Source organism: Bidens hawaiensis, unplaced genomic scaffold (assembly GCF_021521415.1).
Source record: "Bidens hawaiensis isolate Kalapana, Puna unplaced genomic scaffold, B.hawaiensis_p1.1 tig00015291_1, whole genome shotgun sequence".
NCBI classification, from domain to species: Eukaryota; Viridiplantae; Streptophyta; class Magnoliopsida; order Asterales; family Asteraceae; genus Bidens; species Bidens hawaiensis.
This window is the reverse complement of record NW_027492362.1, coordinates 165,499-237,587: the sequence shown is the minus strand read 5'-3', so window position 1 is coordinate 237,587 and position 72,089 is coordinate 165,499. Positions and strand designations below refer to the sequence as shown.

Here is a 72,089-nt window from a genome sequence, read left to right as displayed (position 1 = left end):
GCAAATGGATAGTGAAGGTGGAATATTTACATACCAAATTGATCGAGTTCAAGATCGTATGGCGAAGTTTGTGATTCAAGAAGCTTTGCCGTTTAGCCACTTCGACAACCCTCGCTTAACCGCCATGATTCGAGATACGCTTCAACCACAATACACTCACGTAAGTCGTCATACTCTTAAACGTTATTGTTTAAAATTGTGGAAGAAGGCCAAAGAGGTACTAATTGCATATTTTGAAAATATAAATACGGGAATAAACTTAACTAGTGATGTTTGGTCGGCTCCACATGGTCTACCCGAATCTTATCTTTGTGTCACCACTCATTGGGTAGACCCGTCATCGTGGGAAATGATGAAACGCACCATTGCTTTCGAACTCTTTGAGTATCCACATACGGGAGATAATTTGTTTGAAATTTTAGATTATGTTATAAAAACTTATAAACTAGAAAATAAAATATTTTCAATTGCATTTGATAACGCGTCGAATAATACATCGGCGGTTGATAAATTAAAATTAAAATATACGCCGATTTGCAATGGTGTATTTTTTCACTCAAGGTGTGTTGCACATATCATTAATTTAATCGTGCAAGACGGACTTGCTTCGGATGAGGTTACATCGGTTATAAACGATTTTAGAGTAATGCTACATGAAGTTTTTAAGAAAAGTAAAAAAAGACAAATGGATTATAGAAAATTTTGTAAAGATACGGGAAGAAAAGCTTTGGGAGCTAATTGGGATGTACCTCATCGATGGAATTCCACTTGCATAATGTTTCAAAGTGCTTTGAAACAAAGAGACACTTTACAAATGTTTCATTCTAGTCTTGCCGAGAATGATTTGGCAATCCCATTTTCAAATGAGAAATGGGAAATTATCAATGACTTATCGACTTTTCTTGAAGTTTTTAAAACATCAACTACGAAACTATCGGGAACGTATTATCCGACAAGTCCCTTGGTTCTTTCGGAGTTATTTTTAATCGTTAACAATCTTAAAGAATTTGAAAATAAAAGTCCAATGTTTTCAAACATCATATTACCAATGAAGTTTAAATTAAAAAAATACTTTCTTGAATTGCCACCGATTTTTACTTGCGCCGCCGCTTTAAACCCAATGTTAAATGTTACGGGGGTTGAATGTGTGATAGACGAAAATTTTTCAGCCTTAGATATGCATGAAGTTGACCCAAACTTTTCAACAGAGGCACAAAATGATTTTAACTTGAATTTTAAATTTATGTATGACTTTTATATAAATAAATATGGGTCAAACATACACATGCCTACGCCGGGGGGGTCTTCATCAAGTTCAAGTGCTCCTAGAGTACGAGACCCCATGATTAGCCTTATGAACACCGTTCGCAACGTAACGGCTAAAAAACAAAGGGGTAACACCCCTTCAAGCGAACTAGGAAGGTATAGTGCATATGATTTCTCTACCGGTTTATCCGAAGAGGAATATGGCACTTTTGATGTTTTGGCTTGGTGGGAGGTAAAGGAAACCGAGTTTCCGATTCTTGCCACCATGGCCCGTGATTTACTAACCGCCCAAGCTTCTACGGTAGCTTCGGAGTCTGCTTTTTCTCTTAGTGGCAGGGTAATATCGGTGAGAATAACAAGACTGAATTCGGAGTCGGTGGAGATGTGCATTTGATTGAAGGATCACTTGGACTCAATCGATCGTGTTCAACACGTAACCACTCTGGAAGACGAAACACCACTTGATGTTCGAGTGCACGACGAACAAGAAGGCGTTTCTACAAGTAATTCTGATGAATAAGTCGCCACTCAATAATTACGACGAACAAGAAGGCTTTTCTAGAAATAATATGTCACAACTTTATATTTATAAGTTTAATGTTTTGTTAGTTTGTTTTTGAATATTTTAAAACATGTAACCTTTTTTTTTTGAACTTCTTAAAGTAAATAAAATGAATTTTATGTTAATTGTTTTTTTTATTTAACATGTTATACAAATACGAATCGTATAACACCGCTCTTGATTATAATTCAGCATTTGACTTGCGTAAGCCAAAAGACTATAATACATAGTAAACTCAACAAATGTAACACGATACAGATTTAAGTTCACCATTACACGATACACGATACAGACTAATCAATTCAAACACGCTGACACTCATAGCATTAAGTTCAATATGTTGTTTACCATTGCTCTGTGGGTGAACAACAAAAGTAGCATGAGCCTCTTCAGAAATCAGAAGAACACAAATCATCACCTACACAAGCAGCGGAAACGAAAAACGAAAAAAAAAAATATTTTACACTGTAACCGGTTGGAACCGGTTACAGTGTAAGAACCGGTTTAGGAACCGGTCAGAACCGGTTCCACCGGTTCCGGGTCCGAGGGTTGGGGAACCGGTTCGGTTCCCTAACCGGTTCGACCATGGAACCGGTTTAAACAGTGATGTTGACTAATAGAACCGGTTCTGAACCGGTTCCGGTTCCTTTGACCAACCCGATTTGATCACCTATACTTGTAACTAATAAAATGGGCTTAATGTATAGTGAGGCCCACTATAGCTAAAGTATTAACGGGCTAGGCTCTAGTCGTAGTTTACTATTCAGATGAAAATTGTCAAAAGGGCCCAAGAAAACTGAGGTACAACAAGTCCCTACAACTGCAACTAACTTGACGTAGCAGTTATACCTGAATAGTCAATACCAAGGCCCATAGGCTTACGTGGATACAATATACACCAAAAACATTTCTGGAAACTTCGACAGGATGATGCAAAAATTTATGTTGTACTGTCAAAATATGAATGTACATGTTTATTTAGCATAAGTAGAAATATTTATATAGCTATGTTATAGTACAAGTTTAAGATTCATGTATTAAAAGAGTAATTTATTTAAATACAATGTTTAATAAATAACTGATATACTATAAGAGTGCCCGAACGATGCAGCAGGAAACTGGAAACACATACTTTGATAATCATGTAACAAATTTTTAGGTGTTCATTATTTCGTTTGAAACTATGAGACCGTTCACCAGTTTGGTGTCACGGTTGAAACCGGAGCTGGCCGTACATATTGAAATATTAATTATTTACTTATTTAGTATTAGATATAATATATATTAGACATAGTTAAAATATAGTTAACCAAAGCTTTATTTAATACGAGCAAACTCGTCTATTACAACTTTAATTTAGCTAAATTTACAGTGTTTTTTTTATAATCTTTGTTTTGTTATGATTTCGCCTTCAATTTATTTAATAAGGTTTATTATTTATGTGACCAAAGTTATCTTTGTTCATAGTATGATTCTCTTAATAACGTATTAGTTGATACTTAGTTTGAAGTGAAGGTATATGCAGATTAATAATTCTTATTTTAAATTTAAAACTCAATTTTTTATCGAAGTACAAACTATATCGGAACCTAATCGTTAGTAATGGTTCGATTTAGTTTGGTTTTAATTAGAAACAGTTTAGTTTCGTTTTTCGACGACAAAAAAACGTGTAAATTTGGCTCATGGTTTAATTTAAAACCATCAAAAGCAAACTACAAACACTTTTGCATAAATTTTTTTACTTCGAAAATTATAGCAATATGATACTCAAATTAAGGATAATAAAATGCTCGTTTTTATGATGCCATTTATGTTAAAAAAACATTAACGTACGAAAAAGTTATGACTTGTTTAAAAATCGTGGGGGTAGTTGGGTTAGAAGTGAAAATAAAATAATATATAAGTAAGAGACTAAGGACCTGTTGTAATTTCATTGGATGAAACTTGTAATTATTTTAAAGAAATTGCAAATGCTCGTGATATTTAATGTCACAATGACATTTTTGTCCCTAGTTGATATTGTACATTATGCATTAAGTGTTGTAAATTACTTTAAAAAAACGTCTTAATTTGCCCATCATCGCTATATTATATATAGTACAGATAATAAAAAAAATAAACCTATCAAACACGATTAATATATAAACATTGAATAATAATTTTTACAACAATTTTAAAATAAATAGTAAACTTTTATTATATGAAAAGTTACAGTTTTAACACAAATTAATTAAAGAAAAATAAGAAAATACCCTTAAAATTTTTATCAATACATTTTCTTAGAAAACTTATAAGTAACAAATATTTTAGTTCTTAGTAGTATACTATATATTTCGAATCCATTATTAACCGTAAATCATGTTTGTTTTCCATTGATTTAACTGGACCTTCAAAATCTGAGTGTGCGGAATGCTAGCAATGAAAGCTAAAAAAGTTGTAAATAACAAATGATATATATATTGTTTATAGAGTAAAGAGTTGTTCAATGTAATTAAAATGTAATTTAGTCATATATTGTATTTTTACACGATATATATACTGCTTAGTTAACATTTTTGTCTCATATCACTAGTACAAAAACTAGCTTTAGATGCGGTGAAAAAGAGCTTTAGACGCTGTTTTTAACCGCGTCAAAAAATAGGGCCTCAAAAGCAATTCTTATTTTTAGACGCGGTTTTCAAAACCGCGTCAAATGCTTCACTCTAATTTCTAGAAAATCATTTATAGCCACGTTTTTAAACCGCGTCAAATACCCCCTAACCGCGTCAAATAAGCAACTCTTTGACAAATGCAAAATAAACTTTTACAATTTGCAAAATATGGTCAAGTTTATAAGCAACTATTTGACAAATGCAAAATAAACTTGTACGATTTTAAACCGCATCAAAGTGGAAAATCTTTGACAAATGCAAAATAAACTTGTACAATTTGCAAAATATGGTCAAGTTTGACTTTTTATTGGTCAAACCTAACTTCTGGAAGATTCAAATGATATGGGTTTTATTTGGCCTGTTTATAAAGTTTATGACGTGTGCTTAGAGGAAGGGGAAGATAACAGTTGTGTGAATGGTTGGTATATTTAGGGTGATTACTAGATAGTGTAATTGTAATTATTGTTATTTATAAATGAGAGTTTTAAACGCGGTTTATTTAAAAACCGTGGCTAAAAAAGTCTTCATATTATTTGACGCGGTTTTATAGCTTTAGACGTTTTTTACACAATAGATTTTTGTGGATATTAAGAAACCATTTTAGACGCGGTCAGTGGCGAATCTTGGGCTTAGTCACGGGGTGACCGATGTCACGGACTCAAAACCTTCGGGTCGACGATTCGGTTCGTGTCGGTGATTCGGGTCGGGTCGGATCAAACAATATGACATCTATATATCTACTTTTCTTCATTTATTTAAACAATTGTTTTTATAATTAAAAAAACAAAAGAATTTTTTAACCAACAAATACCTAAAATATTCATGATAATGCGAGATGAATGGTGAGTAAGGATAAACAAAATTTGATATTGGTACCGGTACCGAAATCAGTACAGATTTGGTACCGTCGTTACCGAAAAGATACTAAAGTTTTGAGTTTCGGTACTAGTATATCTCAAATTTTACCTTAAATATCGGTACCGAACCAAATATTTTGGTATCGGTACCGGTACCGTTACGGTACCGACCTCATTCATAAGGGTGAATACCTAGAAGAAGAATTGCAAAGACCTAAAATATTTATAAAAACAAATCTTTTACTATTCGAATACTATTTTGTAAGTTTTGTTTATAAATACTGCGAGGTTTTAGAACAAAAAAGCAAACGATTGGGTATTATATTTAAAAAAACAATTAGTGGTGACCGGTAGCATTTTGGAAAATTACATCGGGGTGACCGCGCTTAATACCTATAAAAATTTTCGAGAAAAAATCGCGAATTTTACCCTACTAACGGAGAAAACGGCAGTGGCCGGGGCCACCCCCGATCCCCAAAGAGATTCGCCTCTGGACGCGGTTTTAAGGGTGAACCGCATCAAAAATGAAATATCAACCGCGTCAAAAGCTCTTTTTTCTACTAGTGTATATAAAATGCAATTAAGTTGGTCATATATTCAAGGTTTTTAATATTTTATTTGATTTGGAAAAGAGTTAATGGTCATTTTCGTCCCTGTGGTTTGCTACTTTCGCCACTTCAGTCCAAAATTTGTATTTTTGTCAATTTAGTCCTCATAGATTTAAATATTAGCCAATTACGTCCTATCCGTCTAACGGCATCCAGCTATGCCGTTAGTTTAAGGGTATTTTTGTCTTTCTCCTTTTTATTTTGAGTTATTGGTCATTTTCGTCCCTGTGGTTTGATACTTTTGCCAATTCAGTCCAAAGTTTGAATTTTTTTCAATTTAAGTCAGTTTTTTTCTATAACCCTAGAGAGCATTATCCAAGCCCAAAACAAATCTGCATTTACTCTATCTACAACAATAATCACACCCCCTCCTCTTGTATTTAGTTTCTAGACGGTTCCTAAACTCTCCCCCATGGTAGAATTCAATGGTAAAGTGGTCAAAGCAATTCCGTGAAACCGAATTGTACGCAAAAACTAAAAATCGTTTCTTTGATGAATGCATAATATTTAGGGTTTAGAGATTAACATATCATAACGAAAATCTGGGTCGTAATCAACTATTATACATTAATCTACAAAATAATTTTTAGTTTTTTCTGTATAATTCGGTTTCAGAGAATTACCTTGGCCACTTTACCATTGAATTCCACCATGGAGAAGATTTTAGGAAATGTTTAGAAACTAAATATAGGGGGGGTTATGATTACTGTTGTCAACAGAGTAAATGCATACCAGTATTTGAGGTTGCTCGATGGGTTTGGGCTTGAATTATGCTCTTCAGGGTTATAAACAAAAAACATAAAAAATAAAAAAAACTGAATTAAACTGAACATTAAATTGACAAATTTTCAAACTTTGGACTGAATTGGCAAAGATATCAAACCACAGGGACTAAAATGACCATTAACTCAAAATTAAAAGGAGAAAGACAAAAATACCCTTAAACTAACGGCATAGCTGGATGCCGTTAGACGGATGGAACGTAATTGGTTAATATTTAAAACTATGAGGACTAAATTGACAAAATTAAAAATTTTGGACTGAAGTGGCGAAAGTAGCAAACCATAGGGATGAAAATGGCCATTAACTCTTTGGAAAAAGACTAAAACTAAGGGGGCTAACTTGTTACTTAAAAATAGTAAGGGCAAAAAGTGAAAATTTCAAATTCTCACGTGATGTACATTCGTTTAGGGATTTCGTTCATAAATGATAAATACAAGCTTTACTCATGTCACGTCCCCTTCGAACAGGAGAAGTTATAGGCTGCGGGAAAGTGCATTGTAACCCGTATGGTTTAAGAAACCTTAAAAGAAATAAATGACGTACCCCTTGATTAGTTTTTGGTTTCAATAGATAAATTATAACAGGGGCGAGTATAAAACCGAATTAAACTAACCGGAACCGAATAACCGAAAAATCGAACCGAAAAAACCGAACCGAAGCATTAACCGACGGTTATTTTTTTAGTTTTTTGAAAACCGATTTTTGGGTTTAGGTTAGGTTATCCATTTTTAAAAAAACCGAAAAAACCGAACCGAACCGATTACTCGAACATATGTTTTCTACGTGTTTTTTTAAGATGTTATGACCAAAACAAAACACCAAAAGAATCTACCATTGATCGTGATGATGATTATGAAGATGATAAAGATTTGATCTAAACTTTGAAGATGAATAAGACAATGAATGAAGATTCGGCCAAACCTTTAGTTTTTTTATTAAGAACGTCGTTGAATTTAAAAACTTTACTACTCAAACAACTTTGTATTTGTTTGGTTTCACGTAACACGTGTCTGTTTTTGTATTTTAAATTTAATATGTATGAGGTAATCTATTTATTTATTTATTTATTTTTTGTAATGTCTACTCACAATAAAAAACCGAAAATAACCGAAAACCGAATAACCGAATAATCGAATAACCGAAAATCGATTGGTTGGTATTCTAAAATAACCGATAACTTAGGTTTAGGTTTGAGTTTCACCCAATAACCGAACCGAACCGTACTCACCCCTGATTATTATAACCATCATTTATGTTGTTATTCTATTTTCAGGTTATGAGAAAAGTACGAAAGTTAAATTTCTTTAAAAGCTTGAGTTTTGAGACATTTTTTATTATATTTTCGTTAGAGTTAGTTTCTTAGAAAAATAAATATGATAAAAATTGACTTATTTAATATGTAAGCTCTTTTAACGACAAATATTCCTTTTATACTTGTTTTCTTCTAAATTACACCAAATTTCTTACTATTTGTGATTGGCCTAAGACCTCCCATCTAAAAGACTTATACCTTTATTATATGGGTTAGTCCTACAGTGATTTTCTTTCTTAATTTATTTTCTTTCCTAGTCCATGAAGAATGAGATTTAGTTAATGTGAATTTCGAGAATGTCCTTTTTGAAGAGAGAGATTCGAGAATTGTCCTTGAAACAAAGGAATTCTAGGAACGTCCCCACCAAATTTGATGTGTCTTTTAGACGGCATGACGAATTATTTTTGTCCAACAAGAAGACGACATACGTCATCAAAGAAGTCGGCTCGACGTGTTTGCAAGATATTTGGCCAGGCCGTATAAATTTTTGTTCCCATATTTGTTCGAAGCACATAGATTGTTAAATTATTTTGGTCATGACGTGTATATTTTTCAAATTTTTGATAGGGAAGCAGAGATTATTCAAAATTTTGGCCCAGAGTTTTTCAATTTTTAGGCCGAGAAACATAGATTTTCAAATTTAGGTCGGGAGGCCGTGTGTTTTTTATGACATGTGTCATCTTTTTGTTGGACAAAAATACTTGTCGTGACGACTAAACAACATGTCGTCGGTGAAATGTTAGGAGCGGACAAAACCGGAATTCGGTTTTTTAAAGGACAAAACAAGAATCTCTCTTTCAAAAAGAAACATTTCTAGGATTCTCTCACTTATTTTTATTTCTTTATTTATTTGTTATTATTATTCTGACTGAATGGCGAGCCATGAAATAAGTAAGAAATATTGGACCTTAGAGATTGAATTTGTGACCTCCGCATTATGCCGTCACCGAAGTTAAATCATCATAAATTATACAATTAGATTCAATGAAAAAAAAACGAACAAAGTCTTTGAATTCTTTCTTTTGTTCACACGATCTAACCCATACTCTTTAGTTAAAAGCAAACACTATATAGATGTGTTCTTAATATAATTAAGTTAATAGAAATTGTTTTTCTTATAAAGAAGCGAGTTCTATTTATTTATTTCTAATATATATTTAATAAGCTAAAGGTTCCTCAAATTACAAGTTTTTATTTTTCTTCTTCAATTTGCTAATACAAACTCCAAGCTTACTTCGATTAAAAAGAAAAAAAAAACTTAAAAGTAACATGTTTTACATACAACAAAGCAAAATGTCTTCTTTTGAAAACATATCTTAATGCATGCTTGATTTAATGCAACTACATGTAGACTAATTGTATATTTAATCACATTTTAGCACATGATGACATGTTAAAAAACATACTTTGTAATAGTTTCAGTTCGTATTGTTTTAACTAATTAGTTTTTTCATTAGTCTTTGACAATTGGCATTTCAATATCAAAAGTGTAATAACTAATGATAAAAATATATAATTATCTTTCATTTTAACTATAAAAACTTTCATTTCTCATATTTAATTGCTAACATCAAAAGGGGGAGATAGTAACTACAAGGATATAAAAAGAAAAGACTAGAGATGCATGCCATGAATTCAGTAAATGTCAAACAATATGTTGTGGTTGTTTCTCAAAGATGTTCGTAGTGATCGTTAAGGATTCAACTATATATGTTTATGGGGGCACATTATAGAAGGGACCCCCCCCCCCCCCTCCTCTTTGAACCAGGTTTCATTACATTTCTACGAAGTTATCCCTTTTAGAAGCACTAAGTCATAAGAATACACACTCATGTTATGAGATATCTTAACATGCGAAAAGAAGATGATATGAAAGTTTTGACATTGGCATATTCATACATTGTGTGATACGTCGCTCCCTTCTTTCATTTGGGGCATACGACATGAGATATGAGAAAGTTCATTGTAGGTCCGGTGTAAGGAGATGCCCGTATACGCCACTTACAAATTTCGCATACAACTTTCCTTTTAAATACTTTTTGATTCAGTTCATGAATATCAGCTAATTACACATATTTTATGTTTTCAATCACACTGAAAGTTAAACTAATTGACAGGACATTTTTATTTCACATAATCATTTTGATAAGATTCATCTTTGGGATTCAAGTTCATTTGGTCACACACACACCTTGTAATATAATAAATTCAAGTTTGAGGTTTACACCTCTAATTCAATTGTGGAATTATATTTATCTCACACAAATGTAACAACTTAATTTATGCTAAATTAAGTTGTTACACTTACGTAATCATAAATTCATAATCACATAAAACAACCACTCTTTTACACTAACACATAATTTAACACGCGAAATTTAAGGTCAAAGTTGTATAAACTCACCTTTGCATTTTGGATTTGTTAACTTCCTCAAGTCTACTACTTTAAAAAATTAAGTGATAGAAAGAAGAAAGATCAAGAGAAAAAAAATGAATGTAGAGTTATAAATTTTGGTTTTAGACTAGGTTATACAACCTGATTGGGAACCTAGTCGAGCTCACTCGAGCAGACACCCTCTGGAAGAACGTGTAAGTAAATAAAATTCCAAATATGCTTAGTCAAAAGGTCTTTTTCTAAGTTGATATGCCACAGCCATCTATCAGAATAGTTATTTAGTGTAACCTGTTGAATAAACCCACACAAATCATTAAACTGAGCTAGATCATCCACCCATCCGCCCCTAATTAGACATATCAATGATTAAACTAAAACCGGTTTTTTACCCATATCGGATCAGGCTGAAAAATGATACAACCGGGTGAATGTTTACCCTATATATAATTACATATAAATGCAATTTCAGCTCAAACAATAATCGAAAATTACATCCAAAAGCTAATCCATAATAAAAGAAATAATACAAAAGCACTTGATTTTAAAACCAAATTTATTTTAAAATAAAAGTGTGCAATAGGTTTATGACATAGTTGATTGTTTTCCTCGTTTCAACTTTATCTACTAGGATAAAAATCAATTTTAAAAAATACGGGCCGCAAAAAATATTAAAAATCTATTGGACTTAAAACCGGTTTGCCAGTTTAAACCGGTATTCTTTTTAAAAACCGACGGTTCGATGCTCTAGAATATAGCCCAAAAATACCGGGATCTAAATTCCGGCTTCTTGTTTGGAATCCGGTATAACCAGTTCAGCCATCCGGTGTGAACTGGTTTTTAAACACTGACTCACAAGTCATTATCGGCTACCAAGCAATCAAATTTTCTCTATCTCAAAACTGAATAAACGAGATATCTCACAAGGAAGAAAATCACTTGATCAATATTCCTAACAAAAGGACGTGAAACCTCCATATCCAACCTTTCTCCAAACCACGGAAAAAAGAGGAATACTTTTAGAATGATCAATAACAAAAAGAAGATTTGACAACATGATTCCACACATCACTTCCACTATACAAGTTGTGCCCGTCAAGCATGCATACTCACCACGAATCGATTTTATAACATTAACCTAAAATCAGGATTGTTAGCGAACCTCCACCGCCATTTTGAAACAATGCGATGTTAAAGATTACCAAACTTCCTACACCCAACCATTCTTTTTTATTTTGATGTCGTCACTAAATCCTATTTCACCAACAAGATCTTACAATCATTTCCATCATTCCCAAACAAGTTTTAAACCACTAGAAAGGTTATCCACCAAGTATCAAAGGTGCTAGGTAGTACATTTTATCTGTGACTCTGAGTACAAGATTTATGGATCAAGAAAAGCTAGAAACTTAAGACTAGTTTGAATTTTAATACTTAATATACCAATATATTATACTATTGGTAAATGAATAAAAGTTTCATATGCGTACACCTATTTATGATATTCTTATGATGTTGACCATTGTATTATTGTCCATTGCGTTCCTGTTGGTTTTCAAAGGGAATCCAAAGTTTTAATAATGTCTTCATGTCATGCAAAAATTGTAGAAAAGGGCCCATTTGCAACTTATACACCACAATTTCCTAATAAGACAAGTTTCTTCTTGTTTTCTTTTACGCATCATACATATATATACACAATAACCTTTCTTTTACTTTTTATGACAGCATGTAACACAGTGGCTAACATTTGTACGCGATAAAACGCCATAGGAGACCTACGGCAAGGCAAACCCGAGCTTGACCCTGGTGTCTGGCCCCAAAAGAGTTGTTTTTTTAGCACTGACTGCCATCATAGGAGATAAATACACTTGAAGATTTGTCACAAGTGTGAATTAAACCAGGGTCCCCCCCCCAAGAACTAACTCAGTGGAGGATTTGCCAAATGAGCTAGCCAGCATTGGCATTTGGCAAATTGAGCTAAATTTAATCCTTTTTGTTTTTTATTAAATAGATAATTGTAGTTTATAGTTTTTTTTATACGAACTAATAATTACTATAATTCGAATGTTTTTTTATTTGTATGTGTCAAGTCATGTGTGTACATATGGTGTTGGTGCATCATTGATTATGTGCTCAAGCAAAGTATAAGTATGTACCTTACTTGTGATAGTGAAATTGGAATATCTTATTATTCACTGTCAAATCCTTTTATGTTGTTTCATGATTTCTTTAAAACTATTATTTATTATATTTTAAACAGAAAACTTATGTATTTAAAAAATTCCTTATAAGTTAAATTTAAACGCATTATCATGCACGTTCCAAGTTCAAACATTGTCAATACATTATTTTGTGAATTTGTGTAATAATATATTGACATAAAGATCTAAAACCAAATATAATAAACTAAAGCAGAATCCACTCTAGTATCACTTTATTCAACAGTGGCACCACAGATAAGTTTTTTTTTTTTTAAAAGGTGAGTTGAGATTGATTTTGACTTGACTTGATTTAATGGTCATATTAACGTATGTTAATCATATAAATTAAACACATTATATAATTGCAAGATCTAAAGTTTATATAAATGGTTTAGTTTAGTCTATAACTACAATTGGCCTTTGGTGTAATGACATTTGTAATGATGATTAACATTTGGGATCCGACTCAAAGGGTTTTCATACATCGGTGTGTTTATTCTTTGATGGTATTTCTGGATGAGTCAGACCACGTAAAATCAGTATAAACAGTTGATAACCTGTTTTAAAAAGATATAGATGTTAATTTTAAAAGAAGACAAGACGTTATATAAAGGGCAAAATTATGAGCAGGTGTTTTTGATTGTGTATCCCGAGGGGAAGGAATTGAGGGTTGGCAAAGGAAAAAAGCAAAGGTAAGATGCTTAAAGTGACGTGGCCATGTACCACAAAAGAGACAGTCGGTGCCTATTGCATTCCACGTGACACTTCATAAACGATCTCACCATCATTCAATAATTACTTTTTGTTAACATAAATACACCCACTAATTTATTTAAGGTAAAAACAGATTACCGAGTCTCTTAATCTAGTTAATTAAAAAGTTGGATATCAAAACGCTTTAGTAAATATCCTTAATTCATAATTCATAAATGCCATTAATATATATATATATTCGATACAATGTACCATATTGTTCACCCTACCCAACGTAAATCTGATCAAATAAGTGCTTACAAATAAATTATTGAAACCAACAAAACAATCTAATCTGAAACAATCACTTTCCTTAAACGGTAAGATCTTAACGGTTTACTAGTTTTCACAGTTCATCCATAATGAAAATTACTATGTAAATCAAAACGGTTGTTTAATTTTTTATTATTTATATTTACTTTTATTTAAGTTTTATCTGAATTTAAGCATTTATTTTTTCAAATACAAGCTAGGTATTGAAAACTACTACGAACCACATTTCTTATTTCAATACAAGCTAATTATTTTTTCAAAAATATAACAAGGGTTTAGACCGTCAAACAAGCAAAACTGGTCTGGTCTGGTCTGTGATCTATTTTGTTTGTCACTCTTTAAAACCATAGTTGGTGGTTAAATTAAAAGCTTCTATGATTATAATTATAATTCCAATTAAAAAATAATAACAATTATAAAAGGTGAGTTTTTCCATTACCATCAACACCTTATATTCATCCAATAAAGTCCAACCATTAATTTCCCCTTATTCCAGAACAAATATTCCCAAATGCAGTTAACTCCAGCTGCAATCACTTGTACCCACCTACCAACCATAAACTAAAAAAATAAAGAAAAAAACATAGCTAGCATCCAGATCTTGCATTGCAGATGAAAGAAGCTTCACAAATTCTTCCTTGTAATATTATTTGGTATTATTTACTCTCTCTCTCTCTCTCTCTCTCTCTCTCTCTCTCACACACACTTGCTAATGTTAATGACACAAGACGAGAAAACAAACCCACCCGGATAACATGAATTGCGTGACCATTAGCAACAACAAACACCACACCATGAAACTCCTTTTTATCCTATCTTTTCTAACCTTACTCTCCTCCTCAGCCCACCCAACACAACGAAGAATCCTCCACCAGCCACTTTTCCCGGTCACCTCCGACCCACCACCACACCATTCTTCAACGAAAACCCAAACCCCATCACAACCACCACCACCGACACCAGGTGCCGTCGGCGCCGACACCACCCCATTGCCCCTCAACCACCCACCAAACCCGCCAAAAAAATAGCTGTTGCCATTTCAGTTGGAATTGTTACTCTGGGTATGTTATCAGCATTAGCCTTTTACGTCTACAAACATAAAGTAAAACACGCCGGTGACACGCAGAAGCTGGTGCATTCACGCCGGAGAAATAATATTAATAATAATATGAATGGGAATGAGGATAATGAAGATAATATGCCACCGTCTAGTTTTCTGTACATTGGGACCGTTGAGCCACCGAGATCTGTCACTGAACCCACCAATGGACCACCTAATCATTCGCCTTATCATAAACTGGCTTCTGTCAAGGCCTTGGACCGGTACCGGCCCAGCCCTGATCTTCAACCCCTCCCACCGTTACATAAACCCCAACCACCGCCACCGCCTCCACCCGCAATGTCTTCGTCTTCTTCGGATGACGAAACCCATGATTTTTACACCCCTCATGGATCAAATGCCAGTACGGAAGACGGGCATTCGGGTCGAAAATCTAAGATTAATTCGAGTAATAATAATAGTAATAGTAATGGTAGTGTTAATGGTAATGGTAATGGTAATGGTAATGGTAAGAGCTTGGTGATCCAACCACGACGGTCGACTAGCCCGGTTCCTCATTCGAAAAGAACTTCACCAAGGTCCAGGCTTTCGGTTTCGTCTTCCCCGGATGTTTCAACCAAGCAGCCTTCACGGCCGCCTCTATCTCCACCATCGAATCAGCCATTAGCGATCACGTATAGTCCCCGAAGGACCGAATTCACAGCGCAGACTCCAAACAAATCTAAACCAGCTCCACCACCGCCACCTCCGCCTCCACCACCACCACTGCCGCCAGCAATGCCACCGCAGCAGAAGATGAGAGTATCTCCTATGAAACCGGCTTTTACTCAACAACCGGCAATGCAGGAATCAAGAAGTCTTGGTCCTAAAGTAATCCCGGGGATAATGAAGGAAACACCGTTAGAGAATGTTACAAACAATGGTGTTGAAGCTGATGATGTGGACGGGTTGAAACCGAAGCTGAAGCCTCTACACTGGGACAAAGTGCGGGCGACTTCCGATAGAGCAACCGTGTGGGATCAGTTAAAATCAAGCTCCTTCCAGTAAGTATACATACACTGAAACACACATCATTTAGACATTTAGTCAAAACATTAATGCTCAATATGTATGATTTCCCTAGATTAAATGAGGACATGATGGAATCCCTATTCGGATGCAACTCGAATGGTCCCGCAAAAAAAGAAGAGCCCCGTCGATCAGTTCTACCTCCAGTCGTAAAAGAAAACCGAGTCTTAGATCCAAAAAAGTCGCAAAACATAGCCATTCTACTAAGAGCATTAAATGTAACCAGAGATGAAGTCGCCGACGCACTTCTAGATGGTAAATTAGTTACAAATTATGAAACTTTTATAAATTTGTTACTTTTAGACTTTAGTTTAACAAGTGTAGTGTATTGGGGTTATAACAGGAAATCCAGAAGGGTTAGGTGCAGAGCTTTTAGAAACACTAGTAAAGATGGCTCCGACCAAAGAAGAAGAGATCAAACTTAGAGATTATAAAGGTGACGCGTCAAAACTCGGGTCTGCAGAGCGGTTTCTAAAGGCGATACTTGATATACCATTTGCATTCAAAAGAGTTGAAGCTATGCTTTACAGAGCAAACTTTGATACAGAAGTTAAATACCTCAGGACATCCTTTTTAACACTAGAGGTATTTCTTTTCATAAATCAAGTATTTTTATATATTTTGTTCGCTCACTCATTGTGTATAATAATATCTATCAGGACGCAAGTGAGGAGCTAAAGAACAGTCGTTTGTTTCTTAAGCTTCTTGAAGCTGTGTTAAGAACGGGTAACCGAATGAATGTCGGTACTAATCGTGGTGAAGCCACAGCTTTTAAACTCGACACGCTTTAAAAAACTAGTGGATATAAAAGGAACCGATGGCAAAACCACATTACTCCACTTTGTCGTTCAAGAAATCATCAGATCAGAATACTCAGATCACGAAGCTAAAAACAACAGTTTCAAGAATCAAGGGCTGCAAGTTGTCGGCGGGTTGAGTAGAGAATTAAGCAATGTTAAAAAAGCAGCGGGAATGGATTCAGATGTGTTAAGCGGGTACGTAACAAAGCTAGAAATCGGGCTTCAAAAGATTAGAATAACGGGCCATGAAAAGGCCGACACGCAAGGAATGTTTTTTGAGTCGCTGAAAAAGTTTTTAAAAGAAGCGAAATCGAAATTGCAAAAATCAAGATTGACGAAAGGAAGGTGTTGGCGTCTGTGAGAGACGTGACTGAGTATTTTCATGGTGATACTGCACGCGAAGGAGCACAACCGTTCAGAATATTTATGATCGTAAGGGATTTTCTTGGGATTTTGGATCGGGTTTGCAAGGAGGTCGGTCAAATGCAGGATAGAACTGTGATGGGTTCAGCAAGATCGTTCAGGATCGCTCCCACTGCATCGTTACCGGTTTTGGATAGATATAACGTGCATCATAATATAAGTTCTGATGATGAGAGCGCGTATTCTTCTCCGTGAAATGCAGCTTGTACAAAATAGGTTTATCTTGCTATATTTTGAAATCATGAGAGTGAGTCCAAATGATGAAGAAGATGGTTGTTTTTTAACTGGTATAGAATACAAATACTTGATAGTAGAAGTAATCTTGTTTCCTTGTATACATTCTTGACAGAAAATAAATGTTTATTAAGGGCATTATGCTATAATTTGAAGTTTAGTAGAGCATTATTTTTCTTAACATGTAGTGCTTAATTGAATACTAATTTTAATTTTTTTTCAGGGGTCGCTACTGTACTTAAATAAATTATCTTATAAATATTGTTGTCCCTTGAACACTTTAAAGATCAGATAAAACTTCTACCTAAACCAAAATTAAGGCTATTATATTTTGACCCAAGTCTAAAGATTAAAGATGGTGTTAAGTTTTGTTTAATTAAGTGTAGATCCCAAAGTTACCGGTATAGTTGAGTAGAAAAGTAAAAGAGCATGTTTAAGCTGTTATGATTATTGGGACTATTCTATGAAGAACAAAATGTGCAAGATTGAGATGACTTACCCCACACACCAGGTGACCGATAAAATGCCACTGTCATTAGAACAGAGTGAAGGTTGATTGAAGCTAATAATAAAAATATATGTACATTGCAAGCTTCAGACAGTAATGCTACGATTTTCAGACGTGTATTGGGGCAAGAAAATAGAAGTAGGGTTTTGCGACGGAGCTATTGTTGTTGACTTGTTGTTCTGTCAGGGGTTTAAACAGTACATAGTCTTTGGATCTAGAGATAGACCAAACGGGCCAGACCTGTTTGAGCCCAAAGTTGTATACATTTTACTAGAGGTACACAGAAAACCCGAACCCGAACCCGAAACCAGACCTGAAAAAAAAACCTTGAACCGGTTTTTTATACCGGGTTTTTAATACCCGACCCTACCCGTAGGCTACGGATATGATATGCATTTTAGTACCAAAACACGCAGTGGCGGACCTAGAATTTTTTGTCACCGGGGTCCCAATTTTTTCGGTTTACAAAATTTTCGGGTCGTTCGTTATTCGGGTCGGGTCGAGGCGAGGAACATAATAAAACACGAAAATATGGTGTCATCGGAAACGAGTAAGTAGAAAGGATCTAGATTTGACTTTCAACTTATTTTTATTCATACTCGAAAAACATAAAAGAAAGCTATATATATAGTCTTACATACATGACTAAAACCTGAAAAAATAACTTTAACACAAATAAATGATTAATTATAATATACATACACATGATAAATAATAAAATAATATGCAAAACTCATGTTGCCATTATATATGTTGTAGGGTGATAATGACTATATGGGAGAAACTAAAGAAAAACACAAATATCCTAACTAAATAACTAATATTGACTAGGATATATAAAAAAAAGAACAAAAACATAGTATGGTGAGGCTTGAACTTGCAACCTCTCAAAGAAAAAGTAAGGGATTTTCCACTAGACCAGTTCAGTTTTAATAGTATGGGTTCAAAGTATTAATTTTTATGGGGTCCATACAAAATTTAATATACCGTCTTTATGTAATTTTCAAAAAACATTGGTGTCCCGGGACCCCGATCGGATATACGTGGGTCCGCCCCTGAAAACACGTACCCGAACCGGACCTGATTTGTACCCGGTAATACCCGAAAACCCGAAACGGTTTTTCCAATACCCGATCTATAACGGGAAAATACCCGAAACATACCCCTAAAAAGTGCAACTCCTAAATAATTCCAATCTATACCCGAAAAAACCCAAAAATATGGTTTTTTCAATACCTGGAAATAGGGTATTCAAATACCCGGTTTAAAATACATGGTTCTATACCCGACCCGAACCCAATACATAGGGTATGGTTTTTAGAGGCAATACACGGACCCGGACCCGACCCGGGTATTGCTAATATATGATTTTCCAATACCCGATCATACCCGAACCCGGGTTTTTCTAATACCCAATTTGTGCACCTCTACGTCCATTTGTTGATTGTCCTGATAAATGGGTGATTGAACCTTGGCCTCCACAAAGCTAGACAGAAGACATGTACAAAACGGGTTATATCCCATGCAGCTTCGGGTAATGGCCCGGGTTGGTCAAAACCGGTTAGGAAGAAACCATATCGGGTTAAAATTGGGTTGGAGGCATGAATGTTCAGCCAGATCAAACTGATATGGGACAAAAAAAAACCGGGTTGTTTCCTTTTTCTTTTGCAAGCTATTCAAATTGGGTCGGATCCAAACCAGTTTGAGAGAGCGAGACCCAGATTCTTTGGTGTGGCAGGCCAAACCGGTTTTTCTCACCTGGGTTGAATTTCTATTTCATCCCCATCTCGATTTACATATCAAAATTAGCACGAAGAGGCTTCATGTCTAACCATTGTTAGTTATTTAACATTAGGTTGATTCAAGTGTGCATTCTGAGCCTCTATGTAAATATGCACACTTTTAATGCTTGAATCCATTATGTAAGTATGTTATTATAAACCACCAAACCAAATATAATGCTACTACAAATAATCTCTCCAGGCAAAGCTTGAGAACTTCACACCATTAAGTAATCTTCTTTGCTCAAGGATAAACTACAAATTAGTGTCGTAAGTCGTAACGCTAAGTGTGAGCTTATTCATTAACTTGACTCTAGCATGACAAAAAGTGCCTTTTGGTTATTTGTATTAAATGAGAATAGTAAGTAGGTGTATAGTAAATGAGCTAGCTGACCTATCTTCGGTTGTTAAGGTCGTTCTTATAGCAGTTCGAGAGTGATCAGAAGATCGTACTAATAGTCCCAACGTTGTTGATGGGGCATCCTAACACAAGTTGGCCCAAATTTCGCAAGTCCAAGACAAGAGTGGAAGAACCCGACCATGCATAGCATACTCCCTTGTCTTGGTAAGAACCTTGTACCAGTCCTAAGCTTGTGTTAGACTTTGAATTTACTCTACATATAACACGTACTCTATTTGGTCTAGTCAATCGCATTCAGTATTACCTTACCAATTTGTACACACCTCTATGGTTGTTCAATCACTGAGCTACAAATGCTCTACATGTGATATGATAATAAAATAATTACCATTTGTTTTACTTCTTTATAACATTACAAAAAAACCATAGGACAGAAGGCATACATGATTAGTCAATTGGGTGCATAGATTAGAAGTATTAGACTTCCTCAATATTTCGTCCTGATTCATGAAGATTTCAGTGTACATACAGCTGTACAATAAATGCAAGAACAAGATATACACTATACTTGTGTTCTTGTGTATGATTATGGATACAAAACGATAACAGTTGCAAATTTTATTCTATTGCTATACCCGTTGCTAACCCTCGTCCTCATAATGATGCCAATGTGAAATATGGAGCTCCCGTAATACTCTTCGTTCTCATTATTTTCTTCGCCAGTATTTTCAACTTCACATCATCCTTATTCTTTTTCTTGTTCTTTTCTTTCATCATCCTCTGCTTCAACTTCCTATTCTCAAACAAGTAAATGATTATTAATAATATCAACAATGCTATTATTATAATTAGCACTATTATTGTTGTTGTTATTATTATTATTATTATAACGCGACGCACTTGCATAAAGGAACCCTGCAAACATCAGAATCGGCACAGATTCGCGAATGCAACTCCAAAAGCTGCTTCATTCTTTTGCAATGATGACAGCCACCAGCAACTCTCAACTTGCATCCACAGAAATGTTGAAGAAGAGATTCAAGCCCTTTGTTAGCTTCATACCTGCAAGCTTCTCGGTCATGTGGCTTACGACCGTCTCTGCATATATGAACAAGTGCTTCCATCGCCTCATATAACTCAAGATAAACTTTCCTCTCATTCAACTTTCTCATCTTCTCTTTTTGCCTCTATATAACCAAAAATAGATACTAATCAGAAAAACATATCGGGAAATCGATCAAACATGCATATGCTTACATAGTCTTCAAACTTTAAGGATTCAAGAAGCTTCTTTTCAATATGTGGATGACTTGCTTTCATGGCCTTCCATCCTGCAGAGGAAGACGCTCCTTGGAAGCACATTAACACGAACCGTTGGCAAATGATTGTAAGCCTAGGAGCATCACACAACACTGATAGCTGAAATGCATCAACTACATTTTCCATGTTCAGCAATCTGTGTTCGAGTTGGTACTCGCACTCTTGTTTCAATTGCGGTACTGCAAATGCATGCAAAAGCACCAAAAGGGACAATATATGTTCCTCCATTTGCGCTTCTTCGTAGCTACACCAAGACAATAAATAAAACATAACCATATAGAAATATAAATTGTAATAAACACATGAAGAGCATATAGTATGTACCATGAAGAGTACAAGAAGCGCATAAATATGCGAACAGCTTCTGGTGGGACACCATTAATCGAAATGTTATGCTTGCGTCTCGATTTCTTAAACATGCTTCTGAAAACAGGAGATGCAATACCCTAAAAAAATGAAAAAAATCAAAGTGATGTTAAACATTACATGAAAGAATGCTTATATATAGAATAATTAGACTTACAAGAATACTAGCATGTGCATAGATGATGGAATCGGTGTCGGTATGAATCTCAACATCTGCTCTATAAGCTTCATCAAAAAGACAGTCCCATGATCCCCTAGCTTGAGAGATGGTGCAATTTCTTCCTATCAATGTTGGCCTGTTTTTGTTGAGACCGCAACATTTTTGTTGATTGATGTATTTTGTTGATGGAGCAGATAATGGAGGAGGTACAGGTTTGGTTTTGTTGGCGACTTCTTCGTGGCTGTTTTCCATAATTTGTTTGTTTCCTTAGATTTAAGCAAGTGCCTGTCAAATGATGATCGACGATAAAAACGCAATTGCAAATATAAACTCTATGTTCACGACCAAATAGAAATTCGTAAAATACAACGCTTGGATAATCTGAGAGTCATGAAACGCTTGTTCACCTGACTTTTCAAATAGTTAAAACTCAGGAAAATTTTCAAAACTTTGTATCATTTTTGTGTGAATTTCGAGAACCAGAAAACGAGAGTAGTGACCAGTTGATCCAGAAATCGCCATTGCGAATTTAACATGTGAAATTCTGAAAATTAAAATCCTAATGAATTTTTATTGAAACAATAATTATCAAAGTAACAAATACCAAGCTGAACGTTTTTCATTGGCATATAATTTGGAATACAATTCTAGAATCGAATTCCAATTAGATCTAAACAACGAAAAACTTACTTAATGGAAAGATGATGGCGGAATATATGAATATGATCGACTTCGTTTGCGTAAATATATAGAATCTGTTGATGCCTAAACCAACGTGAATAATGTATGCATGTGTCTGAATGTCAATGCATGCACGCACATATGAAAGCCGATTCAATATATCCACGCCGGCACCACCGAATAAGCCGTGGGTCGTTGTATCCAGCCACCAATCACCGGCGTAGATTGGTGGTGGATTCCTAGCTAGGCTATTCAAGGGAGGACCAAGGAGAACCAAAAGATGGAACAACGATGATACATTTATAAACGTTAGAACAAATTAACAAATGTATAATTTACCATAATGGTCCTTAGATTATTTTCTAATTAACGGTTTTGATCAACTTAAACAACGGACGAAAATAATGACGTGTCTATTTAAGACCAAATAGCATTATTGGGAGATGTTTAAATCAGAAATTATATAATGTTGACAAATACGACACGTATAATACACTCATGGTTTACATAACCATCACACTTTCTCTGATCCCTCGCTACTTTGATTAATTTTAATGTACTATGTGCAAGCATGTTATATAGTTCTCGCAGTTCTCAAGTTTTAAAAATATAGCCTGATACAATATAACACACGGGGAAGCGCTAGCTCTATGCATATTCTATATACTTCATCGTTTGAGATTGGTCACGAGACCAAACAGCTATCTTTGTTTTGATCACTCTATTCCTAAATCCAAATTTGAAAACATTTGTGTCACCAATCATCTCGTTATTATCATAAAGCTATATATCAACACTGATAATTGATCTAATTAAGTAAGATTAATGTCAAGTTTATGTTAGATAATTGTTCACATATGACTCTTCGACGACTTTCAATGGTGAGTATGATTTTTGTGTCGGTCTTAACGTAACAATTAGGTTTTAGTTTTCAATATACATTTCCAATTTTCCATATAATACTTGTACAAGAGTTTCAGATGACCTAGGGGCTTCAAGACCTAAAGCTACAAGCACGGTAAAGAAAAAACACCCAAAAGTGCATAACCCTTGTGTGTCTAGATAAAGTATCAAATATAAGTCATTTTTAAGGGATGTATTAATTTCCAAATTCCAAGAATATGTGCCCCTTCATTGTATACAACAAAACAATTCAATGTTTTTTTCATTGTTCTCTCTTCTATCTTCATTGATCCACAACACTCTTTAGTTTTCTTCGTGGAAATGATAATTATACTTGACATCACAATTGAGCTTAATAGTACTACTCGTCTTTACAATAATGAATTAGATTTGATTATTGGTTTAAATTTGTGATTTATGGCTTTTTAGGTTTGTGAAGTTTGTTTTTCTCAACCTTTTCTATGATCATTAACTAAAAATAACATGAATTGTTATCATTTATGGCAAAAAAAAATTCAAATTGCATCCTCAAGAGTTTATTCAGGGTTATTTTTGAGTGTCAAAAGTTAAGAATAAATTGTAAGAATTTGACAAATAAGGACTTTGAACTTGTGAATTAAAGTTGTATAACCATTGAAATGATTTTGAAGGATCGTTACAAATAAGGGCATCAAAACTCATGTAATTTGTAGGTAATTATATATTCTGAATTAAACAATGAACTAATTAAGAACCTCTAGTAACTTATGAGGTAAATTAGTTTTTTTTTCCCAATGTGATGTGGATGAAAAGTTCTCAACTCATTTCAAGAATCCATTACTTATGAGATTCGATTAAAAGCCGAAACAAAACCCGAATACGATTTTTAGTGGTTTGGTTTGGTTTCATATTCAGTTTAAAGCTGAATATCAAACACCCATTCACGATAGCATGAAACTAATTGTGGATTGTAATATTGGTATTTGGGTTGGTTAATATTACTCATATACGCAACTTATTGATCGGTTGTCTTCTATTCATGTAATCACTGCTTTGTAAAAGTTAGTATTTATGATTATTCCCTTAAATTTCATATTACTCATATGTGCTATATTCTTAAATTTTGTAAATTGTAAAACAATCAATCATCTAACTCACCAGTTCTAATTTTATAGATAACTTCGCTAACGACAAAACTAAAAAAATAACCACTCTATAAGCAGGGGCGGAACTTAATAGGGGAGGGGGTGCTGGCCCTCCAGTTTATCTGGTTAGACGCATCGACAGTTTTCCGGCGTATAGCTTTTCTCGGCAGCCGGCCTGCAAATACGAAGAAGAAGAAGAAGGGTTAAAAATGTAAATTTTACATGTCTATGTCTAATATGTTATATTTTATATTATATATGTATACATACTATATAACACGCTACATAGCCTATAAGTATACTAAATTGAGTACACCTATTATAAAGATGAAATCTTCTAGTTACTTTTTAATCTTTTTAAAAGCAATTACATTTTAAGTAATGAATTTTGTTTTGCAAATATAATGGTATAATCAATTAAGTTAGTATATATTTTATATTTTTATTAACTTATCTACTGTTTGATTTACCTTAGAATTAGTTATGTATTGTTGTATATACTTAATTTTTATATAATTGGTGTGCTAGTTTCGGCCCCCGATTTAAATGTTCAAGCCCCCCCCCCCCCCCCCGACTTGTATGTTCAAGTTCTGCCACTGCCTATAAGCGATTGAAAAAAGTAAGGCTTGTGGGAAGATGTGTCAAGGCTGAGACTCAAATATCAAGTTTCAATGCTTGATCAAACAAATACTTTACAGCAGTATAAGACGTGTGATAATTGCGTCTTCTTGAATCTTGTCATATAATAGATTGTGTAAAGACAAGAATAGTTGGATCATAAAGCTGAATCGCTTTGATCGTATGAGATACTAACCATGTGACCTAGTGAATCAAATAATTGAGCAATATGGGGCAAATGGTTTATTGTACGTTTTGTTTGATATAGTGCGATAATACAAATGAAATAGACAAAGTGGTGAAATAAGTCAATGTATACATAATAAGTAAGTCAATATATATATAAAATAAATGCCACATGTTGTTTGTCAATAATTAGCATAACCGAATAGACGCGTCATTTGAATTAAAATGATAAATATAGACAATGGATGAGATCTGGTATAAATAAATTAACCTATTAAATTTACAAATAACTAAGGTAATTATAGTTTTATATTAACGTAATTATATAATAAATAATAATAATAATAATATAATGTAATAATACTTTTTCTAATACAAAAGTTATAGAGTAATAATAATTACTCAACGTTAAAAATAGTTTAATCACCATATTATGTGTAGTTTAAAATTTAAAAATACATTGACAAATGAAAACATTTATAAACGAGACACTTAAAATAAAATTAAAGGCAACTAAGATAATAATATATTAAAAATTAAAAATTTAACCGCACACTCAAGAGTTTTAGTTCAACGCGTGGGAGGGGAAATGAATATTTGGGTTGGAGGCTGCAAGGTCTTAAATTTGAATCCAATCTCGACTGGGTTTCGTCATAGTTGGTCTTCAAGCGACGAGTTTTTCCCGGAACAAGAGATGGTGGATTTGGGCTACTTACAGTTATCTGCGATCGCAAACATACAGGGTCGCCTTTTGCTATTGGGTTACATGCTTTTATTCATTATTCGTTAAAAATAATAATCTTGTATAGTTGTATGCCCGATAAGAAAAATTGTTATATCTTGTGAAACTTTTAATCACCACATTTTTAAAATAGGGACCCGTACTTGGACCTTGTTTAGCTTATAAACGTTTAAGCCCATTTAAGATAGTTGTCGTTACTGTTTGGCCTAATATGGCAACATTATCAAACGAGTCAATGGGTCATCATTACCAACCATATAGTCATGTCGTGTATCCGTTTTTCTTTCATAACTTACCTTTTTCCCTTCGATAGTACTGTCTTAAAACATGTCCTATGTAAATCTAATGTCGTGCATTTTCACTCTTGTATTATCATTAAACATATAATGCTGGAGGCTAGTTGACAAAACTCGAAAGATGCCAAAGATGGACTCGCTTATTAGTCATTTTCAACACTTATTTAAGGTATAAATGACAATACAATATTTGAGTTCTGTTATTTAAGGTGTGAAGTTTGTTCCATCAATATGATTAATTCATAACTCGTTTCAACACACACACATAAAAGGATGTTTAGGTATCAATGATTCTTTTATCGGACACGGTGATCCAAACATATCAAATGTCTCTAGAAATCTAGAATCTTGAGATAAAAGGTTGTTAGTTATTTACTCATAACGTATTGATCAGTTACTCATGTGAGGGGTAGTGGATTACAGTGATTGATCAAAACATGAGAGAATTATTTTATAATAATAAGATGGGGTTTATGCCCAATGTATTGTGCGTACTAAGTGTTTTGAATTTGATGACCCTCTTGATGACTAGCAACGAAGCATTTTTCTCATACCGTACTTATTTAAACAACACATCTATTCAATCAAATTATTATCAAGTTCATGAACAAAAACTACAATATACTGGTACTTGTGGGCTTGTGGCATTTTGGAAGAACACTCTTGATCCAAAGTGCTAACTCATGTTCCAACTATTTTGTGTTAACGTTGATGAGTGTATGTGCATGTTTAAATTTATGTCTTTAGTGATGGTCGACTGTATATGTGCACGATTGTATTTTTAGGATCTTTGCTTTAGAGAGAATACCTATGACACATGGAGCAAGAGTGCAACAGCATGCACAATAGGTACATTGGCACTATTATGGGTGCACACAATAGTCCCTAAAGAAAAGAATTTGAGATAGATGTTTGAGAGTTTGATAATGATGACTACAAGAATAACATGATATATTTGTGTTTGATGCTTTTAATCTGATGTTTTAGTCGGTTACGAGACACTAAAAGGTGAATTACCAGTGGTGTTTCCATATGTATTATGTTGGTTAAATCACGGTGGTGATCTCTTGATAAAAAGTCTCGATGTTGATCCTTCGACGAAACTTCAATGGCAAGCGTCATTAGGTCCCGACGTCAATCCATCGATCAATAATCATTACGCAACTTCTACGGGGAACGTGTCGGTAAATTCATTACTCGTGCCATGTTTTTCGATAGAGTATTACCAACTTCCTTCTCTTCTCCTAGGGGAATTTATACGGATACTTCCCTCACTGAAAAACATATGATTTGTAGTGGCTAACTGAGTCCATATATGATATATCTATCATAAAATACGTAAACTTCTTACCCTCATTTTGAGTTGATTGTGGATTTCTTTATGTATAAAAAAAAGGTTTACCAAAATTTAGAAATGAAAAACTAAGAAACACGAACAATTAACCTAAAAAAACATTAAATGGTAATAAATATGAACTAAGACATGCCAATAATATGAAAAAGTGGTTTTACAAGATACAGAAAGAATTAGTTTAAAAGTGATAGTACGTTAAACTGATAATAATTAATATAAAAAGTGATTTGTTTTATTGCCAAGCAAAATACTTATATTTTCTAAATAATAAAAACAAAGTGTACTTTAGATTAGCCATCAGTTGAAACATAATTATTAAAATGGAACAAAATTGAACGTAAAAAAATAAACAAGGAGCGTAAGGTGGTGTAGCAGTGTGCCCCATATTAACACGTGAAAACGCTCCCAAGTAATCATAATAATCATTTATATCTTGGTCACGTGATTCATAAAATATAGTACTCATTTTCATTTTTTATTATTTTACTCTATTGATTAAATTAAAATACTACAAATGTTTCTTTCAGGGTATTAATGAGCTATCACTCACTGAGTTAACAATTTTGTATGTACCCCGACTACCCTTCACTTGTGAGTGCCCACGTCCAGGTATTAAATATATAAAACATAAAACTGTACTTAAAAGTTATAAAACAGGTTCACGGGTCTTATGCAGATAGTTACTTCAATGGGGGTGTTACACACTTACAGGATTCAGTGACAGGTATGAGAATATTAAAGTACTTTAGCGTAAATTTATGAGAATTATACATTTTCATACAATTTTAATGGCGGCGTTGTCTTTTCATATTAAGCATTGTTCTCACTTTAATCAACTATCACGACACTTAACTATAACACTCATACGTAGGGCTGTAAACGAACCGAATGAAGCCTTGTTTATGTTAGTTCGTTTAGCATTAAACTTGTTCACGAATGGCTTATGAACGCTAATCGAATGGAAAATCTTGTTCATGTTTGTTTATTAAGGAATTGAACATGTTCATGAACGGTTCACGAATATGTACTATTTAAGAAAAAAATAATATTCTTAATACAAAACATTAGACATAATCACCTTAATTAAATATAAAGTTAAGCACTTAATTAAGATAATAATAATAATAATATACGTATAATCATCCCTTAATTGGCGGTTTTATTATGATAATGTCAATGAAACACAAGTTAGATTTTTTGTTAGTTAAAAGTTAAAACAATACTTTATAAACAAAACGAACTAAACATAAACAATTAAGTTATAAAATTTAAATGTTAGGTTGATCACTACAAATAAAATATCATAGAAATATAAAACAAACCTTTAACTAACGAACTTATACAAATGAACATCGATGAACACATTACCGAGCGTTTACAGACACAAATGAACGAACACAATATGTGTCCATGCTCATTCATTTAACAAAACAAACAGTATTTTATTTGTGTTTGTTCATTTATTAAACAAATGAATGTAAATGAACAATGTATTACTGAGGAACTTTGGGCCCACATTAATACGCCCTTAAAAAATGTGCAGCGATTTGTTCAAAAATTTAATAAAAAAATTACCAGCGACTACGGAGGGATTAGCACTAGTAATGCTTTCCTAGCAAATCGACGATGTTTACAATATAACACTACTTTTACAAACATTTTAAAAAAATGACTATCCATCAGTAGCTTTTGAGAGAATCATCTCTTAGGGAGAGTTAGGTCATACTCATTAGCTTAGATGTGTCAAGTGAGAGAGAGAATATAAAAAATGCTTAAGGGGTCGGCTGGTCTAAGGAACGGGTCGCGGTTATGGTTAACAACAATAACATGACATGGTGTAACTTGCTAGAAAGAGTCCAAAAGTATAAAGCCTTTGTATAAATTGATGTGTGCCTTATATTTTGGTTTAACAATAATATCACATTAAAACAAATAATGCACGTGCCAAAGTCTTCTGGTATTATATTTATCCCTTTAAATAGGAAAATTGGATATTAATAATCCCAACTATCAACTATTGGTCAAAAATAATCCCAATTAACAATGTGACCGATAATAATCTCAACTATCAGTTTTGTTACCAATAACAATCCCAGTTAAATAAAACAGTTAACTCCTTTAATTATTGATGACATGGCGCGTGACGTGGTGATTACTTGGCGGGTGAGGTGTACTTTTTCATTTTATTTTAAAAATAAATATACAGATCAAATTATGATATCCTCTCAAAGAAAATTTACCTAGTTCATTTCTACAGCCAGCTCTTCTAATCGTTCTGTATCTTTCAATCATTTCAAAGAAAATTAACCCGGTAATTTGTATTTATATTTATTAACCCTCCAGAAGCTCAACCCAGTTTGAACAATAACCACATTGTTTAACAGTCACATGCCACGTCACGCGTCATGTTATCAATAATTAACGGAGTTAACTGTTTTATTTAACCGGGATTGTTATTGGTAACAAAACTGATAGTTGGGATTATTACCGGTCACATTGTTAGTTGAGATTATTATTGGCCAATAGTTGATAGTTGGGATTATTAATATACAATTTTCCCTGGAAATATGGTAGGGAATTCAAATTTTGAAAGCACAAGATTAAATGAATTTTACTAGTAAAATGAATATTATTGTATGATGAAAACAAGAAAACAAATAATAAAAAACTATATATAGATATAAAAAAAATATCACCTCGTCTACATAATATAAGGAATTGAACAGTTATGAATTGTTATGAACAATGTAATTGTTAGCATTTCATATATAACGTTTTATGTGTTATATATAAAAAAACGACATAATGAATTCGAAAAATGAAAAGAAAAAATATAGTAGATATGAGAACACTAGGGCCTGACATTAGATATAAATGTGTTGGATGTTTGCGACTGAACATTATTATGTCATGTCTTTAATCCTATGACAAATACATTCTTTCGTCACCCTTTCTTTTCATGTTTCTTTTTATACAAACAAATAACTTTTTATTAATGTAGCATCATTTCCTCAATTTTACTAGATCGTTTTTGTTGTCCATGTTTTAACACGTACGTACTCTTATAAAATCAGGTGTTATGCAAAAACATAGTGTGTTTCGTTAGTAAAAAATCAACTTATCATGTTAAGAAAAAGTCTAAACTACTTTTAAGTTTCTTAACCAACATCAAACATCACATACGTCCATCACAAAATACATATTACGTTGGGGTTCGTTTATATTTATATGGTTTTGTTAGTTTATTTGAGATTTTATTTTTTAAACTTGTCTCTTCTATATGCTTCATACGTATAGAGAATGGTCCAATAAGAATGCAAATATCTATAAGAATCATAAAACTTAAATACTTGACTTATACGTAATTTGTTTAATTCATAAGGTACATCAGCAAATAGAATAACTTACAAGCATCAATATCAAACTTTGGTCGCATATATAAATTAACAAAGGCGTTCAATGAAGAACCACAAAGATCTTAAGGTTCTCGATACCACACCATATGACCATATCTATATATTTGTTATTGTTAATATTATATCGCCACCAACGTTTTTTTAGCCACATCATGCACAGCAATGTTGCTATCGTCAGTTATGTGCACTAAGGTTTCAACATTCCTATAATGCTACATAGCCACCACAGTAGGCAATTGTTGTTCTTGCCCACCGCCACTCCCCGCAACAACCGAGTGCCACTACTCGTTTTTACTAGCTATGTAGATGTGTATGCATGTGTATTTAAAAAAAAAATAATCAAACAAGGGCATGATAAGATATAATATTTTTTTTTATTTAATATTTTAGTATACAAAGACATTACATTAGTTCAGGTCTCTATTTTTCAAAATGTTATTATGTGTGTAAGTTTCTTACATTGCATACATAGGCATATTACTGATATGATTTTTTATGTTTTGATCTGTATTATATTGGTTAACCGATGATTCGATAAAAATTTTTAGAAGAGAAGAAAGAAAGAAAGATGAGAGGAATAAAAATGACAACATTTATATATATTTTTTATTTTTCTATTAAATATTGGTTTTCATGATTAAAAGTTTAACAATCCATACTAAATCTCATAACATTTGGGGGAAAACAAACAAGTGATTCTCAATCAAATGTTTATATTTATATTCAGTTAAATTTAAAGTTTTACCATTCATACTATATAATATTTTAGTATTTTCTGAAATATTTTAGTATTTTCTGAAAATATTTGTAAGTATATAGGAGAGAAAACATGGGAATGCTTAGAACGATATACACAATGCCACAGTGTATAAATAAATGCCATGAGCCCATGAGTATTATTAACTATACATTGTTTAGGAATCTCCCACAAATATTTTAAAATAAATATAATATTTGATTATCTATTCATAATCAATAAATCTTTCTACTAGTTAATAACCTAATGGAACATTTTTTAACAGCACCTAATGGAAGATTGGAGTTGTTGACTTCTTGTATTAGTTGAGGTAGAAAAGAAAATCTTAAGATAACAGAAAAGTTAAAGTTGTTATCCTCCCTTTCTTTCAAATAAATGTAACATTTAATTTGCGTGTATTTTAAAAAAAATATTTAATTAGCAATGAATTTTTTCTGCATATTAAAAAAAGTGTAGATATCTCAAAATACACAAACATTGTAATGTTTAGATCACTTTATACACCAACTTTATTTAAGATAGCATTTGTGGTTGTTTCCATCTTCTTAGCATATGTCATATCTCATTTTCATCTATGTTATAAATCACTTTTAAACACTAACTTTATTACAGTCTTATAAAAAAAATCAAACATGATAGCTTTATTGATATTTAAAAGATAAAAAAAACTTACACACTAAACAAAATACACCACAAACAATTAACCCTCAAGAAAATAACAACATAATCAAGTTTCACATTTAATTAAAAAACATAAAAAACCAAAACCCCGAAGAAAAAATAAACTTCCCACGAGTCCACATCTCTTTGCTATAATAATATTAATATTAATATTAATATATCATCCCATTGCCAAAAATTGGCGGCACAGAAACCACTGCTCTTCACCAGCTCCCTTCATTTCGCGCCTTTTCTTTCTCTAGATTTCATCATCAAATCCAATCCAATCCAATCCAACAGATTCTACATCAACAATGGACGACTCAGACACCACATTTTCTCTACCAAGTCTTCTATGCGAAGAAGACGATTCATCTTTAACCCAAGTCAAAATCACCCACACTGGTTTCAAACCCAGATCAGAAGACGATCACTACATCCAATTGTTGATCCAAACTGAACCCAGATCGAACGGTTGTCAATCTTGTGTTTGTGATGATGAGACTGCTAAAAACCGGCTCAAATGTGCAAGATTAGATGCTGTTAATTGGATATTTAGTGTATGAAATGATTAATCCTTTGTTTTTTTATGTTGATTTTGTTGTTTTTGTTATTATTATTGTTTTTATTTGATGCAGACTAGAGAAAGTTTGGGGCTTCATTATCGTACTGCTTATCTTTCTTTGACATACTTTGATCGGTTCAATTCCAAGCGAATTATCGATGTAAGTGTTGTGTATTTGTGTGATTAAGTTAATTTTTTTTAACCTAGATTTGTTAAAGATTTATATGGGAATTAACTAATTATGTTGTTTGTGATGTAGACTTCAATTTCTTTTAAAAAGTTATTTTTTTTTATTTTTGGAAATTTAAAAATTCAAGATGGTTTTTTTTTCTTGAAAAGCAGAAAACTTTTTGAGATTAATGATGATTAACAAACATATTATGAATTGATTGTGTTTATTTGGTATTCAATAATATATATTTTTTTAAATGTAGACATCAATTTGTTCCAAAAGGTTATTATTATTATTATTATTATTATTATTATTATTTTTTGATGGTCTGTTTTCTTGAAAAGTAGTTTAATTTTTGGGATTAATGATGGTTAACAAAGATATTGTGATTTGATTGTGTTTATAGAGTGGGAAAGAATGGGCTTTTGAATTGTTGGGCATTGCATGTTTATCTTTGGCTGCAAAAATGGAGGAACAAAAGGTACCATTATTGTCTCACTATAAACCACAAGGGTACAGCTTTGATAGCAGTGGGATTCAAAGAATGGAATTGATGGTTTTGACAACATTAGAATGGAAAATGTGTGGCATCACTCCATTTGCTTACCTTCACCACTTTTTCTCCAAGATTTGTGATGAATGTGACTGTAATGAGTCACTTGTATCCAAAGCTAGTGGATTTGTTCTTGATTTCTCCAAAGGTATGTTAAAGTTTGAATCTTTAAGCTTAATTTGAAATACCCTTTAAGCTTTAGTTGTTTTTTGTTTATACAGAGGTTAATTTGATGGACCACAGGCCATCTGTTGTTGCATTAGCAGCAGTCTTGTTAGCTTGTGATGATCAGTTAACAAAAAATACATTGGAGTGCAAGATTGCTGTTGTGTTATCACTTTACTCTCTTGAAAAAGCAAGTGTTTTTATTTTTTTAAAAATTTTTTTAACCTCAATCATCCAACATAAATCCACCTTTAATTTGACGGTTTCGTTTATCTTTTACAAGCAGGAATGTATATACCATTGCTACAATCTTATGAAGGAGCTTGTGAATAAAAAGAATACCACCCCTGAATCAAATTCTTTAAATATGTTGAGTAATCAAAGAAGCAGTTCTTCCAACATTGGTATAAAGAGGAAGCTTACGTACAACGGTTTTGAACAATAATAGGCGATTGTAGTAACGTTTTGTTTAGATAATACATGAATTCGTTGATTGGTTTGATCGGGTGTTCTCGACCGAATAATAAGATTTGAGTTTTGGGAAATATTAATCTACCAACATATGGTATGATCTACCATAAGGGGATTTGAATATTGAATGACAATGAGAAAGTGTTACTAGTGGAAACTAGTGATCAGGGTGTGGGGTACATTACTGGAGTCTAGAGGATGGTGAAGTTTTAACATACAGTGAAATGTCTGATTGTTGAAATGTGGAGTTTTTTGTTTACTTTCTGTTTAATTCAATTGTCTTTTTCAATACCCTTTTAAGCTTTAGCTCTGGATAAAGTTTGTACTGTTTTATAAGTATATGTCATTGTGAAGCAACCTTTGACGTTTTTTTATCTCCTTTTTTATTTTCTTTAGTTATAATATCACTTAATTTGATATTCTTAGTAGCTTCCACACTATCCACACACCACTAACGTGTCATGCGACTTATGATGTGCGAAAACAGTCATAGGCTGTATGAGTTGGCGTTTGCCAAATCATAAGGTTTGCATGATCATCTCATCCTACGACCTGTGTGATGTGCCTGTCTCTAGTTTGCAAACTTAATTTTATATCGTATGGCGCGTATGATATGACATGCATGCTGATATACATATTTGAGTTATAGGGATGCAGACTTTGAAAAGATTGAAAGGCTCGTATGATGTGTTGACTGACACACAAATGACTAGTGATAAAGGTATATGACTAGTACGACCATTGTCGCATTGTCATATGGCCCATATGATGCGACAGTCTCTGTTGTATAAATTTGGTATTGACATCATATGACTCATGATATGACAATTGACATGCATGCATTTTGGTATATAGATTTCACAGTGATGTCTCTTTAACACGACCATTTTAATAAAACAGTGAATAACTTAGATTAGATAAATGTTAGTTTTACACTATAGGAATGCTGACTTTGAAAAGGGTGAAAGGCATGAGGGGTGGGGGGGTTTGGGGAAATGGAGAGTCATTATTTGATTTGATATGATTAGATGCATTTGTTGGGTGGCCAAGAAAGAAAAGAATAATGAAGCATGAAAGGTAAAATGGGTTTTGATCTGTTTGTGATTTGCTTGAGTGCCTGCCTCTCTTTATGGTAAGTGGAATACCCCTCTTCCTTCTTACTGTTTGATGCAATTGTTGGGTGGGTCCTTATTATTTGATGTAACAAAGAATTGATAACAGGGCTAAACAATAATATTAATAATTGTTGCACCTTGCTTCTTATATATATAGTAAGTTACAAGTTACGTCCAATCTTGAAGTGTCAGTTTTGGTTCCATCCCAGGACTCAACATCAGTTTTGGGCATATTCATGGTTATCCTTTCACAACAAAGGTTTCTTTCTCTTTTTATCTTGTGTTAATATCAAGTGATCAAAATCAATAAAAATGAGTTTTAGGAAACAATACTTAGATGTGCTCATGCTCTTTAAAGTTGTGATGATTAGTTAATTACAAGTTAAGGAAATGCTAGATGTGTGGATGCTTAGGCTATGTGTTAAGGGTCATTTTTCATCATTCTGGATCACTAACAACACCACCTTAGCTTTTCTTTTACCTTTCAACCCCACTAGTGGTCTAGGGGTAGGGAACCTGGTGTTCTCATGACACCACTACCACTGGCGCCACCTCAGCACCACTAGTGATGATCAATAAACCATACCCATCAGCCTTATATGCATCAAGAAATAAGATGAGGGTAATTGTAATTTGTAAACTTATAAGTAGACCAGTGTTGAAGTTTTAAACGTTTTTACCTTGTAGTGTTTGAAAAATTACGATTTTTAAATAGATAAAGCAATAATAAACACAATTTATATGAAGAAAAGATGAGACGGCATCCGCGATGGGAGTAAAAGTCTCCTAAATTAGGTATAACATGGGATAAAATCGGGTAATTAGCTTGTTTTGTTTGGTGATGATTGGCCATATATTTAGTTATAGCATAATTTGTGCCTTTTCGGATGAGGATAAGAAAAAAAATAGATGAATTTATGAACACAAAGTTTAATAAATGAATGCCGAATAATTAGTTAATATGAATTTCTTGTTGTATATGTCACTAGTTTTCGATTCCGAAATAACATGATTATGTTGATTTAGGGGATAGTGATTCAAAGTATTTTGAGAAAGAATGCGAAGATAAGGTTAATAATATTATTATAATAGTAGAGTTGAAGTATTTATTTATTTATTTAATAAGTGATGGAACATGGAAAAAGAAAAAATGAGATGTTACATTTGATGTTAAGGTACAGGAAAGCAAATTAAGTGTAATATCTTTCTCAACTTTCTAGGCATGTTTTGGAACCAATAACAACTGTTGCATGAGTTCACATTTAGTACATGTGGTTGGGTGATATAATATAGAACCTCTCTAACATTGAAGACACTCGAATCATTGATTTGCACACAAGATTAGCTACGGTCTACACCAACGGAAATACGATATGTTCACTTTGTTATACTAGCTGCTAGGGGTGTGCATAATTAGGTCCGATCCGAAAAAACCCGAAGAACCGGCCCGAAATAACCCGATCCCGACCCGACCCTAATTAAAGACTCCAAAAATCGATCTTTGAAATAGCCTCAAACCGGGGTCCTTTTGCCCATGAAGACCTAAAAAAACCCGAGGACCGATTTTACTTTTCTTAAAAAAATGCATCGTGGGCCATAACCCTAAATAATAAGCTGCTGTATACAAAATTACAAAACCTATTTTACCTTCTATCAAACTCAACTGTATTGCATCTATCGATCATCATCAAAGGCTCTCCATTCTATCAAAATAAAGCTGCTAGTATTGCTTCTGTGGATATCTTTGCTTCACCAAATCACAAGGTTTGCATTTAACTGTTATCATCAATCAATTATTACTTTCTGATTGATCAAATCACATATTTTTGTAATACAATGGTTGCTTTCAATACCTGTTGTGATCTTTTTTAATGAACGACAATACTTGCTGGTTGCTATGATCAATTGGTAAATACTCCAATAAATGCTTTACCTACATATACAAAATTGACAGTAAGTTTATGTAATAATCATATATATTAATGCAATCACTATATTTTTATAAGATATACAATAAAGTATAATTATATTATACTACTATTGCTTCACCGGTTTACCTAATTAATCCATATATACATATTTATATGTTGCACGATCTGGTATATTTATTTGTTTGATATTATTCATATGTTTACATACTATAGTTTTTTGTTAATTAAACGTAGATGGAGTCAACGAAAGTTGAGAATTTATCAAGTGACGAATCTCACGGAAGAGATAAGAGGAAGTCCCCGCCTGTTGTTGAAATTGAAACTACAATAAAGAAAAGTAAAACCGACAAGTTCCAACAACACGGGAGCTTCAAAAAAGACGGGAGCTTCTAGAAAGACAGGAGTTTCTAAAAAGACTGGAGCTTCAAAAAAGCCTAGTGTTTGGGTTGATTTTGAGAAGTTTGAGGACGAGGACGAGAAACAAAAAGCAAGATGCAAGCATTGCTCAACTGAATTGGCAGCACACCCAAGGTTAAACGGCACATCAGCGTTGCGCCGACATGTCCTTAGATGCGAACAACACCCCGATTACATGAAAAATCAAAGCAACATATTTCTCAAAAAGAACGATGATCTTGAGGGTGGTACCTGTGAGGTCAAATCATGGAAATTCGATCCTGAAGCTTCTGACAGAGCTCTAACCGAGATGATCATACTAGATGAACTTCCATTTTCATTTATGGAGCGTGTGGGGTTTAGAAGGTTTATTCAAACATTTAACCCGAATTATAAGGTACCTAGCAGGACCACCGTAGGGAGGAATGCCGGGGACAGATATTTAGAGGAAAAGGCGAAGTTGAAGTCTTTTTTTGCAAAAAGTAACAAGAGTGTGACCACTGATACATGGACATCGATACAAAATATCAGCTATATGAGTCTAACAGCTCACTTTATCGATGACAACTGGGTGCTGCATAAGAGGATTATAAACTTTAAGGATATCACAAGCCACAAAGGAGAAGATATCGGTCGGGCTCTAATTCAGTGTCTAAAAGAATGGGGAATTGAACACGTCTTAACCATTACAGCGGATAATGCTTCGGCAAACAATATTGCAATAGACTTTGTGAAGGGTAGATTAGACAATTTATTAGGCGACGGGAGATATATACAAGTTAGATGTATGGCACACATCATCAACTTGATTGTGAAAGACGGGTTACGTGACGCGGCGCTCCCGATTGAGCGGATAAGAAACGCAATTCGATATATCCGACATTCCCCGCGAAGATTAGACGCGTTTAAAAAGTGTGTTAAAGCGGAAAGGATTGAAAGTAAGGCATTGTTATGTTTGGACATGCCTACTAGATGGAACTCTACATATGAGATGCTTGACAGAGCAGAAAAGTTTGAGAAGACGTTTCAAGCGTTTGATTTTGCACACCCAAATTTTAGGAATCATTTTGTTGATGGCGTTCCTAAAACCATAGATTGGAGTTATGTAAGAAAGATAAGAGATTTATTAGAATTGTTTAAGCTCAAAACCACTAACGCTTCTGCTACTAAACATGTGACTGTTAACATGTTTTATAGTGAAATGATGGATATTTACAGGCATATAAGAAAAATGAAAGATACAGACCTTGAGAGTAAACTTATGGCGGAAAGGATGCAAGATAAGTTTGACAAATATTGGGGAACTAGTAACCGAGGTTTTAACTACATCCTCTACTTTGCCGCTATATTAGATCCTCGGTTGAAATTGCGTGTTATATCATTTGGCATTAAGGAAGTATTTACGGCTGAAAATAGGAAGGATGAGACGGCTGATCAACTTAAAAAAAGGATCGAGAAATTAGTGAAATTAGTAACAGAAGAACTGGAGATATTGTTTAAGCACTATGAGTTAAATTGTGAAAGGCCAAGTTCGAGTCAGGTTTCACAAAGGGCAAGTAACGTTTCAGGTTCATCACATGGATCGAGTAGTTTTTTTGCTCAGTTTAAATCGGCTGGCGGTTCTACCTCGTATGAAACTAAAACAGAACTGCATAAGTACCTTGATGACATAGAGGAGCCAGATTATGAGGGATTTGATATTCTACAATGGTGGAAAGCTTCTTCTTCAAAATATCCTATTGTAGCGAAAATGGCGAAAGGTAAGTTTACGAGGTTACTAATATTTATTTTTTGCCAATTAAATTAATGTATCATCCATTATAACTTTTGTAGATATACTAGCTATCCCGGTTTCTAGTGTTACTTCGGAGTCTGCTTTTAGTACGGGCGGAAGAGTTGTGGAACCATATAGAAGTTCTTTGGCCCCTTCGCTTGTCGAGGCATTAATATGCACAGAGGATTGGATTGGTGTGTCAAGTAAGAAGATAAATGATACGGAAATCCCAACAGACTTTGACGATATCGGAAAAGGTAAGGTTACATACATTATGCACGCCCTTTTGTATTCCATTACTTCGTTTATGTTGTTTTATTTATTGATTATTATATGTATATTTTTTTGTAGAAATTTGTGAGAAATCGGAACCAAGTCACACGAATCCCGAGGTCGACTAATCGGTGGAAGGGGATGAATATTGAAAACATAAAGGCCATTTTTATTATTTTGGTTTGATTGTTTGTTTATTTGGATTTCAATGGATAGTACTGTTGTTCTTTTATTACTTATGGTTTTGGTGAATTTGACTATAAAACATTAGAGTTGGTTAAATTTGCATTCGAATATGACTATATTTAATTAAATTTGCAGCCATCAGGTTATGAATTACCAGGGGTAATTTGGGGATTGAAGTCCTATTATTTCAGTTTGATGCTCCAATGGTTTCTAGTAATTTACTATTTTGATAGTAGTAGCCAAAGTTGCAGATCAGCAATTGGCAAACTTGCTACATCAATTGAAAAACATGTCACAGGGGTAAAGTGCAGCACTATGAGATGACTTCATGGCTTAGATACATTTGAACTTAAATAAATTAATCTCATGAATCAATTCACTTTTATTGTCAAAATGTTATCTTTGTTTAAGAAAACAATATTTGTTTATCACCATCGAACTTTGATCATTTTTTACTTTTCAAGTGTGTAGGTAAATACTTTTTTAGCACCAGATTAATTTGTGTGAGAACTTCCAGTCCAACTTATAAGCTGCATTTTTATTTCCACTTTCGATATATTATCTATCTCACCACTCGGTTTAAAATTCAAATATTAAAAAAAAACGAAAATATATATAGGTAATGATAATTTTGGAAAACCCAAAAAAAAAAAACAAAAATCACACATTAATTTTAATATATTTTTAAAACAAGTAACTAAATATTGTTAATATATGGGTGGTAACATAACTAACCCTAAAAAAAATCTGACTCTCCTCCTGCATAAATTGCTATTTGCATAATTCATTCTAGTATTCTACAACCACATATTTGCAGAGAATTAAGGATTTGGAGAGATAATAAAGGTATGTTATATTAAATTCTAAACTGTTGTTTGTTTTAAGTAAATCTCTTGTTTGTTTTTCTTGTTGATGTTACGTAGATGGATCCAATGAATGCTAGAAAAAGATCAAGTTATAATGTTTGGACCGACTTTGAGAAGTTATTTGATGAGGACGGAACGCCTAAAGCAAGATGCAAGCATTGTTCTTCAGTTTTCAGGGCAGATGCGAAGAAGAACGGAATAGCTATGTTGATAAGACATCATAAAATATGTCCACTTCGCCCGGGTAATCCAGAGATCAATTAATCGGCGGCTGCGGATGTCTTAAATAACACCTTTGATTGCTTACTTTTTATTGCATTAGTTGGATTGTTTTCTTGTTTCTTTAAGTTCAGTTTTAATGATTTTTAAAGTTTCATTGGTGAATTAGTTTCATTAGTTCATTGATATCCATTAGAAGTTCATTAAGACATTTCATCAAACAGTTGGCGGGCGTACTAAATCGAACAATAAATCAAGCCTATGACGATCAATTAAGCACCAAAATTGTGAAATCACATTGTACTAATCAAGTTTTAAGGAACAATCATGCACCAAATTAACCACACACTTCAAATTTTGCAAAAAATAATGGTCAAGCATGAAGATAAAATAAAAAAAAATTACCTGATAACAGATGTTTGTATGCATAATCATCTGGAGCTTGTAATTGACATGTATCCAGATCTTATTTGCTTCAGTAACACCATAATCAACAGCGCGTAGTGAAGCCAAGAAACGGGTCGGTCTTGATTGCAAAGAACCGAGAGACCGTAGATGGTAAGAACCGATACCCGATTATCCATGTCGGTCATACTTCGGTCTCTAAAATCCTTATATGTCGGTCTTCGGGTCGGTCCGGTCCTCTCACGGGTCGGGTCGGGTTTCTTGCTTTGCACAGCCCTACTAGCTGCAACTAGAAGACTTGGTTGGTAATTTGAAGCAAATAGATTTTTTTTTATTGAAGTTTTTATTATATAAACACAAACCGAGCTACATCTGGATAATGGGTAAGCGAGCAACAAGTTGTGGCGCTATCCTCTTTTGAATCGCAAAGCCTATTATACTAAATAGATGATAATGAGAATTTCATCTTTTTGTTAAACCAAACCGACTGGATTTTTAAAGCTAGAAAATCAAAATTTTAGTTGCAAAGCCGACGAAACACTTATCTAGAATAAGAATTACTGTGAGAATTAGGGCGCTGCCTCGAGTTCGATTGAACATGTTGGGACACTATCGTGATTGCGTGTTCACTTACAGTTGGATAGGTAACAGATAACCATGACTTGAATAGATATATAAACAATGAAGAATCAATCAACCATAACTGGTGGCATGCATAAGGTTTTACTATATACGATGTATGCCTAGAATGCAAAGTGTCGATACTGATAGCCTTAGCCCATACCTAATAATTATAATAGGTTTTAAAAACAAAATGTTTATTTGGGTTTTTTGGGTTGACCTGAAACCTAAAAATCAAACCCACGAATCAACCCTAGAAACCCAAAATTCAAACTCATGAATCAACCCCCGATTACTACGTTTCGGGCTCAAGTTAGTGTTTTTTGTGGTTTGAGTTTTCTCAAGTCGGGTTTCGGTTAAAAGTAACATGCGTACATGTGATGGAAGTGTATTTAAAATGGAGTTAAATAATACAGTAAGAAGAGAAGAAAAACTCAGGTGGACCATGAAGTTAGTAAATCAAGTGGGCTTCCATAAATCAAGAATGTGATGTGGGCCTTGATAAAGCAAAATGTAGTAATGTTAGGTAACTAATCGGGTGTCAGGTAATGTGGGTTTTTAGGACCCGGGTTTGACGTGAAGACCCAAATCGATCAGTTGGTTGGCCAATAATTCAATTGCAGGCTCCAAAAGGTAAGTGATAAGCTCAATTCGTACCATCTTTCGTTAATTTGAAGTACAACTCTTCAATATTGGATATTATGATCATGTGACCTAGATACTTGATTTATTTTGTGCAAAATTGAAACACTTTTTGTCCAGAAAACTTGCAAAGTTAGATTTTATTGATGATTCTTGTATAAATTATGATTATGATGTTCAATTGAAGCAAATTTGGCAACCTCATAGTGTATTTAATATATTCACGCCAAGTGTTCGATGATATGCCTGTGTGAAACTTGCATTATTTAATGAAGCAAACTAGTACATATCAAAATGTATTAGGACTTCAACTTTTTAAGCATTTGACCTTTCTTTTGCCTTTGGCTATCGTACTTATTTAGCTTATTAGTTCTTGATTTAAGTATCATGATTGGTGTTTAATAGCATAATTAATATGAGACTCCTAGGTTCAAACTTCATTTAGCTAATTCTGTTTTGGATGTTGTTGGGTTCGGTTCTTTTCGGTTTGCAGTGCAATTATCCCGGGACCGACCTGATAATGGAGTGTCGGGTAGAGATCACGTTTTTCTTGTCTGGTCATATGGGTAAAAGTGGGTATACCTGAATTCTGCTCACCCTTACCACAGTAGAGGAAAAAGAAAGGAAACAATTCTCGTGGCTTGGACGAAACCAGGAATGTTTCTGTTGATGTTTCTTGATTTCCGTTGTAGAAAATAAGTGGTGGATTTTTAGTTCGTATTTTTCTTATGAAGAATACGATAGTGACAGTATCTAGTTTCTTTGTTATTATGTTTGGCTAATTTTCTAGTAATCAAACCTAGGTTTGGGGTTTAGATAAGTGTATTTAACCGAGTTTTAACCTTTAGTTGAACGTATCTCGTTTGTAATTCTTGACTTTGTTTTGGTTATAAATATTTTATGCATTGTTTTGAGTTTTGAAGAGTGCTAGAGTTAGATTTTTTTTAATTCAATCTGTTGGATTTCGATTATGAGGTAAATAGGTAATCATCCAGCTTGTGTTTTAACTGAGTAACTGGTTGTTCAAACCTTTAGGTCAACACGGCCTGAATTCGTGTCTGGTTTGTCCTTTGAATTCTTGGAACAAATGTGGTTATCAATCTTGGTTATACTTCTAGCTTCTAAAGCTGAAACTTAGGGGTGATCGTCTTTTTATATTCTTGTTTACCACTTAATTAATTTCAGTTTTTCGTTAGTTTTATTAATTAATCAGTTCCATGGCGTTTCGTTTCGACTTCTCCAAATGTTGCGCGAAGAACCAACGAGCGGCCACTGTGTCGCATTGTCGAGACTGCGCCGAATACCGGTGGGAGATTTAAATGATGACCGCCTTGGAGAAATCGCAACTTGAGGACGAGCTGTTTGTTAAGAGTAGGGCAGTTGATAGTTGATGCTACCAGCATTCTGAACCAGATGGGCTAGACAACAAGCCCATACCAGAAAGCCCGTTAATTATTAGTTTAATTATGCATTAGTTGTTTAGTGGCATACTAGTTTCCTTAAAATAAGGCTAGTGACTGTTAGTGGTTTACTCCTAAGTTTGCATATTTATATTCCATGTATTTGCATTGAAGTTTAATGAAAAATATGAAGAAAATGGTAACTAGTATGCCACTAAACAACTAATTATTAGTTTAATTATGCATTAGTTGTTTAGTGGCATACTAGTTTCCTTAAAATAAGGCTAGTGACTGTTAGTGGTTTACTCCTAAGTTTGCATATTTATATTCCATGTATTTGCATTGAAGTTTAATGAAAAATATGAAGAAAATGGTCTCACATATTGTCTTTAATCTGATTATTCTTGGAGTCTAACCTGTCCAAAGTGTAATATCTAAGGAGATTGGTTCATCTCTTATCGAACCTATCAGACACGCTTAGGTAAATAAGTTAGCCTATTAATTTAATTCATATGTTACTACATTTTAAGGCCCAAATCCGGCTAAAGACTAAAGAGTGAATATTTTCAAAAGGAATTTTGTTGAACAAAGAATCATTTAATTATGGGAATTTGGGAGGAAAAGAAGAAGCATGAAGATTGGTCGCGTGGGAAAATCAAAAAGCAAAACAAGTATTTGAGTAGGCAAGGCATGGTCGTTAAAAGATGTGTCACTCTTACAGCTTTTTCTCCCGCGATACTTAATAATAATAATAATCCTAAATATAACTTATGATAAATTATATACTTTTCAAGATGCAGTAAGATTTAATCCTAATTTTATATATGACCAAAACTATCATAAACTTTCTCTTTACCGGTTTTCCCCCACGTTTACCCCAAAAGCACAAACACCCCCTTCAAAGTTCCACTTGCTCTGATTAATTACCCAAAAAACATAAACACCCTTTCAGATATTGTTGAGTTAAATACAGGCAAACCAATCTCATCCCACCTACAAAAACATACACAGTACCTCGTATATATGACAACACAACACATCTTACCTTGTAAGTAACACTATGGATACCATGTTCACCCTTCCATACCATCATCAATCATTCACCTCCACCATCACTAGCTCCGGCAGCTCTAGATCCTCCACTGACCACCACCACCAACAACAACAACCACCACCACAAGAATGCTTCTTCATGGAAGAAGATGACCTCTCTTCTTCTTCATCAATCCAACACTACTACTCTGATCCTAACCAATTACAACCACCACATTTACACCAACAGTTTTCCACCCCGGCGTCTAAATCGCATGGCTTTTCTTGTTCTGAATCCAATAATAATATTAACTATGTACCACAAGATATCGCTATGGAGTTCTCTAGTTCTCTCTCATCAACTGGTTGGGCACATGAGCTGTTATTAGAAGCGGCACGTGCCACCGCGGATAGTAACAGTTCCCACCTTCAGCAACTAATGTGGATGCTCAACGAGCTTAGTTCGCCTTACGGTGACATCGACGAGAAGCTTTCGTACTATTTTCTCCAAGCGTTTCACTGTCGCATGACGAACTCTGGCGACTCAAGCTACCGGACTCTATCATCAGTCTCTGAGAGAAAATGCAGCTTTGAAACAACTAGAAACTTGGTCCTCAAGTTTCAAGAGGTCAGCCCTTGGACGACATTCGGGCACGTGGCGTGTAATGCCGCCATCATGGAAGCCTTTGAAGGTGAAACGAAACTACACATAGTTGATATCAGCAACACGTACTGCACGCAATGGCCGACATTGCTCGAAGCCATTGCTACCCGTACAGACGAAACACCTCATCTTCGTCTCACTGTTATCCTCACCGGTAAGTCTGATGACAGCTACAAAGGAATGGAATCGTTAATGCAAGAAATCGGGAGTCGTATGGGGAAATTTGCAAGGTTAATGGGTGTACCGTTTAAGTTCAATGTAGTACACCATACGGGCGATCTAACGTATTTGGATTTAGGAAAATTGGACATTCAGTCTGATGAGTGTTTAGCAATAAACTTGAATGGTACATTACGGTCAGTTAGTACCGACCGTAGGAATCATTTAATTTCAATGTTTCGTAGAACAAACCCTAAAATTTTAACGATTGTCGAAGAAGAAGCCGACTTGGATGTCGGACCTAATGGAATCGAATTTTTGAGAGGGTTTCAAGAATGTTTAAGATGGTTTCGAGTTTACTTCGAGGCTTTGAACGATAGTTTTTCTAAAACGAGTAACGAGAGGTTGATGTTGGAGCGGGAGGCGGGTCGGGCCGTGATGGACCTTGTTGCAAGGCGGCCCGAATATTCGGTAGAGAGGCGGGAGACGGCGGTGAGGTGGTGGAGTAGGCTTCGTTCAAGCGGGTTTGAGTGTGTTTCGCTTAGCGAAGAAGGTTGTGATGATGTGAGGGCGCTGCTGAGGAGGTATAAGGAAGGGTGGTCGATGTCGCCGTCGGAAATGGGTGCCGGAATATTCTTGATGCGGAAGGAGACGCCGGTGGTGTGGGCTAGTGCATGGAAACCTGTATGAGTTGGTAGCACGTGCATGGGATGATGAGGTTAAAGGGTTTGATAAATGTTGATTTAACCTTGTTTAGAATTTTTATTTTTATTTTTATTTAGTTAACAAAAATTTATGGCAAACTTTTTTATTACATGAATCATGTTATTCTTATCGCTGTTTCTACATAGCTATTTTTATAAATTAATTGTGTCAACCAATAAATAGAATGAACTTTAAAAGGAGTCATGGGCCATTCAGATTATCTTTATGTGTCAAGTCTGAAAAGTAAGGTCGGCCATGGCCCATAGGCCTCCTTTTGAAGATTCCGTTGTAAGTGGGCTCTATAGAGTATAGACTAAGCAAAATTAGTTATTGAATTAATAAATCAACTTTACACAACCAAAACACTATTGTAGATATACTCACAGTCTCACACTAAGTGTTTGAGAATTGAGCCATGTTATTTTACATAAGTAACATATTTAAGTCTTAACATTAACGTACATTATAATCTATTAATTTATGAAAATAACTAGTTTTTCTGTTCGACAAAAATACGAAGTATTTATTTAATTTACTCGGAATAATAAGAAAGATAGTGTACCCCTTCCACTAACGTTGAGGTTATCATTAAAGCCATCTTATGTGTCTCCTTGTCCGAAAGTCACCTCAAGAACAAAAACACCAATTCCACCACTTTTCAAAATAATGCATACATATTTGATATATGGGAACCTATATTTGTTTAGCAAGTAGTCAGCTTGATTCGTTGAATCATGAAAGAACATTTAAGTTTGAATTTGCCCCTAAACCGAAGATTCGCCACCAACTCACCATTTACCAAATAAACAAAACTTTACTAAAATGCAGTTGTGTTTGTTTTTTAAACAAAATGAGAACTGAAGCAAATTAAACCCACTTGCAGGGGTTGTGATTTGTGTAGGGGTTTATGGAGAGCATATGCCCATTGCAGCGATAGTGGTTTGTTGTTGGAGGGAGGTGGCCTGATAACACTAACATTCGGTTGAGAATTGTTTGAATACTAAATGAACACGGTCTAATAGTTGATTTGGGGAAATTACGCATATCAAATATAATGAGGATACCCAAAATGGATTTTTTGTTAGCAAATTGGATGCAAGTAAGCGAATGCATTTGGTTCAAAGTATAAATGAACATTATACATTCTATATATATTTGTCGAGAAGTTTACTAAGTGACCGGATTTAGTCATGAGTCTTGTAAGATGAACTTTACATTCAGACAATTTTAATTTTCTAACAAATTTACTTACATCAAAATCCGAATATTTACTAGCTCATAATGCTCCTTGATAACGCTAGGAGTGTTATCGAGGCTAATCGTTGAAGATTTAATCCGCCCTAGCTTAACTTACAAGAGCTCGAGTTTGCTCTTGAGTAAGTTTCAACCCTGGGTTGACTCGTTTATTAAATTAACCCCAACTTAAACTTGTGCTCGTTAAACTCAACTCCATTCATGTTTTAGTTATTCGAGCCGTTCAACTCATTACACCCTAATAAACTTTCTTGCGGGTCTCAAACTCCATGTTTTAAGGACCTTATCTAGACTAGAGTTGACAATTTAGACACGTGCACGAATACACGACACGAACCTATACGAATTTAACATGTATTGGTTTGGTCTTAATATGTTTCGTGTACTACACAGGTAGACATGAATCGACTTGCTAATATTCGAGTCTAAACAGGTAAAACACCCGTTAACCTGTTAGTACCTGATTAGATTTCTTTTATAACTAAAAATATATTAAAAAAAATGCAATATGTTATATTATATACCTAAATACTATCCTTAAATAATATATTGATCCGGACTCAAGAAGCATCCACCATCCAGACTCCACAAACAATAGTGACACACATCATATCTCTAGTAGTCTCCCTCCGGCCTCTGATCCTCCGGTCTTCCTCTTCACGGCCACATCTCCGATTCTCCAGTTGTAGCGGTACTAGCCACTAACTTTTGTTTCATTATGTATTAAAACAATTCTTATCATGTATACTTGGTATTATAATAGGTTTATGGTTGTGTTTATGTAACATATACACAATATGTTTTCATGTTATGTACAAATATACATATTTCATGTATGTGTTATCATGTATATGTCAGATATAATTTAGACTTCTAGTTAAATGAATTTGATATAAAATTTACACCTAAATTAGCACCTTAAGTCAAACAACAGGGTGTAAAACTGGTATTAAACAAAACACAAGGTCAGCTTAAGCACCAACACCATAAACCACCACCATCATCTTCTTCAGATAATCAGATCCAAAACCCTAAATCACCCACCCAAAACCATGGCAAGACTCACCTCCAAAACCCTACCAATTCTCCGATCACTCTCCCATTTCCAATCCCATTTCTGCACGGCCACCGAAACCCACCCGGCAAAACTCGAACGGATCGCCGACGAGATTCTGAGCCTCACAAAGCTCGAGAGAAACGACTACGCAATCCTCTTACGTTACAAAATGGGCTTCAACAACTACGGCCCATCAGTCACCGGCCTCGGCCCATCACTTGGCGGCGGCGGCGGCACTGGAGCTGCGGCTGCGGAAACGAAGGCGGAGGAGAAGGTGATATTTGATGTTAAATTAGAGAAGTTTGACGCGCCGGCGAAGATTAAGATTATTAAGGAAGTTAGAGCGTTTACGAGTTTAGGGTTGAAGGAAGCTAAGGATTTGGTGGACAAGGCCCCGGTTGTCGTGAAGAAGGGGATCACGAAAGACGAGGCCGAAGCGATTGTTGCCAAGCTTAAGGAGTTAGGGGCTACGGTTTCTATGGAATGAATCATCGTTGTACTGGTACGGGTACGGGTACGCCAATGTTATAATTAATAAGTTTTGGAATTATAATTGAAATTGGTTTTAGATTGCCAGAAGCATTGCGTTTTTACTGATCGGTATTTGTTTTTGTATGCTTGTAACTGATGAAATGCTGTAGAGATTTCGAGCTTCGGTTGTTCTGATATAAAAAAACACATCTAGATAGCATTTTTTGTTCATTTTGTTAGACGAATGAATATGAAGAATTGTCTCGTTCGTTTATGTTTTTTGTCTACCTTTATTAGTTTACGTTCGTGCATATATTTATGTAATATGCGTTTAGGTTCATAACCATTTAGTCCAGTTTTATTTTTAAAAATGAAATCACTCATTACAGTATAGTTGTTTGTATTTACTTTTGATTGGAGTTCGCTTAATTATGTGTTAGCTCAACCATGTTTATTCATTTTGTTCAAGCGAACACAAACAACAAATCTCCTTTCGTTTAGATGTTCGTTTTCAATCATTTGTTAAGTTAAAGTTAAATGAATATACATGAACATGCCTTGTTCGGGTCATTTACATGACTAAAAGAGCCCTTTCAGGCTTTCAGCTTTTGCTTCTATTTCTGCAACAGCATGTATGCTTTGCTCTTTTCCGTTGCACAACATGCAAACTTGTAGATATGTTGTGTCGTCGGTGGTGCTCTTCTTTTAAATAAGTTTATAACATGGCACAACAATACAACATCACTTGTGTGATTATTGATTGTATAGAATTTTAAATACTTGGGTCACCGTTATTATCAAAACTCCACTGATACGTGTTGATCTTATAAGTTAAAAATCAATCTTTTTGCGCAAATGAAAGGAAGCAAGATATGCTAGGGCATGTTTGCATCGAGTTTTAATCTTCATGTTGTTACTGGTACACCAATATTATAATCAGTTAGTTTTAAGGAATCGCAATTGAAATTGATTTAAAGATTGCCATTACGATTGATGTTCGTTCTTGCATTGCTTTTTGTTTGCTAGATGTTAAATATCACATTTTAACCAATCAACTTTTCTTCCTGCTGGTTATTAAAAGGGTCAAGTTTTTTGTGCTTTGTATCCTTGTAACTAATGAATTGAAGTTTGTACTCGATGAATAAATGTAGAGATTTCATTGTCACGGTGGCTACATTGCAAATACTTGGGCTAATTTTGCATCAGCTTATGCAGCCTCTTCTTTCCTGCTGATGTTTCAGCTTCTTCTGCAACTGCGTTGACAGTCATGGCTTTACTTCTAGAAGCAATGGGAATGGATTATGAGACCATGTGTAGTGGTAACTTTCCACCATGCGGCATTATGCGACACGTGACATATCAATCAATCAATCATGCCCAGTAAAATCCCACCGACAGCAAATCTATAAGTAGGGTCTGGGGAGGGTGGGATGTAGGCACACCGTACCTCTATCCAAAGGAATAGAGAGGTGGCTTCCAGAGAAACCCTCGGCTCTAAGTACATATGAATGAAGCAAAATAAAGGAAATCAAAGTTTAACAGTTATATAAAAACTACTACTAATTATAATAATATTAATAATAAGATCACAGTTTAACAGCTATATAAAAGCTAATAATAATTATAATAATTATAATAATAATAATATATGTAAGGGAAATACCATTATGGTATGTGATCTAAATAAGTTAAGTCTAAGCCCTAAGGTATTCAATTCTCTCTAAAAATCCTTAACTTTAATTCTACTTCTCCACGAATTCCTATCCTCAACCATGTCCTCGGAGAGGTTTAGGTCTATCAAATCATGCCTAATCCTCTCATCCCAAGTCAATTTCGGTCGTCCTCTACCCCTCCTCCCCTCTATAGTAATGTTTTCTACGGATCTAACAGGATTCGTCGTCTGTCTTCTCTTTACATGTCCAAACCATCTCAATCTCCACTCTCTTATCTTGTCTGCTATGTTCGCCACCCATAATCTCTCGCGAAACACACCGTTTCTTATTCGGTCTAGCCTTGTGTGCCCACACATCCAACGTAGCATTCTCATTTCTGCTACCTCCATCTTCCGCACTTGTGCCTTCTTGATGGCCCAACAATCTATTCTATATAGCATTGCAGGTCTAACTGCCACCCTATAGAATTTTCCCTTTAGTTTAGTCGGGAAACTCTTGTCGCACAATATACATGTGGCTGCTTTCCATCTACACCATCTTACCTGAACTCGGTGGATCACATCACTGTCTAATTCCCCATCGCTCTGTACAAATGATCCTAAATACTTGAACTTCGTTACCTGCGGGACCACCTGCCCTTCAATTGTGATCTGTGCGTCTTCATTGTCGTTTATCCCACCAAAATCACAGTGGAGGTACTCCGTCTTAGATCGGCTAATCTTTAAACCTTTTGTCTCTAAGGTTGTTCGCCACTCCTCAAACCTCATGTTTAGATCTTGTTTTTTCTCAGCAAGTAACACAATATCGTCTGCGAACATCATGCACCACGGGAGAGTCCCCTGAATCGACTTTGACAACTCATCCAAGACTACTGCAAAAAGAAACGGGCTCAACGCTGACCCCTGGTGAAGACCTACCTCTACAGGAAAGAAATCAGTATCCCCCACTGGCGCACAGACACTTGTTTCACTCCTGGTATACATATCCATAATTATCTCTATGTATTTCCTGGGCACTCTTCTACCCTCCAAGCACTCCCAGAGCACCTGTCGTGGCACACTGTCGTAGGCCTTTTCTAGGTCAATAAACACCATATGTAGATCACGCTTCTTCTCCCTATACTTTTCCATTAATCTTCTTATAAGGTGTATTGCCTCTGTGGTGGAACGCCCCGGCATGAAGCCAAATTGGTTGACCGTAACCTGAGTTTCTCGTCTAAGTCTAACCTCAATCACTCTTTCCCATAGCTTCATAGTATGACTTAGTAGTTTGATTCCTCGGTAGTTACCACAACATTGGACGTCTCCTTTGTTCTTATAGATAGGAACTACAACGCTGCTCCTCCACTGGTCTGGCATCTTACCTGATTTGAGAATACTATTGAACAGAGTAGTTAACCACATGACTCCTTCCTCCCCCAGACACTTCCACACCTCGATGGGTATGTTGTCTGGGCCAACCGCCTTAGACCTTCCCATCCTCCTAAGTGCATCCTTCACCTCTTCTCGTGTGATCCGTCGGCAGTAGCAGTTATTCGATTGTTGTCGTTGAAAGTTTGTGTTGTCATGTTCTTCTTGGTAAGCTCTCCCATTGTTAAAAAGATTGTGGAAGTAGGTTTGCCATCTTAGCTTGATGTCCTGCTCCTTGACCAGTACATGCCCATCTGTATCCTTTATGAACTTCACCGGTCCTAGATCTTGCCTTCTACGCTCCCTGGCTTTGGCAATCTTAAACATAGCATGTTCCCCCTCTTTTGTTTCTAGACTTTCATACATCCGTTTAAAGGCCGCCTTCTTTGCTTCCGCCACTACCTTCTTCGCCTCTATCTTGGCCGTTTTGTAGTTGTCCCTCAATTTCACTCGATCCTCCTCATTCGTGCACCTCATTAGCTCCCTAAAACATCCTTGTTTGTCCCTTATCTTGTCTTGCACTGCGTCATTCCACCACCAAGACTCCTTATGCCCACTTGTCTTTCTTGTTGTGACCCCGAGAGTCTCCTTTGCTACTTGAATGATCTTTGTCTCCATAGCTTCCCATATATGCGTTGAGTCCCCATTTAGTCGAGCCCGCGTATGCAGTAAGAGTTTATCCTTAAACAGTAGGAGATTTTCGTCCTTCAAATTTCCCCATCGAATTCTCGGTGTACCTTTCTTCTCTCGAACAGTCAGCTTATTTCTGAAGGTTATATCTGTCACTAGTAGTCGATGTTGAGTCACAACTGCCTCCCCAGGTATGACTTTGCAGTCCTTCCACCAACGTCGGTCTCCTTGCCTCATCAAAAGGTAGTCAATTTGCGTGTGGCGTCCGCCACTGCTAAAAGTGATTAAATGGGAATCTTGTTTCCTAAAATAAGAATTTATGATACCTAGGTCATGTGCCACCGCAAACTCTAGAAGATCTGTTCCGGTCTCATTCCTATCACCAAAACCGAAACCCCCATGTACGGCTTGAAAACCATCGTTAGGCTTACCAATGTGTCCATTAAAATCACCTCCTATGCAAATCCTCTCCCCCCTAGGTATGCCCCCTACCACTGCGTCTAGGCAATCCCAAAATTCTCTCTTTTCCTGATCCCCTAGGCCTACATGAGGCGCGTAGGCGGAGACTACTGCCACTACTTCCTCTCCTAGTACTAATTTCAACACCATAATCATGTCATTATGTCTTATCACCCACCACACTAGTGTGTATTTCCCTAGCCACTAGAAACCCCACTCCATTCCTAGCTCCATCAGACCCCGAGTACCACAACTTATACCCATTACACTCAGCCCCTCTATGTCCTTTCCACTTAGTCTCCTGGAGGCATGCTATCTGAACCCTACGTCTTTTAAGCACATCTACCAATTCTAGCAACTTACCATTTAATGTTCCTACATTCCAAGAAGCCAAACGCAATATACGCTCCCTATCTTTACTCTTTCCTACACCCCTCATTTCAGGACATGGTCTCAAGTAATAGTCATGGTTCCTACGCTCTATGGTTGCAACTAATCACACAAACACAAGCAATAGAACACCAAATCAATAATAATAATAATAGTAACAAAAACTAATAATAATAATAATAGTGTGTAGCAATAACAATAATAGTCAAGAGATCTTAAAATGAAAATAACTCCAAAGATCCGGATCACGTATGTTCTAATGATAATAATAATAATAATACTAATAATAATAATAATAGTGAGAAAGGAACGAGTATACCGTGAAGATGATGCAGCCAGGTTACAAGAAGCTCACTCTTTTGCTTCAGCGTCGTGGCGGCAGCTTGTGTTAATGCGGAATAAGAAGAGCAGCCAGCAGCTTGCGAAAGGCCGGCAGCGTGAGAACGGTGTGTTGAATAAGCAGAGCAGCCAGCAGCGTCGTGTGGTAAAAATAGAAGATGATGCAGCGGTGGACGTAAGTGCAGCAGATACCTACGGTGGTTGGCGGCGGAGCTCCGGCACAAATCACCTCGGTAACGAGTATAGCCTTACGAATCGAAGATCTGTAGTTCAATTGAAGCTAAAGAAGCTGAATAAACGTGAAACTGAAAACCCTAGGTAATACGATTGAGGCGAAAAGAGGGATCTGAAACTGAAAACCCTAGGTAATTCTTGCTGATACTGAAAACCCTAGGTAATTCTTGCTGATGAATACGAATCGCCGGAAAAGTAATTCTTGCTGATACTGAAGGAACCAAAACCCAAACCCGACCCGGAAACGGGGTCGCCGGAAAAGTAAAGGCGGCGGTGGTGGTTGCGTGTCTGTGTGATGCGACACGTGACATACGTGCCATAAATGAGACATTATACAAAAAGTGGTATAAATATTTGATTGGTTGGAGTTATATAGCTCAAGTGTAGTGGTCTTTTGCAAAGTTGTAATCTATAAACATTAGTTTGGTTACTCGTTTTGCATTTAGCTGCTATATCACTCGTAAGTCTCTCATAACGTTGATTAAAAGACTTGGAACAAATTTAAAACACTTTATGCAAGTAAAACGAATCACTATGTGACACTTTATAGACAAAACTATATAAGATGTGTTTGACGTTAAGAAGGTATAAATCAATTGAACATTTAGTACTACAGGTGTTAATCGGGTCAACCGGAAACAAGATGTGTTTGGCGTTAAGAAGTTATAAATCAATTGAACATTTAGTAGTTAGTACCACTAAATCCTTTTCATATTACGACTACCAAATTATTTTTTATGTAGTCCAAACTCCTAAATGGTCTCAACTCTCACGTGAGGAAGGATTACTGAGTTTAGTTCATAAGACTTCACTATCATCCTTGGTTATTAGCAAGTTGGGCCTGTCTAACCCACAAGTCGTTCTGAAAAATAAAAAAAAATGAAAAAAAAAAGAATCAAACCTTAATTCTTTCGTTGAGAGTCGAACTTAAGACCTCCCGCTTACTAAACGGGTGCTCTAACCAACTGAACTACGAGAGCTCTATGATCTTGACTTTTTTGTAATTAATATATATAAAAGTTGATACTTGACAGTGAGTAGTCTATTGGGCCTTGGCCCTTGGGTGCCTGACAGTACTATAGTTATTAACATATTACTGAACGATGATGAACATTTGGACCATAACTGGATTGGACCACTTGACTGTCATCTCGGCCCAACATCATTTATAAGCATTCATCAAGGATACCTAATTACCTATTCCATTCAAATCCAAAACATGAATCAATGATGCGACTCTTTTAACACAAATTGAAATACGAAACCGTGATAAACGTTTTGAGAACCATGCCATCGGTTTTAAAAACTCTATTCTTATCTTTATAACTTCAACATTTAAATACCTAAAAGTAAATGTCATTAATATTATAGTCTACTTTTGTTTATTAGAGCCATCTATACATACTATTAAAGCAAGGAGCAATTTCCACATGTCATCATTCTAGGATGTCCATATAGGATGCCACATCAACTCCATGTCACTCATTTCCTTTCTTAAGCATGCCAAATCAGCAATTAAACCATATTTAACCCATTAACCCATTTAAGTTTATTTTCTCGCGGGTCTTGGATATCCATTCAACCCACTAACCTATATTTAAATCATAACATTTCTTAACTTTTTACCATATTTAACATTTTCTCTCTTTCACCTATTAATATATTCCGGCGAATATCATTCAACATTTGTATCAATTTTCCGGTAAGTTTGTATTTTATAAAAAACTTCCTACTGTTTATCTATTTTTTCCGGCAATCTTTTTTTTCCGGTTATTGTTTCTGCTAACTTTTTTATGTTTATTCTCATTGTTAACTGATTTTATTAAAATCAGTTTAGGTTGTAAATCATAAATGGCCATGAAGGTGATATGTGGATGTTTTACGTTTTTCCGGTAAGTATTTCCGGCAAGATTTTCCATTAAATTTTTTCCGGCTATGTTTTATACCTATAACAATGGTTATTTTACATTATTTCAGGTTATTTACCCGTTTAATTTGCTGAGGATTTCATTTTAGTTTGTTAATCAAAATCTTATATTTCATTGTTACGTTTTTCCGGTAAGTTTTTTCGGTAACATTTTCCGTATATCAATATTAATATTCTTTTTTATTATTTCAGGTAACATTTTCCGGTGAGTGTCACAGCTTATACAATCTTTTTTCCGGTAACATCTTTAAATTTCGTTTTTCCGTTAACACTTTTAAAATTTTTCTGTTATTAGTTATAATTAAAATAATCCATAATATCAATATTAATATTCTTTTTTATTATTTCATGTAACTGCCGACTCATATAATTTAATTTCACGAAATGATTACGAGTTTATAGTATGCATAGATTTTAATTTTAATGTTGATGTATATTTTATTTTGTTAATTTGTTAATATTCATGTATATTATTTATTGTATTTACAAAAAATAAAATACCATTGTATATCGGAGATCCGAGATAAGTTTGATCAATATTTTTTTTCCGGCGTGTTATAATCTATTCGATATGAATTATCTCATTAATACCATTTATTTTGTTTGACTTTCCTTATTGTTTTAAATAACTTCATTAACATAAATATTGTATTTTAATTATCCCATTAAAACATTTATATTCTTTGACTTTCCTTAATTTATAAACAAACCGATTTTAAAGTTAATTTGAATTATTTCAAATTAATTATTTTATAGTCAACGTGAATATTAATTAATTATTTTTATAATAACAATAAATTAGTTAAAATATTTTATTGTTAGTTCAAATATTATACGAATTATCTCATTAATACCATTTATTTTGTTTGACTTTTCTTATTGTTTTAAATAGCTTCATTAACATAAATATTGTAATTTAATTATCCCATTAAAACATTTTATATTCTTTGACTTGCCTTAATTTATAAACAAACCGATTTTAAAGTATATTTGAATTATTTCAAATTAATTATTTTATGGCCAACGTGAATATTAATTAATTATTTTTATAATAACAATAAATTAATTAAAGTGTTATATTGTTAGTTCAAATATTAAAGTTTAAACGTTAATATTAAAGAATAATTAAATAAGGAAATATGTAACTCATTATACGAATTAAGGTAATTCGTTTGAATATTAAATTTAAATACATTAAATTAATTATTTCTTGGTAATTAAGGTAATCCATATATTTTGAATAATAAATTTAAATTCGTTTGAATTAAGGTAATCCATATATTTTTGGTATATAACCATACTTGGTACAAATTACAAATTAATTACTTTATAGTCAAAGTGACTATTAATTAATTATTTTTATAATAACAATAATTTTTTTGGTATATAATCATACTTCGTTGTACAAATTACCAATTACAAGTTAATTACTTTATACTTAACGTTAATATTAATTAATTATTTTTATTATAACAATATTTTTTTGGGTATATAATCATACTTCGTTGTACAAATTGCAAATTTTTTGTTACAAATGTTATATGTTACTTCAAATATTAATTTTAAAACGTTATTATTAAAGTAAATAAGTAAATTTAGATAAGTCGTTTGAAAATAAGCAAATATGTAAATATTTAGTCGAATTATGGTAAGTTGTTTGAAAATATTAAATTTAATTCGAAAAATAAGTATCCATATATTTTTGGTATATGTTGACTAAAATAATTTAAAAACTATTATTCTTATATTTATTTTTGGTATAAGTTAATTTGAAAATTTTAATCATAAATTTAGATAATAATAAATATATCAAAAATTACTTAAAAAATATTAATATTAACGAAAGGTTTCACATGTCGAGTCCCATTAACACATTTTATATACTTTGACTTTCCATAATTTATAAACAAACCGATTTTAAAGTTAATTTGAATTATTTGAAATGAATTACTTGATAGTCAACGTGAATATCTTAATTTGGTATTCGAAAATTTAAAATTAAACGAGATTGAAAAGTGTTAATTTGGTATTTGAAAATTTTCCTAAAAATATTACCTTGATTTGCAATTACAAATTTATTATCTAAAAAAATTATACTTTACAAGGCTGTTATTATTTATATGTATCTTATAGAATTACAAGTTAGCGTTCATACTATTACAAATTCAAATTACCTTTAAATATTTATAAAGTACTACTTCATAAAAGACATTCACGAAACAGATTAAGGTTACAGCATCAATTATTCTATTTATATATAAGTAAAAGTTTGTTATCATTTCTATTTATATTATATTATACATAAATAAGTAAAATATTGAATAAGATAATATAGTTTGATATTCACCAGTTATGCAAAACCGAACATTAATGAATTTTACCATTTCATAATTGAGGCTGATAAACTTTTAAATTTGTGTAATACTATCCATAATTATAAACCATTTAATAATTTATCAAAATTCATTCCCTAATTAAAAAGGATTTTTTTAAGCATTTCTAAATATTTAAAGTTATTATGATTTTAATATCACCTTCAACTAAACCTATTAATATATTTATTCCTAAATTTCAAAACAATATATATATATATATATATATATATATATAACTGAATATAAAAATCCGATTTTTACTATTTATATGAAATTTACAAAAATATATTATACAGTTTGACTTTTAGCATTTGTTAAAAAACCGAATTTAAATAAAGTAACGATTTGACTGAATTTTACCCTTTATATTAAATAGTTATAAATAATATTTACATATAGACAACCATAATTCACGTTCCTATTTTGAGTAATTTTTTTCAACCATTTTTTTAATATTATCTATTATGATAAGTTCATTTCATATTTTTTTCACTATTCATGCCTTAATTAAAAATTTTAGTTTTAATAACCGTTTGTATATATTTTAAGTTATTATGAATTTAATGTCAATTTCAAATAAATCCCTTTATATATGTTTATTCCTAAATGAGAATAATAAAAACTATTTATTTAAACCATTTTAAAATACGAATTTTTTACCACATATATTAAATTTACAAAAATAGGTTATACAGTTAGACTTTGACTAAACTGTCAGAAACCGAATTTTAATAGGTTAACAACTTGAATATTTTTATTAATATGAGTTGACTTTAATTTTGGTAAATGTGTACGTTATTATAATTTTAATAATAATTATTATTAATAATTTAATTTCAAATAATGCACTTACCGTTTAATTAATATTCATGATATAATACCTCATAATTTATCTAAAATAATCCGTTCTATAAATATAACATTTACAATTCATTTAAATTCAGAACAAATATGTATATTTTACGTTTTCTATAATTCTCGTTCATGTATTACACGGGTCACTCTTTAATTCAAAAGTGGATTTTTTTAAGATGAAAATTTACTAACTATATATATATATATATATATATATATATATATATATTTTTCAATCTGACATTTGTTAGAAATAATTCAAATTTGCAGCAACCAAGCAAGTCTAAGAGACTTACAATACACAGTTGACCATTTATTTCAAATTTCATAGATAGTCATCAACCATTTCAAATTACATTATCTCTAAATGGGTAAACAAAATATAGCTACAAAGGAAACAGATTAAATGGGTACATATCGAAAGAAACATAAAGCTAAATAGCACAATCTATTAAAACAATTTAAGATTATTATTATATGTATTCAATGATTATTTAACACAATTTATCCACAAAATAGTTATAAATAATTGAATAAGAAATCATTTTTACATTTCATGAATGATATATATTATGAATCAACTATATGTCAACTACACTTGAATGAAACTTAATATGTTATTGAATATTGATTAAGACTTCATTTTAAAGATCAATTAATTATTTTATTATGAAAAACTAAATTTAGATTTTTGATTGTCATAACAATTTGTTTTGTAACATAATTATATAATATACTTATAAAAAGAAATGTCTTAAATATTGTTCATCTTTTAACACATTTTAACATTGATGTGTAATAAATGTTTTAAATTGATGTGTAAATAAACACGGGTATTATTTTAGAGTAATAAACATTACGGTTATTGGTATGTAATAAATGTCTTACAGAGAGTTCATCTTTTGAATCAACATTGAGATAGTAGTTTTGTTGAATCGACATTGTATAATTGTTTTAGTGATTTGGAGACTAATTTCCTTTTTTTGCTTATTATTGTACTAATGGTATAAGTTATAACATAATTTAACTTTTATTATCTTTGTTATTCTTTGTATGTTTTTATATATGATTCAATAAGTTATAATATCTTATAATTCATGTAAAATTATCATTTGTTTACAAGTACAACAATTATATTTAATTAAATTTATATGATGTTACATATATATTATGATTTTAAATATGTTCCACCGTGTGTAACATAGGTACTAATCTAGTGTTACACTATTCATATCGTATATAACATTATTATTAATATATAATATAGTTGTAATCCAGTAGTTTTTAATATGCAATAATGAAATACGACATATATTAAAGAGTAATGACAACTGCATATGATTTAATATCTCTATAATTCCAATTTGCAAATACAAAAAAAAAACAGTTTTATGGTAGAATCTCATTCTTAACCACCTTACCTAGAACACATATTTTTTTATAAACAATCATGAATTTTATTTCATATTATTTCCTTTATTTCAACATTCATTTCCAATCTTCCTGACGGTCCAAACATCACCTAGTTACATATTCAGTGACCGCGCATGTAACTTTAATTGCCTAAAACATTGGTAGAGCATGTATGAGATACAAACAACCAAAAAGATCAATTTCACAAATTATTTTTAATCAAAAAAGAAAAGGGGCTAGGATTCTTGTTGAGTCAAAATCAAGAAATGGGTCATGTGAATCTAGTCAAACGGCAGTTGGCATCATATATATACTGAATTTAAATTTAGAACCAGATTTAATCTGAATGGACCCATCTCCCGCTGTTCCAAAATAAAAATAAAAAAGAATTTGACACCCATTTCCCAACTGTTCATTATATTTAGGGGTTTTTTAATACACCATGGGGTGTTTAGGAAACACCGTGCAAAGGTGTGAAACCGAACTGACCCGGGTTAAACCCGACCCGACCCGAGACCGAGATCAGCATAGAATCCAGGACCGACGACCGGACCTACAAGGTCGTTTCGGGTACCCGTGTATTTCGGGTTCGGTTATTCGGTTTTCATTGTTTAACCGGGACCGAGTGGGTGAACTGTGAACATAGAAGAAGACGATGACGATTAAGAAAATCAGAAAACTTGCGTGTAGTATATTGCTCATGCTCAGATGCTTAATTTTTAAGGAAGAAGAAAACGTTATTAAAAAGACTTTCTTAGGCTGAGGGGTGTGGGGGGCTCTAAATGGGGCGCGAGTGGGGGCTCCAGCCAATAATATTGTGACGTGTGGCAGAGAGAGAAACTGGATAAGGTGGGTGTTGGAGCCCCCGCTGGAGCCCCTGGCCCTGGTGTGGACCAGCGGATTTTTTTTTTAGTTTTTTATAAATGTATTAAAAAAACGTATTATTAAAAAAACTCATAAATTATTTAAAAAAACACACATTTTTTTTAAAATTCAAATTACAAAAAAAAAACATACTAAAAATTAAACAAACAATAATACTTAATAATAACACTAATCTAATACAAGATCATCGGGTCGCCTCGCCCACAAATGTTCAACCAACTCATGTCGAAGATCCCTGTGTATCTCACGGCTCTTGATATTTGCTATGTTATGAAGTTTTTGTTGATCACTGATTGTGGACGGTTGTGGCGGAATGTCACCTTGGTAGTTTTGGCAGATAGCTTTGCCCTCGTCTTCTAACGTCATGTTGTGTAGGATCAGACACGTGTAGACGACGTCCGTTATCCTCTCCCGAGTCCAATAACGTATCGGGTTCGCCAGAACATAATATTGTTTTTTTATAGTTCCAAAAGCTCTTTCAATATCTTTTCTAGCAGACTCTTGCTTCTTCGTAAAATACTTCCGTTTGTCGGCGATTGGATCTGTAAAAGCTTGAACTAACAAAGCCCATTCGTTGTAAATACCATCGACTAGATAGTACCCGTACTTGAAGAGTTCTCCATTTGCAACAAAAGATTGAGGTGGTTCAACCCCGTCGATAAGGTCGTTGATCAAATTTGACTGATCGATAACATTAAGGTCGTTATTTGACCCAGCAACACCAAAAAAAGCATGCCAAAACCAAAGATCCTGTGACACCGCCGCCTCAAGTATAAGGGTCGGCTCTTCATGATCACCACGGTGGAACTGACCTCGCCAGGCCGTTGGACACATAGCCCATCCAACATGCGTACAATCGATGCTACCTAGCATCCCAGGAAAACCATGTTTTTCTGCGTGCACCTCATATATGCGTTGGATGTCATACATTGTAGGTTTACGCAGATATCTCCGAGCGTAAGTCGATATGACTCCTACGTATAATATATATTACAAAATGTAATAAATATTTAATAAAAAGTAAAATTAATGTTTTTTACCTTGGCAGAAAAAATGAAGGGATTCACGTGCAACCCTTTTCGACATCTGTAAATACTCATCCAAAGCGTCCGACGAGATGCCGTACGCTAATTGACGGATAGCAGCCGTGCATTTTTGAAGAGGGGTAAAACCGGGGAGACCCCTAGCATCCTCCCTTTGTTGAAAAAAGGGATACCGTGCCTCTAAATCACTTGCTATACGCATGAACAATTGTCTGCTCATTCGGAAACGAGTTCGAAAATCCGACTCCTCATATACCGGTTGAGGGCTAAAATAATGCCTAAACAAAGTATCGTTAGCACCCGATCGATCACGATCACGAGGTGGTGCTCTAACCCTCGGGAGTCGAGGTTGATGGGCTTGATTTTGCAAGAGATCGACCACGGTTGCGGTCAAAACTCCCCCTACATGAAGAAGCAAATCATCCTCTTCGGAGGAGTCGGAATCAGACAAGTACGACGACATTATTTTTTTAAAAAAAATTGGGAAGATGGGTTGATTTTGGGTTTTATTTTGAAGTTGTGGTGATTGATATGGGTGAAATGGGGTATTTTATAGATGAAATGGGGTATTATATAGGAGTTTGGGATATTATATAAGGGTTTTAAGGTTTTTTTTAAAAAAAATCTCGAGCTCAACGGCTCTTTTGGGCGGGCCCACCAGCTTTTCCTCTCTCTTCTCCCGCGACCACACTCACGCCTGCCTGGATTTCCGCGCTCGCGCCCCGCTCGCGCCCCGGCTCGCGCCCCGGTGGTGTGGGGTTAGCGCCCCGAGGCGCGAGCGGAGGGGCTCTCGCGCCCAGGATTGCGCCCCACACCCCTCAGCCTTAGTATGTGTGTCTTTTATTTCTTTAACTATAATAAACTAAATTGCTTTATAATACTTTTACTGACACAGTTTTCTTTTATCTATTCTAATTTATAATATCATTTGAAGTCCATTTTATAAATATTTAAATGCCTTTCTCCTTCAACAAAAATACTCAGACTATAGTATATGCATACATCTTTCTCACTATAGTATATGATCTCACTCTTAAATCTCAAAGCCTTGTAGTACATGGTTGAGGCTTAGGCTCATGTGCTTCAACTATATTGTGTTTAATCTCGCTCTAAATCATGTCGAAATTTGGAGATTTTTAAATGTCGGGTCGGTTCTTTTTTTTTCGGTTTCCTTGGGTCCAGGCCTGAGGACCGACCCGAACCCGGTTTTGCATATATATGAGAACCGAAGGCCAACCCGGATTAACATATCGGTCTCGGTTTCGGTTAATTTTCGGTCCGGTTTTCGGGTAATTTTGGGTCGGACCGATTCTTGCACACCCCTACCACCCACTAAGCCACGGATCGGCCGATCCGCCGCTTATGGCTTGGGTATTTTTGAAAGTTGTGTTTTTTTTGTCATGTAGCTGTCTTTTTTGTTATTTTATTATGATTTTGTCTTTTTGTTGTCTTTTGTTTTATTTAGCCCTTATTTTTCTTTTGTTTGGTTTGTTTTTTTTGGCTCGGGTGTAACCGTTTCTTGATCGGTTTTGGAATGTGACAACGAAACAACAATTTTGTATGTCGGGTGAAAAGGAACGAGATTTATATAATAATAACGACTTATGTTTGTTTTCTTTTTTTGTATGTCGGGTGTAACAAAATTTTTGTCGGTTTTAAACTAATAACGAAACAACAATTTTAAAACCAAAACGAACAAAATAAGCATAACGCATTACCAGATTTATAAAATAATAATAATTAATACATTACGAGTTTGAAAAAAAAAAACCACACGAGTTCGGGAAAAAGTAACTGCATACAAAAAACAAATCTAAAATGCGGCACCACCCGCGTCGTCATCGCTCATCTCCTCGTCGTAACGTGGCGCTGGTACCATGTACTGGGCTCCATGTTGCTGGGCAGACAAATAACCAACCATCCAGCTCACCTGAGTCTCTAGTCTCCGTAGCCGGGAGTCAGTGCCCGGATCCAAACGCACCGCGCGATGTGTACGCGGAGCGCGCTGCGGGTGCTAATGCGGTGGCTGTTATTAACACGATAAGTTAACGTTAATAAGACGAAGATACAAAAAAGAAAATTAAACGATAAAATATAACGTACCTGATCACCGTCAACCTCGGGGCCCTGAATTTCCACCTCCGGCTCCTCGATTGGGGGAGGCTCAACAAGCAGGACCTCTTCGTATGGGGGAGATTTGAAGTTAGTGACCAGGTGATACTGGCGGTTAATCTTCTTAACGATTTGCATGCCTTGTGCCCGTCCACGGTCCAGCTCTTGCGGCGGAAGCGGCGGCTGAATGGGTAGGTGCTGCAGTCGGTTGCCGTAGCCCAAAAAAATGGCAATCCGCGTAACGAACGTGCCACCAACCAATTTCCCGCGGCCCTGCCTGTGCGAGTAAATGGCGAAGTAGTGGCCGAAACCCCGAGCTAGGTTGCAGTGCCTCCCCGTAAACAGGGATCGCAAATAAAACATATCACGGAGGTTGCAGTGTTCTGAACCCCCGTGACGACCCTGTACGGTGTGTACTATAAGCCTGTGTAGGTACCTATAAAAAAACAATAAAATATTATTATAATATAATATAATTTAATATAATATAATAACATATACATATACAAACCTGTGCAACGGGTCCCTGATGGCTGAGGCTTTGGTGTCTGGCTCGAATTCTCCGTCTTTTATAAGACAAGGTGTATCGCTAATCGCCATCCAAAAACGCCTCAACACGTCATCTGGTGTTTCGTGTATGCTCTCCGTGTAAACAGGGGCGGTTATATCCTCAATTGTGTACAAGCCTAGCGCTCTGGCAAACTCCTCCATCGACAGATGACGCCAAATCCCGAAAATACGGAACCGAACCTCCGCCTTGCTGGTATCCGCATCCTCAACCAGCATCGGGACCTGCAAATCTCCCTCCGAGCTTGGCCTGAAACAATATTTACATGTTTGTTAAATAATAAAATGTTACTTTATTTATAAGTTAATTGAAAACGAAAAAAATACCTGAAAACGAACGTTGAGTAAAACTCTAGCGTGAGGACCCGGTAAGCTGGCTCCTCTGCGGTAAACAATCACTCCCACGGTGTATCATTTCCTACAATTCTTTCCAGCCTGTTTTCCGCCCGAACCAATTTTATAAACTCCCTAGACAAGAACGAGTTAGGTTTTGGCTCCATTCTCCGAAGCTGCGTAAACTTGATTTGATAATCGGAGTCCGGGTCAAACCTCAAATGCGGGTAAATATCAAGTAGTTCGTCCCCTTCAATGTATCTATCTGCCATCTATGTTTAACACATAAATATAAACCGGTTATTGTCAAACCCGTAAGCCAAACCCGTTTCCTTGTCAAACCCGTAACCCAAACCCGTTTCAGGGTCAAACCCGTAACCCAAACCCGTTTCCGGGTCAAACCGTAACCCAAACCCGATTATTATCAAACCCAATTAAGCCAAAACCATTCCTCTGTTTCGGCTAAATCCAAATCCAAACCACAATCCACACAAACAGTATCCAATTATCAATTCATATCATAATCAAATTCACTCTAAATTTGATCTGAACTCAAACCGAAACCAAAATTATAAAAATAAACAATAACAGAGTCTCTAATTACGGATCTACTAATTAAATCAAGAGCAATCGAACAAGGTAACCCAAACCCGTTTATCACAAACCCAAACCCGTTAAACATCATACCCGTAACCCAAACCCGTTTTCTAACTAACCCTTAATCCAAACCCTTAAATCAACCAGTTTGATTAACAAACCCGTAAACCCTTAATATAAATGAACACCTATATCAAAATAGAGTAAAATATAGTTACCTTATTGTTGCCGGGTCGGAGTTGGTGACGAAGTTCGGGACTATTGGGGGGACGGCGAATTAGGGTTTTAGTCTCAAAGGTGGTGTTTGTTTGAGATGGAATGTGTGAACTGATGGGGGGCGGCGGGTTAGTGTTGTGTTTAACTTCGATCCGTGGCTTATCGCCCGATCCACCGCTTAGTAGTATATATATACATATATTTAATTTAACTATCTAAGGTATAAATAAATTTTATATAAACTAATTTTATATATTCATAATATATAAACGGATTTATACTAATAAAAACACAAATTTGATATGGAACCAATACTAAATTACAAATTTTAATATATAAACGAATTGAAACTAATAACAGTTAACAACACAAATTTTATATTAAACCAATAATAAATTACAAATTTGAATAAATACATCAAAAGGCACTGGATATTACATTAAATTCTATACATGAAATTCTAATCAAATTTGAATAAATACAAGTTCAAAATAGCATCAACACAGCAGCTCTTTGCCGGCCCACGGCTACAGGTTTGCCCCACTAGAAATGGAGAATAATAATCATTACTCCCGGGTATCTTGGCCAACAGCAGCTCTCCAGCCACCCGGAAATCCGGAACTAGTACCTAGATACACCGGAACTAGTACCGTATACAGGTACCGTTATGCCCACATATTTCCTCCATCAGCTGGCCCTTGCGATCTATCATGCAAGACGACTGTTTGTGGGGACACCGAATTCATCAAAGATCGGTGCCATCTTCCTTATTACATTGGAAACCCACCCCATGGAGGTTGATACGGGACTTTATTATTACAGAGCTACTAGTGCTTCCCGACGCAGTCACCAAAATCCCAAGTAAAGGACACTGTCGGGATATATGAATGGGGACTACTAAAGTGTTCCGCCTGCTCACGGCAGTTGCACTGGTAGCTCAAAAGTTCAAAATAGCATCTACACAGTCACCACCATTATTTTTAAAATATATGTAAACAACCGAATGCAAAAAAACAAGGTTGAAAAATATATATTTTTAAATTGTATTTTATATATATTATTAATGTATATGTATTTTTATATATATTTTTAAAATATATTTTATATATATTATTAATAAATATATATTTATATATATATATTTAAAATCTATTTTATATATATTACTAATAAATATATATTTTTAGATATAGTTTTAAAATCTATTTTATATATATTATTGTTATTTTGTAATAATAACGGACTCCAAAATAACATCTATGCAGCCACCACTATTTTAGAACGAAATTATTATGACTGCATAGAAGCTATTTTTGGACTCTGTCGTCATTATTTTCCGCCAACATATGGTTTTATCTGGGCATTTATTTTGTAATAATAACGGACTCCAAAATAACATTCACACAGCCACCACTATTTCTGAACGAAATTATTATGGCTGTGTAGATGCTATTTTCGGACCCCGTCGTCATTATTTTCTGGTGGTGATGGTTTTGGTGGTATAATCTGGGGGATGTTTTGAACGAAAGGTTGAGGGTTTATTTTGATTTTGGCGATTTGAACGGTTAGAACCCGTGGGTATTTAACATCTTCAAAAATTAAAGTCGATAAGCCGCGTATCGACCCTTAAGCCGCTGATCCGATTTACAGCAGAATCCGCCGCGGATCGACTCCTAAGCGGCGGATCCGATCTACTTTTTGAAGATATTCATTAATATTTTAATATTTATGGTTCTGTTATATTTTTTTTAATTTACGTTTTTTTTAATGAAAATTTTTAATTTTTCATAAAAGTAATATTTTATAAGTTAGATTTTTTAAAAAATAAATTATTTATAAGTTACATTTTTTATCATGTTATATATTTTTAAATATCTGTTTTATATTTTGAAATAATTTTTTATTTAAAATTTATTCTCGAAAATATTATTTTAAAAAATATATTATATTTAAGTTATACATTTTATCATGTTTTATATTTTTAAACAAATATATCATCAAATATGTTTAACTAACACAAAACACAAATACTTTCTATATCTAATCAACGAAAAATATTGTCTACAATGAAAAATGAGAAATGAGCATGATATATGTAGAGAAAGGGAGACGGATGTGCCAAAAATAAATTATTGACTTGATCAGCGGCGGATCGATCGATCATCGGCGTATTACGTACGGGTTATAACGGATTTGATCTGCTGATGTTGACGTGTACTCGATCAGCGGCGGATCGATCACTAAGCCACGTATTTAGTACAAACATAATAAGACAAAAGCAGTTGACATAATAAGACAAAAGAGGGTGATCCACGGGGGATCAGACGATAAGCCGCATAGTGGGTGGGTGTTTTCATTTTTGGGTGGTGTCTCTAACATACCCTATATTTATCATTTAATGTTTTTCATTTATGACACGTTGGAATTCGAACTTCTTTACAAGTATTATTGCTTTTTTTTTTTTAACAACTTGATCACCAAATTCACATTCAAAACATATTACCACCAAATCAAAGTAGGAAATGGCATTGCTTTTTGTTAACTGAATTATTTTTATTAGCTTTTTAAATCACTTCAACACTGATTTCACCATTTTTTTTTTCCAACTAAGCATTTGGAAATTGAAATTTCTTCAAAATTATACTTATCGCGGTATTAAGAGAGGATGATATCTGTGGTTACTTTACCTATATTTCAAGTTATAGTTCCTACCTTAAAAAAATCACACTAGTAGTTCTTAGTTTTCACAAACACGTAACATTGATGGCCATAAAGTTAATGGTCATGGAATTATGCTAAGGAGGAGCAAAAGGGGTACTGGTATTAATTCGGGTTTGTTACCAATTTGAGTTTTCGGTAGGATACGATTTTGATATTGGGACGGTACCGGTACACTATCGGTATTTTCCGAATTTTGGCTTCAATACCTGTTACACCCCAAACCATGGCCTATGTATATGACACATATGTTGGTAGCACACTTGTAATTAAATCATAGTAGCGTGTTTTAAAGCGTAAGTCATATATATGTGGATTAAAATAATATTTATAAGTCAAAAGACAGGATTTATAAAATACTCTTTTAAAGTATTACTTGTTTACAAAATATAGTTATCTTACAAATCTCCATTTATATTTTTAAAGTTTTACAAAATAATCCGAGCCATCGAATATCTTAAGCACTTCGTCATCGCAAGCTCCTATTCTTGATTACCTGCAAAATGTTTATAAAATACGTCAGCAACACATGCTGGTGAATATGCTGACGCGAAAATAATTTCTTTTACTTGATAACCCTCGAGACATAACTTAGGTCCGACCCATCATGGCTTAGGAATAATCAAGGTTTTTAAAACAAACACATTATAAACTAAGTCTCACACAAGACACCCCAGCAAACATCGCAGCGTTCGACATTACTTAGGTACCATACGTATACACATGTTCAGTCTCACTCGGACGTAACTTAGGTCCGGCCCATCGTGGAGGAGGTAATGACCAAGTGTGGTGAGGTGTGCCCATCGACTTATTACCACATACGTAAGAATTCAAACAAATGTATACGACAGCCTGAGGGCTAGTGATTACTTTTGTTTATAATGTTTTAGAGACACGTAGTCCAATGCATTTCTTTTAATTTATTTTGACTTGATTAAACAAGTTTGTAAAGTTGGGGCGTATTCACCTTTTCTTTTGGATCAGCTTCAATACACTGTCCGAGGGTCTTTCCCTTTTTTTTGCTATCTCGCACATATAGTACAAATATAACTTTTTATTAGTCGGATATTCAATCCGGTTTAAGACATCTAGTCTATTTTTATAATCTTTACCTCGATTATATTTTCTTTACTTTAAACCTTTAGTTTAAAGATATATTTCTTTCTTTTCTTTTATTAGTTTAAATTCTATCTTTTAACGTATTTACTTTTTTTTCTTTTATAAGTTAAATCTTTAGCTTAACTTATTTACTTTTAAAACCCTACGTTTATTCTTCTTTAAGAAACGTTTACTTTCTTTTCCTTATTATCTAAGAATAATCATAAACTTAAATAATAATAATTTTAACAAAGAATCACTTTATATCATATTCACATTTTATTCTTTTCTTTTATTTATCGAGGTATCGAGTATATTCTCGACTTAGGGTTTTAAGCCTTTTAATATTTTATCATTATTGTATTCAGGGATTATGCATACCTTGGTTGGCTTTATAGAAACCCTACACAATCGAGCAGCACTTCGACGCCGCTTTGTTTTCTTTATCTTCTTGATCAACACCTTTTCTTGCATGCAAAACGAGACACCAACCCTTCTTCACACGTCGGCACACTTATCGAGGCGAGTCGTCGGGACGTCTCTTGGCATCACCTTATTTTAGGTAGTGAGAGAGAGAGTATTCTAGAGAGAGAAAGAGCTGTGAAAACTTGGCATGGAGAGTGAGAGATGTAACATCCTAAAAATTTTAATGATGAATAAAGGAAGTTATGTTTAGTGATTTCGTGTAATTAATTAGTATCGGGTAGGGAGCGGGTCTTGGACGTGGATTAATTGAGATGGGTTAAATAAGAATGGGATTTCAGTGATATAAATACCCCCAAAATCCCAAAAATATCTTCATTTACATCTATTTCTTCACACACTCAAAACACACACATTCTAACCGATCAAGATTCGAAGCCGAGACCCGAGATTTTGTTGATAGATCTGAGTTGGTGAGGTAAGAACAAATCCAACAAAGCTAATATTACTGAAAATGGCTAGGATTGGATGGGTTAACCGGACCCGAAACCCAAACTGCCCAAATCGGACCCCTAAAACGTCGATTTTAGGCCGATTTGATGGTTGGGATTTGTAGGCGCCGATCATACGATTCCGTGGGTACCAAAATCGAGTTATTTGGCTAAGAAACGAAGGATTTATGGGCAAACAGATCTGCAGCGCGATAACTTCGCCTGCAAGATTAAGTTCGCCTGATGAACTTCGCCTTCAAGCGTAACTTCGCCTTCAAGCGTAACTTCGCCTAAGGATAACTTCGCCTACGGCCAAGTTCGCCTAAG

General features: G+C 34.3%; 2 protein-coding genes and 3 pseudogenes across 3 annotated transcripts; 4 read left to right on the top strand and 1 right to left on the bottom strand.

Moving 5' to 3' along the window:
• The first annotated feature begins 14,436 nt into the window (after window positions 1-14,436).
• LOC143548873 (formin-like protein 6) lies at window positions 14,437-17,401 on the top strand (annotated as a pseudogene). The gene is made up of 4 exons (XR_013138029.1): window positions 14,437-15,764; window positions 15,845-16,044; window positions 16,133-16,374; window positions 16,449-17,401. The product of XR_013138029.1 is annotated as a formin-like protein 6 (transcript).
• A 2,834-nt stretch (window positions 17,402-20,235) lies between these two features.
• Window positions 20,236-21,495, bottom strand: LOC143548861 (BTB/POZ and TAZ domain-containing protein 4-like). The gene is made up of 3 exons (XM_077039920.1): window positions 21,154-21,495; window positions 20,797-21,083; window positions 20,236-20,689 (listed from the first exon to the last, which is right to left on the bottom strand). The coding sequence occupies exons 1-3, from the start codon at window positions 21,490-21,492 to the stop codon at window positions 20,551-20,553; spliced, it is 765 nt and encodes a 254-aa protein (XP_076896035.1). The 5' UTR covers window positions 21,493-21,495; the 3' UTR covers window positions 20,236-20,550.
• An 11,107-nt stretch (window positions 21,496-32,602) lies between these two features.
• Window positions 32,603-34,774, top strand: LOC143548860 (cyclin-D5-1-like). The gene is made up of 5 exons (XM_077039918.1): window positions 32,603-33,039; window positions 33,118-33,204; window positions 33,623-33,917; window positions 33,991-34,124; window positions 34,221-34,774. The coding sequence occupies exons 1-5, from the start codon at window positions 32,794-32,796 to the stop codon at window positions 34,377-34,379; spliced, it is 921 nt and encodes a 306-aa protein (XP_076896033.1). The 5' UTR covers window positions 32,603-32,793; the 3' UTR covers window positions 34,380-34,774.
• Window positions 34,775-44,474: 9,700 nt separating this feature from the next.
• LOC143548859 (protein SHORT-ROOT pseudogene) lies at window positions 44,475-46,866 on the top strand (annotated as a pseudogene).
• A 2,210-nt stretch (window positions 46,867-49,076) lies between these two features.
• LOC143548858 (uncharacterized) lies at window positions 49,077-49,776 on the top strand (annotated as a pseudogene).
• The last annotated feature ends 22,313 nt before the right edge of the window (window positions 49,777-72,089 follow it).

Bases quoted from the DNA above. Each gene is read 5' to 3' on its own strand.
- LOC143548861 (XM_077039920.1), bottom strand. From the start codon at position 21,492: ATGGTTATGTTTTATTTATTGTCTTGGTGTAGCTACGAAGAAGCGCAA. The intron at 21,084-21,153 runs GTAAGCATATGC...TTGGTTATATAG, and splicing joins CCTTAAAGTTTGAAGACTAT to AGGCAAAAAGAGAAGATGAG. The intron at 20,690-20,796 runs GTGCGTCGCGTT...GTTTGAGAATAG, and splicing joins TGCAGGGTTCCTTTATGCAA to GAAGTTGAAGCAGAGGATGA.
- LOC143548860 (XM_077039918.1), top strand. From the start codon at position 32,794: ATGGACGACTCAGACACCACATTTTCTCTACCAAGTCTTCTATGCGAA. The intron at 33,040-33,117 runs GTATGAAATGAT...TATTTGATGCAG, and splicing joins CTGTTAATTGGATATTTAGT to ACTAGAGAAAGTTTGGGGCT. The intron at 34,125-34,220 runs GCAAGTGTTTTT...TTTTACAAGCAG, and splicing joins CACTTTACTCTCTTGAAAAA to GAATGTATATACCATTGCTA.